This window comes from Astyanax mexicanus, chromosome 1 (genome assembly GCF_023375975.1).
Source record: "Astyanax mexicanus isolate ESR-SI-001 chromosome 1, AstMex3_surface, whole genome shotgun sequence".
Lineage (NCBI taxonomy): Eukaryota > Metazoa > Chordata > Actinopteri > Characiformes > Acestrorhamphidae > Astyanax > Astyanax mexicanus.
In genome coordinates this window covers 55,816,672-55,888,760 of record NC_064408.1, presented here as the reverse complement: position 1 = coordinate 55,888,760, position 72,089 = coordinate 55,816,672, and the positions used below count along the sequence as shown (strand labels likewise).

General features: G+C 40.9%; 1 protein-coding gene, 1 long non-coding RNA gene and 1 pseudogene across 5 annotated transcripts; all 3 read right to left on the bottom strand.

The window, feature by feature from the left end:
- Positions 1-12,101: 12,101 nt before the first annotated feature.
- LOC125782405 (uncharacterized) lies at positions 12,102-17,364 on the bottom strand (annotated as a pseudogene).
- Positions 17,365-25,759: 8,395 nt separating this feature from the next.
- Positions 25,760-34,548, bottom strand: LOC111195022 (uncharacterized). 2 transcript variants are annotated; one of them, XR_007439530.1, is made up of 5 exons: positions 34,320-34,548; positions 33,823-33,850; positions 32,138-32,228; positions 28,535-28,575; positions 25,760-26,415 (listed from the first exon to the last, which is right to left on the bottom strand). It is a non-coding gene; the product is annotated as an uncharacterized LOC111195022 (long non-coding RNA). The 2 variants fall into 2 exon arrangements; XR_007439526.1 differs by having other exon boundaries at positions 32,142-32,228; positions 34,320-34,541.
- Positions 34,549-39,965: 5,417 nt separating this feature from the next.
- tbc1d7 (TBC1 domain family, member 7) lies at positions 39,966-57,398 on the bottom strand. 3 transcript variants are annotated; one of them, XM_049480343.1, is made up of 9 exons: positions 57,124-57,397; positions 56,223-56,349; positions 49,734-49,814; positions 49,425-49,615; positions 49,176-49,313; positions 48,597-48,742; positions 46,069-46,198; positions 45,672-45,789; positions 39,966-40,765 (listed from the first exon to the last, which is right to left on the bottom strand). In XM_049480343.1, the coding sequence occupies exons 2-8, from the start codon at positions 56,332-56,334 to the stop codon at positions 45,703-45,705; spliced, it is 885 nt and encodes a 294-aa protein (XP_049336300.1). In that variant the 5' UTR covers positions 56,335-56,349; positions 57,124-57,397; the 3' UTR covers positions 39,966-40,765; positions 45,672-45,702. The 3 variants fall into 3 exon arrangements, with proteins under 3 accessions (XP_049336300.1, XP_007242436.1, XP_007242435.1); XM_007242374.4 differs by lacking the exon at positions 39,966-40,765 and having other exon boundaries at positions 45,669-45,789; positions 57,204-57,398; XM_007242373.4 differs by lacking the exon at positions 39,966-40,765 and having other exon boundaries at positions 45,669-45,789.
- Positions 57,399-72,089: the final 14,691 nt, after the last annotated feature.

Sequence of the window (72,089 nt, the reverse complement as noted above, 5' to 3'; positions counted from 1 at the left end):
GTCACCTCAACACAGCCACTTCTGCACTATACAGAAACCTCAACACAGCCACTGCTGCAACATACAGCCACCTTAACACAGCCACTTCTGCACTATACAGCTGCCTCAAAACAGCAACTGCTGCACCATGCAGCCTTAACACAGCAACTCCTGCACAATACAGCCACTGCTGCACCATACAGCTACCATAACACAGCTACTTCTGCACTATACAGCCACTTCAATACAGCCATCTCAACACAGCCACTTCTGCACTATACAGCTACCTCAAAACAGCAAATTCCTGCACCGTACAGCACCTCAACATAGCCACTTCTGCACAATACAGCCACTGCTGCAACATACAGCCACCTTAATACAGCCATTTCTGCACTATACAGCCACCTCAACACAGCAACTCCTGCACAATACAGCCACTGCTGCACCATACAGCTATCTCAACACAGCTACTTCTGCACTATACAGCCACCTCAACACAGCAACTGCTGCACCATACAGCCACCTCAACACAGCCACTTCTGCACTATACAGCCACCTCAAAACAGCAACTCCTGCACCATACAGCCACTTCAACACAGCAACTGCTACACCATACAGCCACTTTTGCACTATACAGCCACCTCAACACAGCAACTTCTGCACCATAAAGTCACCTCAACACAGCCACTTCTGCACTATACAGACACCTCAACACAGCCACTGCTGCAACATACAGCCACCTCAACACAGCCACTTCTGCACTATACAGCCGCCTCAACACAGCAACTGCTGCACCATACAGCAACCTTAACACAGCAACTGCTGCATCACACAGCCACCTCAAAACAGCAACTCCTGCACCATACAGCCATCTCAACACAGCCAACTCAACATTGCAACTCCTGCACCATACAGCTCCTGCTGCATCATACTCACCTTAACACAGCCACTTCTGCACTATACAGCCACCTCAACACAGCCCCCATGCAACATACAGCCATTACTGCACCATACAGCCACCTCAACACAGCCACGTCTGCACTATACAGCCACCTCAAAACAGCCACTGCTGCATTTTACAGTCACATCAACACAGCAACTGCTGGACCATACAGCTACCTCAACACAGCCACGTCTGCACTATACAGCCACCTGAAAACAGCCACTGCTGCATTATACAGCCACGTCAACACAGCAACTGCTGCACTATACACCCACCTCAACACAGCCCCCCATGCAACATACAGCCAGCTGAACACAGCAACTCCTGCACCATACAGCCATTACTGCACCATACAGCCACCTCAACACAGCCACTTCAACACAGCAACTGCTGCACCATACAGCTACCTCAACACAGCCACGTCTGCACTATACAGCCACCTCAACACAGCAACTGCTGCACCATACAGCCAACTCAACACCGCAACTGCTACACTATACAGCCATCCAAACACAGCAACTCCTGAACCATACAGCCACTGCTGCACCATACAGTCATCTCAACACAGCCACTTCTGCACTATACTCCCACCTCAACACAGCAACTGCTGCACCATACAGCTACCTCAACACAGCCACGTCTGTACTATACAGCCACCTCAACACAGCAACTCCTGCACTATACAGCCAACTCAACACCGCAACTGCTACACTATACAGCCATCCAAACACAGCAACTCCTGAACCATACAGCCACTGCTGCACCATACAGTCATCTCAACACAGCCACTTCTGCACTATACTCCCACCTCAACACAGCCACTGCTGCTACGTTCAGCCACCTTAACACAGCCACTTCTGCACTATACAGCCACCTCAACACAGCAACTCCTGCACTATACAGCCAACTCAACACCGCAACTGCTACACTATACAGCCATCCAAACACAGCAACTCCTGAACCATACAGCCACTGCTGCACCATACAGTCATCTCAACACAGCCACTTCTGCACTATACTCCCACCTCAACACAGCAACTGGTGCACCATACAGCCACCTCAATAGAGCAACTCCTGCACCATACAGCCAACTCAACACCACAACTGCTGCACCATACAGCCACCTCAACACAGCAACTCCTGCACTATACAGCCAACTCAACACCGCAACTGCTACACTATACAGCCATCCAAACACAGCAACTCCTGAACCATACAACCACTGCTGCACCATACAGTCATCTCAACACAGCCACTTCTGCACTATACTCTCACCTCAACACAGCCACTGCTGCTACGTACAGCCACCTTAACACAGCCACTTCTGCACTATACAGCCACCTCAACACAGCCACTGCTGCAACATACAGCCACCTTAATACAGCCATTTCTGCACTATACAGCCACCTCAACACAGCAACTCCTGCACAATACAGCCACTGCTGCACCATACAGCTATCTCAACACAGCTACTTCTGCACTATACAGCCACCTCAACACAGCAACTGCTGCACCATACAGCCACCTCAACACAGCCACTTCTGCACTATACAGCCACCTCAAAACAGCAACTCCTGCACCATACAGCCACTTCAACACAGCAACTGCTACACCATACAGCCACTTTTGCACTATACAGCCACCTCAACACAGCAACTTCTGCACCATAAAGTCACCTCAACACAGCCACTTCTGCACTATACAGACACCTCAACAAAGCCACTGCTGCAACATACAGCCACCTCAACACAGCAACTGCTGCATCACACAGCCACCTCAAAACAGCAACTCCTGCACCATACAGCTACCTCAACACAGCCACGTCTGCACTATACAGCCACCTCAACACAGCAACTCCTGCACTATACAGCCAACTCAACACCGCAACTGCTACACTATACAGCCATCCAAACACAGCAACTCCTTAACCATACAGCCACTGCTGCACCATACAGTCATCTCAACACAGCCACTTCTGCACTATACAGCCACCTCAACACAGCAACTCCTGCACAATACAGCCACTGCTGCACCATACAGCTCTCAACACAGCTACTTCTGCACTATACAGCCACCTCAACACAGCAACTGCTGCACCATACAGCCACCTCAACACAGCCACTTCTGCACTATACAGCCACCTCAAAACAGCAACTCCTGCACCATACAGCCACTGCTACACTATACAGCCACCTCAACACAGCAACTTCTGCACCATAAAGTCACCTCAACACAGCCACTTCTGCACTATACAGACACCTCAACACAGCCACTGCTGCAACAGACAGCCACCTTAACACAGCCACTTCTGCACTATACAGCCGCCTCAACACAGCAACTGCTGCACCATGCAGCCACCTCAAAACAGCAACTCCTGCACTATAGAACCACCTCAACATAGCCACTGCTGCACTATACAGCCACCTAAACACAGCAACTGCTACACCATACAGCAACCTCAACACAGCAACTCCTGCACCATACAACCACTGCTGCACCCTACAGCAACCTCAACAAAGCCACTTTTGTACTATACAGCCACCTCAAAACAGCAACTCCTGCACCATACAGCCCCTGCTGCATCATACACTCACCTCAACACAACCACTTCTGCACTATACAGCCACCTCAACACAGCCACTTCTGCACTATACAGCCACTTCACCACAACAACTGCTACACGATACAGCCACCTCAACACAGCAACTCCTGCACCATACAGCCCCTGCTGCACCATACAGTCACCTCAACACAGCCACTTCTGCACTATACAGAAACCTCAACACAGCCACTGCTGCAACATACAGCCACCTTAACACAGCCACTTCTGCACTATACAGCTGCCTCAAAACAGCAACTGCTGCACCATGCAGCCTTAACACAGCAACTCCTGCACAATACAGCCACTGCTGCACCATACAGCTACCATAACACAGCTACTTCTGCACTATACAGCCACTTCAATACAGCCATCTCAACACAGCCACTTCTGCACTATACAGCTACCTCAAAACAGCAAATTCCTGCACCGTACAGCACCTCAACATAGCCACTTCTGCACAATACAGCCACTGCTGCAACATACAGCCACCTTAATACAGCCATTTCTGCACTATACAGCCACCTCAACACAGCAACTCCTGCACAATACAGCCACTGCTGCACCATACAGCTATCTCAACACAGCTACTTCTGCACTATACAGCCACCTCAACACAGCAACTGCTGCACCATACAGCCACCTCAACACAGCCACTTCTGCACTATACAGCCACCTCAAAACAGCAACTCCTGCACCATACAGCCACTTCAACACAGCAACTGCTACACCATACAGCCACTTTTGCACTATACAGCCACCTCAACACAGCAACTTCTGCACCATAAAGTCACCTCAACACAGCCACTTCTGCACTATACAGACACCTCAACAAAGCCACTGCTGCAACATACAGCCACCTCAACACAGCAACTGCTGCATCACACAGCCACCTCAAAACAGCAACTCCTGCACCATACAGCTACCTCAACACAGCCACGTCTGCACTATACAGCCACCTCAACACAGCAACTCCTGCACTATACAGCCAACTCAACACCGCAACTGCTACACTATACAGCCATCCAAACACAGCAACTCCTTAACCATACAGCCACTGCTGCACCATACAGTCATCTCAACACAGCAACTTCTGCACTATACTCCCACCTCAACACAGCCACTGCTGCTACGTTCAGCCACCTTAACACAGCCACTTCTGCACTATACAGCCACCTCAACACAGCAACTCCTGCACAATACAGCCACTGCTGCACCATACAGCTCTCAACACAGCTACTTCTGCACTATACAGCCACCTCAACACAGCAACTGCTGCACCATACAGCCACCTCAACACAGCCACTTCTGCACTATACAGCCACCTCAAAACAGCAACTCCTGCACCATACAGCCACTGCTACACTATACAGCCACCTCAACACAGCAACTTCTGCACCATAAAGTCACCTCAACACAGCCACTTCTGCACTATACAGACACCTCAACACAGCCACTGCTGCACCATGCAGCCACCTCAAAACAGCAACTCCTGCACTATAGAACCACCTCAACATAGCCACTGCTGCACTATACAGCCACCTAAACACAGCAACTGCTACACCATACAGCAACCTCAACACAGCAACTCCTGCACCATACAACCACTGCTGCACCCTACAGCAACCTCGACAAAGCCACTTTTGTACTATACAGCCACCTCAAAACAGCAACTCCTGCACCATACAGCCCCTGCTGCATCATACACTCACCTCAACACAACCACTTCTGCACTATACAGCCACCTCAACACAGCCACTTCTGCACTATACAGCCACTTCACCACAACAACTGCTACACGATACAGCCACCTCAACACAGCAACTCCTGCACCATACAGCCCCTGCTGCACCATACAGTCACCTCAACACAGCCACTTCTGCACTATACAGAAACCTCAACACAGCCACTGCTGCAACATACAGCCACCTTAACACAGCCACTTCTGCACTATACAGCTGCCTCAAAACAGCAACTGCTGCACCATGCAGCCTTAACACAGCAACTCCTGCACAATACAGCCACTGCTGCACCATACAGCTACCATAACACAGCTACTTCTGCACTATACAGCCACTTCAATACAGCCATCTCAACACAGCCACTTCTGCACTATACAGCTACCTCAAAACAGCAAATTCCTGCACCGTACAGCACCTCAACATAGCCACTTCTGCACAATACAGCCACTGCTGCAACATACAGCCACCTTAATACAGCCATTTCTGCACTATACAGCCACCTCAACACAGCAACTCCTGCACAATACAGCCACTGCTGCACCATACAGCTATCTCAACACAGCTACTTCTGCACTATACAGCCACCTCAACACAGCAACTGCTGCACCATACAGCCACCTCAACACAGCCACTTCTGCACTATACAGCCACCTCAAAACAGCAACTCCTGCACCATACAGCCACTTCAACACAGCAACTGCTACACCATACAGCCACTTTTGCACTATACAGCCACCTCAACACAGCAACTTCTGCACCATAAAGTCACCTCAACACAGCCACTTCTGCACTATACAGACACCTCAACAAAGCCACTGCTGCAACATACAGCCACCTCAACACAGCAACTGCTGCATCACACAGCCACCTCAAAACAGCAACTCCTGCACCATACAGCTACCTCAACACAGCCACGTCTGCACTATACAGCCACCTCAACACAGCAACTCCTGCACTATACAGCCAACTCAACACCGCAACTGCTACACTATACAGCCATCCAAACACAGCAACTCCTTAACCATACAGCCACTGCTGCACCATACAGTCATCTCAACACAGCAACTTCTGCACTATACTCCCACCTCAACACAGCCACTGCTGCTACGTTCAGCCACCTTAACACAGCCACTTCTGCACTATACAGCCACCTCAACACAGCAACTCCTGCACAATACAGCCACTGCTGCACCATACAGCTCTCAACACAGCTACTTCTGCACTATACAGCCACCTCAACACAGCAACTGCTGCACCATACAGCCACCTCAACACAGCCACTTCTGCACTATACAGCCACCTCAAAACAGCAACTCCTGCACCATACAGCCACTGCTACACTATACAGCCACCTCAACACAGCAACTTCTGCACCATAAAGTCACCTCAACACAGCCACTTCTGCACTATACAGACACCTCAACACAGCCACTGCTGCAACAGACAGCCACCTTAACACAGCCACTTCTGCACTATACAGCCGCCTCAACACAGCAACTGCTGCACCATGCAGCCACCTCAAAACAGCAACTCCTGCACTATAGAACCACCTCAACATAGCCACTGCTGCACTATACAGCCACCTAAACACAGCAACTGCTACACCATACAGCAACCTCAACACAGCAACTCCTGCACCATACAACCACTGCTGCACCCTACAGCAACCTCAACAAAGCCACTTTTGTACTATACAGCCACCTCAAAACAGCAACTCCTGCACCATACAGCCCCTGCTGCATCATACACTCACCTCAACACAACCACTTCTGCACTATACAGCCACCTCAACACAGCCACTTCTGCACTATACAGCCACTTCACCACAACAACTGCTACACGATACAGCCACCTCAACACAGCAACTCCTGCACCATACAGCCCCTGCTGCACCATACAGTCACCTCAACACAGCCACTTCTGCACTATACAGAAACCTCAACACAGCCACTGCTGCAACATACAGCCACCTTAACACAGCCACTTCTGCACTATACAGCTGCCTCAAAACAGCAACTGCTGCACCATGCAGCCTTAACACAGCAACTCCTGCACAATACAGCCACTGCTGCACCATACAGCTACCATAACACAGCTACTTCTGCACTATACAGCCACTTCAATACAGCCATCTCAACACAGCCACTTCTGCACTATACAGCTACCTCAAAACAGCAAATTCCTGCACCGTACAGCACCTCAACATAGCCACTTCTGCACAATACAGCCACTGCTGCAACATACAGCCACCTTAATACAGCCATTTCTGCACTATACAGCCACCTCAACACAGCAACTCCTGCACAATACAGCCACTGCTGCACCATACAGCTATCTCAACACAGCTACTTCTGCACTATACAGCCACCTCAAAACAGCAACTCCTGCACCATACAGCCACTTCAACACAGCAACTGCTACACCATACAGCCACTTTTGCACTATACAGCCACCTCAACACAGCAACTGCTGCACCATACAGCCACCTCAACACAGCCACTTCTGCACTATACAGCCACCTCAAAACAGCAACTCCTGCACCATACAGCCACTTCAACACAGCAACTGCTACACCATACAGCCACTTTTGCACTATACAGCCACCTCAACACAGCAACTTCTGCACCATAAAGTCACCTCAACACAGCCACTTCTGCACTATACAGACACCTCAACAAAGCCACTGCTGCAACATACAGCCACCTCAACACAGCAACTGCTGCATCACACAGCCACCTCAAAACAGCAACTCCTGCACCATACAGCTACCTCAACACAGCCACGTCTGCACTATACAGCCACCTCAACACAGCAACTCCTGCACTATACAGCCAACTCAACACCGCAACTGCTACACTATACAGCCATCCAAACACAGCAACTCCTTAACCATACAGCCACTGCTGCACCATACAGTCATCTCAACACAGCAACTTCTGCACTATACTCCCACCTCAACACAGCCACTGCTGCTACGTTCAGCCACCTTAACACAGCCACTTCTGCACTATACAGCCACCTCAACACAGCAACTCCTGCACAATACAGCCACTGCTGCACCATACAGCTCTCAACACAGCTACTTCTGCACTATACAGCCACCTCAACACAGCAACTGCTGCACCATACAGCCACCTCAACACAGCCACTTCTGCACTATACAGCCACCTCAAAACAGCAACTCCTGCACCATACAGCCACTGCTACACTATACAGCCACCTCAACACAGCAACTTCTGCACCATAAAGTCACCTCAACACAGCCACTTCTGCACTATACAGACACCTCAACACAGCCACTGCTGCAACAGACAGCCACCTTAACACAGCCACTTCTGCACTATACAGCCGCCTCAACACAGCAACTGCTGCACCATGCAGCCACCTCAAAACAGCAACTCCTGCACTATAGAACCACCTCAACATAGCCACTGCTGCACTATACAGCCACCTAAACACAGCAACTGCTACACCATACAGCAACCTCAACACAGCAACTCCTGCACCATACAACCACTGCTGCACCCTACAGCAACCTCGACAAAGCCACTTTTGTACTATACAGCCACCTCAAAACAGCAACTCCTGCACCATACAGCCCCTGCTGCATCATACACTCACCTCAACACAACCACTTCTGCACTATACAGCCACCTCAACACAGCCACTTCTGCACTATACAGCCACTTCACCACAACAACTGCTACACGATACAGCCACCTCAACACAGCAACTCCTGCACCATACAGCCCCTGCTGCACCATACAGTCACCTCAACACAGCCACTTCTGCACTATACAGAAACCTCAACACAGCCACTGCTGCAACATACAGCCACCTTAACACAGCCACTTCTGCACTATACAGCTGCCTCAAAACAGCAACTGCTGCACCATGCAGCCTTAACACAGCAACTCCTGCACAATACAGCCACTGCTGCACCATACAGCTACCATAACACAGCTACTTCTGCACTATACAGCCACTTCAATACAGCCATCTCAACACAGCCACTTCTGCACTATACAGCTACCTCAAAACAGCAAATTCCTGCACCGTACAGCACCTCAACATAGCCACTTCTGCACAATACAGCCACTGCTGCAACATACAGCCACCTTAATACAGCCATTTCTGCACTATACAGCCACCTCAACACAGCAACTCCTGCACAATACAGCCACTGCTGCACCATACAGCTATCTCAACACAGCTACTTCTGCACTATACAGCCACCTCAACACAGCAACTGCTGCACCATACAGCCACCTCAACACAGCCACTTCTGCACTATACAGCCACCTCAAAACAGCAACTCCTGCACCATACAGCCACTTCAACACAGCAACTGCTACACCATACAGCCACTTTTGCACTATACAGCCACCTCAACACAGCAACTTCTGCACCATAAAGTCACCTCAACACAGCCACTTCTGCACTATACAGACACCTCAACAAAGCCACTGCTGCAACATACAGCCACCTCAACACAGCAACTGCTGCATCACACAGCCACCTCAAAACAGCAACTCCTGCACCATACAGCTACCTCAACACAGCCACGTCTGCACTATACAGCCACCTCAACACAGCAACTCCTGCACTATACAGCCAACTCAACACCGCAACTGCTACACTATACAGCCATCCAAACACAGCAACTCCTTAACCATACAGCCACTGCTGCACCATACAGTCATCTCAACACAGCAACTTCTGCACTATACTCCCACCTCAACACAGCCACTGCTGCTACGGTCAGCCACCTTAACACAGCCACTTCTGCACTATACAGCCACCTCAACACAGCAACTCCTGCACAATACAGCCACTGCTGCACCATACAGCTCTCAACACAGCTACTTCTGCACTATACAGCCACCTCAACACAGCAACTGCTGCACCATACAGCCACCTCAACACAGCCACTTCTGCACTATACAGCCACCTCAAAACAGCAACTCCTGCACCATACAGCCACTGCTACACTATACAGCCACCTCAACACAGCAACTTCTGCACCATAAAGTCACCTCAACACAGCCACTTCTGCACTATACAGACACCTCAACACAGCCACTGCTGCAACAGACAGCCACCTTAACACAGCCACTTCTGCACTATACAGCCGCCTCAACACAGCAACTGCTGCACCATGCAGCCACCTCAAAACAGCAACTCCTGCACTATAGAACCACCTCAACATAGCCACTGCTGCACTATACAGCCACCTAAACACAGCAACTGCTACACCATACAGCAACCTCAACACAGCAACTCCTGCACCATACAACCAGTGCTGCACCCTACAGCAATCTCAACAAAGCCACTTTTGTACTATACAGCCACCTCAAAACAGCAACTCCTGCACCATACAGCCCCTGCTGCATCATACACTCACCTCAACACAACCACTTCTGCACTATACAGCCACCTCAACACAGCCACTTCTGCACTATACAGCCACTTCACCACTACAACTGCTACACGATACAGCCACCTCAACACAGCAACTCCTGCACCATACAGCCCCTGCTGCACCATACAGTCACCTCAACACAGCCACTTCTGCACTATACAGAAACCTCAACACAGCCACTGCTGCAACATACAGCCACCTTAACACAGCCACTTCTGCACTATACAGCTGCCTCAAAACAGCAACTGCTGCACCATGCAGCCTTAACACAGCAACTCCTGCACAATACAGCCACTGCTGCACCATACAGCTACCATAACACAGCTACTTCTGCACTATACAGCCACTTCAATACAGCCATCTCAACACAGCCACTTCTGCACTATACAGCTACCTCAAAACAGCAAATTCCTGCACCGTACAGCACCTCAACATAGCCACTTCTGCACAATACAGCAACCTCAACACAGCAAATTCCTGAACCATACAGCACCTCAACACAGCCACTTCTGCACTATACAGCCCCCTCAACACAGCAACTGCTACACTATACAGCCACCTCAACACAGCAACTCCTGTACCATACAGTCACCTCAACACAGCCACTTCTGCACTATATGGCAACTTCAACACAGCTGCTGGGTCAGAGCCCCTGAACTCTTTAGACCTGTCTATATACGTACGTAAAGCCCTAACAGGACACAGACAATGAAGCCGCCGCTCCTCCTCAGATGAGAAGGGCGGAGGATGGAAGGCTTTAAGCTCCAGAGTGGTACATGTATAAGCAGCATCCCATACTTTCGGTACAAAGGCTGGGTTGGGTCGCAACACCACCTTAGAGCCATCCGCGCTGAAATGTATGCAGCCCGGATGGATTGACAGAGCCTGGAGCTCACTTACTCGTTTAGCTGAAACTAAAGCGAGTAATGAAATTGTCTTAAATGAGAGGAGTTTCATATCAATCCTCTCTAGAGGTTCAAAGGGTGAAAGTGACAGAGCCTCTAGAACCAAGGACAGATCCCAAGGTGGAACCAAGGGTTTAGAGGTTGGACACAAGCGACGTGCACCCTTCATAAAATGACTTATTAAAGGGTGACGACCAACAGATAATTTATCAATTCCCATATGTGTGACTGGGAAATAGATTATAAAATTAATAAATTCTGGGAAATAGAGTCCGGTAGTGTGGAAGGAGAACTAGGCTGCGTAACAATATGACAAGCTGAAATAGAGGCCAAATAAACTTTCATAGTAGAAAAGGCCTTGCCCTTATCCAACATGTACTGTAAAAAAACACAGTATATGAGGGACAGAGCACTGAAAGGAAATAACCCCCCTCATTTCGCACCAGCTCTCAAACACACGCCATTTCCTGTCATACAGTGAACGTGTGGATGGGGCTCATAGCGCTCAGATTCATCCTTTCACGGGCCAGACCCAGAGAGCTAGCCGACCTGGGTTGGGGTAAAAAATCTGACCCTGAGCCTGAGACAGCAAATCCCTGCGTGGGGGGAGTGGCCACGGTTCCCCTGACAGGAGCTGAATGAGTTCTGCTACCCACAGCTTCCCTGGCCAGTTTGGTGCTATCATCAGTAAAGATAAGCCTTTTTCTAGTACTCTGGCGAGAGTGGGAAGTATTAGGCTTGGAGGTGGAAACACATACAGAAGCACGTTTGGCCACTCGTGGGCTAGTGCATCCACACCCAGTGGTGCATCTTTGTCCGTTAGGGAGAAGAACAGTGGGCACTGCGCGTTTGAGCGCGAGGCGAAGAGATCTACGATAGCTTTGCCGTGTCTCTTCCAAATTTGATGGACCACCTGGGGGTGGAGCCTTCACTCCCCGTATAGGGGATTCCCCCTGGGGAGGAGATCCGCCCCCACATTCATATAGCCCGGCACGTGTGTCGCGCGCACTGATCCCAGATGCTCTCTGCTTCATAATATTAGCTCGCGAGCTAATTTGAGCAGGCGAAAGGAGCGCGTCCCGCCCTGACGGTTTATATAAGCTACCACAGTGGTATTGTCCGACCTGATCAGGACATGCTGACCGTGTAGCAAAAGGGAGAAAATGTTTCAGAGCAAGAAACACCGGCATGAGCTCCAGAACGTTAATGTGCAAGCCGTGCATGTGCTGTGGCCAGGAGCCGCTGGCTATCCTGCCCTCTTGCACTGCCCCCCATCCTGTGAGGGACGTGTCCGTAGTTACTACTTTTCTGGCCGACACCACCCCCAAAGGGGCTCCTGTTCGAAACACATCTGGATCTCTCCAGCTGTGGAGAGTCTCCATGCATTCTGCTGTTACTCTCACAATACGGTGGAGATGGCGCTGCGCACTCAGGTTTAGATTGGCCACCCAGCACTGAAAATCTCTCATTTTCAGCAGTCCTAGGGGCACGACCATTAAAAGTTGATGCCATTAGTCCCAGCAGACGCAAACAAGTTCTGAATGACACAGTTCTGCCTCTGTGAAACAGCCTCAGGCATTGCCGAAAAGACTGAATTCGGTCTTCTGCGAGAGTGACGCGAAATGAGAGGCAGTCGATTCGCAGTCCCAGATAGTTTATACTTTGACTGGGAATCATACAACTTTTGGACTCGTTGATTTTGAACCCCAACCTTGTGAAAATACGCGTCCTGTAAATCGACTGTGGTGAACCAGTCTCCAGGACGAAGCGATCGGCACAAAGTTTTGGGAGTCAACATTTTTAATGAATACTTTCTCAAGTGTTTGTTGAGTCCCCTTAGGTCCAGAATAGGACGAAGCCCACCCCCTTTTTTGTGTATTACAAAATACCGGGAATAGAACCCCGTTTCTTTCTCTCCCTCCGGAACTTTCTGAATCGCTCTTTTTGTCAGAAGAGCGGAGATTTCCTTCTCCAGGGCGTGAGCCGACTATCTGAACTCTTGGTGACGGTTGTAAACACCCATGGGTGTACTGCGCATGCACGCCAGGCCTCCGAGCAAACAGCGAGAGGTGACTGGCAGCACTTGCTCATTTGTGGGCCTCTGGCACCCCCCTGTGGGTTGCGCGGAGAACGATTTATGATTTTTGTGGAGAAAAGAATCTGCGCCCTTTGCAAACAGCCTGGATGCGACAGATGTGTTTTTATTTCGCTTGCATGAAAAAACGTTTGAACATTTTGGTGTGTCTGGAGAACTGAATGGGCCAAAGCACACTCAGGGTAAACTGGCGCACATAACTTCCTCCTCTTTAAAGGAGGGGGTGCGCTGGACTCGCTGAGAAGCATGCCAGTGAACTCTAAGGGCTGGCTGCTCCTTTTTTCTGGCGGGGGTGTCCCCTAGGAGTTGCGTGATTTCTTGCCACCGTGGGGCTTGGTTGGCCGGTGTTTAGCGTCCGTTGCAGCAAATGACATTTACCACGTGGTCTGCCACCGACCGGCTTGGTCTGAGGGTTGGTCACATGCTCAGGACCGCGGCTCTGTGCCATTCTAAGTCCCTACCGAAAACCTCTCGCAGGCGGCGGTGGGGGGGGTGGGTGGCACATAGCGGGGGTCGGTCGGGGTGCGGGTTTGCGGGGAAGACAGACATCAAATGGTTCTCCTTCTTTCTTGTGGAGATCGCATTTCTGACGCATAGACGCTATGGCTGGACCGAAAAGTTCTTTAGGGTCCACTGGAGCGTCGAGGAGGTCTGCTTTCTCTCTGTCACTGAGGTTGGATAAGTTCAGCCAGAGAGATCTCTCTCACGCTACTGCCAAGCCCATGGTCCGGCCACTGTTCTGGACGGCACCACGTGACATGCGCAGGTTAAGGTCTGTAATGACACAGATCTCTTCCCATAATGCCGGGTTCGGGATGCCTGCATCCAGTTGTTTCCCCATCTCCTCTAATAGTTCCGCCTGATAAGCTGTTAAGAGCCAGGTCGTATTGAGCGCCCTAAATGCCAGTGCGGAGGACTTGTACATTTTCTGGTACATGGAGGCTGTGAAGCGTTCCAATTTCCCAGGCAGAGAGAGGTTAGGGGACAGGGAAGTTTTCCTGCTTGAGTATAGGTGGTGAGCCACTGACTGCTCCACCACAGGAGGATTGGAGAGCCCGAGCTCATCCATATCCTTAATATTCAGCTGAGAATAGCCCTTGACAGGTGCGCGGTGTGAGAAGGGTTTATCCCAAAAGCGTTTCATCTCCGTCACACAAGCTGGTACAGAAGGGAGAAGCTGCTTACTCGGTGGTGAGCGAGGAGGCAGTCTCTTTCCGTCGTAAAGGTCCCACTCAGAGCCCAGGTTGCCCTGGGATGCTGGCCATTCAATATTAAGTTTAGCAGCTGCCCTTTTACAGACTTTCAGCAGGTCCCAGTCGGGAAGGGGGGTTGGCTCGCCGCCCTGAGAGCTAGCTGGTCTGGATGACTTGGCGGAGGGGAGGATGGAGTCCTCCTCCTCATCCTCCGGGTCATCCTGAAGAAGGCGTGTGAGCGTCTCTTCATCCTCCTCTTCCTCCTCCAAGCCCTTTGTGAGGGTAGTATCAAATAGTGGAGGTAGGGGGATTCCTCCTCCATAATTTCAGCCCAGCTGGGAGAGGCTAGCGCTTCTTCGTCAGCAAACTGTTAGTAGAAAACAGCTATCCAGCCGCGCTGAGGGAGGTACGTGGTCTTCACGGGGAAGAAAGTGAGAATGAGGCCGGGGAGCGAGGGGATGGGTATTGTAGGAGGTGGCGCTCCCCTATCACAATTGTGATTGGTCTGTTTGCCAACAGACGTGGTGTCATTGGTTCTTCCGTGGTCCGTCACGCCAGAGGGCGTTTCCCATAGTGAGATACCGAGCGAATGTTGAAAGAGAACACGTTTTAACATTTACCATCTTTATTATGCAGTGAGATAAATAGGTGTTTCTGGTTCGTTGTCACCTCAGTGAGGGCAGGTAGTTAGTTGATTAGTTGATTAGTTAGTTGTTAGTTGATTATTTGGGTCAGGTGTTGTAATTAGTATAAACTAATGACCGTAATTAAATACTAAACCCTTCGGGGGAGCGCTGCTAAACTGAGAGCCACTTTCTCTTATCTGCCTTTTAAAGCTCTAACACACACTGACTATACTGCTCAACATCACACTGCTCAACATTACTGAAAGAGTTTTCACCTGTTTATAAATGCTTTAATGATCCTCTGTGAAGAAGCATAATAATCCAAAACGCTTTCTGATGGGAGTTCACTGGTGTTGTGCAGAATACAGTCCGAGGTCTCTTCCAGCCACGGTGCTGTGACGTCAGTTAAGCATTAGCATAAAGTTAGCATTTTTCTGATTACTTCCCTTAAATGATCTCGAAATTCAGAGGATCCAGTGATATTTAGGAGGTAAATGTACACAGAATAAAACGTACATGGTTCTGAACATATTTATTTACCACAAAATGTGACAGAGGCCAGTTTTTGAAAAGCCCATTCAAATCCCGTATTGACTTGGACGGCTTAGACACGGAACCCCAAAGGAACCCAAATATGGGCATAAACAACATGGTGCCGACTACAAAATGACGACACGACTTCAGTGGTCTATAATACAGCCACCTCAACACAGCAACTCTGGCACCATACAGCCACCTCAACACAGCCACCTCAAAACAGCAACTGCAATACTATACAGCCACCCTAACACAGCAACTCCTGCACCATACAGCCACCTCAACACAGCCACCTCAAAACAGCAACTGCAACACTATACAGCCACCTCAACACAGCAGCTCCTGCACCATACAAACACCTTAACACAGCCACTTCTGCACCATACAGCCCCCTCAACACAGCAACTCCTGCACAATACAGCCACTGCTGCACCATACAGCTACCTCAACACAGCCACTGTTGCACTATACAGCCACCTCAACACGGCAACTGCTGCACCATACAGCCACCTCACCACAGCCACTTTTTCACTATACACCCACTTCAACACAGCTGCTGCTGCACCATACAGCCATCTCAACACAGCCATTTCTGCACTATACAGCCACCTCAAAACAGCAACTGCAACACTATACAGCCACCTCAACACAGCAACTCCTGCACCATACAGCCACCTCAACACAGCCACTTCTTCACTATACAGCCACCTCAACACAGCAACTGCTGCACCATACAACCACCTCAACATAGCCACTGCTGAACTATACAGCCACCTCAACACAGCAACTCCTACACCATACAGCCTCCTCAACATAGCCACGTCTGCACAATACAGCAACCTCAACACAGCAACTCCTGCACCATACAGCCACCTTAACATAGCCACTTCTGCACAATACAGCAACCTCAACACAGCAACTCCTGCACCATACAGCCCCTGCTGCACCATACAGCCACCTCAACATAGCCACTGCTGCACTATACAGCCACCTCAATACAGCAACTCCTACACCATACAGCCACCTCAACACAACCACTTCTGCACTATGCAGCCACCTCAACACAGCAACTGCTATACTATACAGCCACTTCAAAACAGCAACTCCTGCACCATACAGTCACCTCAACACAGCCATTTCTGCACTATACAGCCACCTCAACAGAGCAACTGCTGCACCATACAGCCACCTCAACATAGCAACTACTGCATCATACAGCCACCTTAACATAGCCACTTCTTCACTATACAGCCACCTCAACACAGCAAACTTTGCCGTACCTAGACCATATCTGATGCTTAAAAAACTGGTTCGCACCTTCATCTTCTCCAGACTTGACTATTTAAGTTTTTACCCATATGCATTAATTCATGGGTCTCAAAAATGGGGGGAATCCCATTGAATGATAATGGGAAGCCTATTGATCTGGGTAAAGTGACTTGGAAAGAAATCATAAAGTGCATCCAAAATGACAGTAAAGAGGTGTCTGCTGCTCCTGCAGCTCCAAGCGAACATTCTCAGTCAGACAAAGATAGCAGTGAGCAGTTACAGCTGAGCAGACCCCCAATCTGCGATGGATTGGCGGCCTGTCCAGGGTGTATCCTGCCTTCCGCCCGATGCCGGCTGGGATAGGCTCCAGCACCCCCCCGCGACCCTTAATGGATAAAGCGGCTGATAATGACTTGACTTGACTTGACTTGACAGACCCCCAATTCCAAATCCATATGCCGAGGCAAGGGAGCTAATGGAAGGCCCTCCCCCTTATGCTAGTAAGGGGACAACCCCTGTGGGAGGGACTTATGGGAATTTACAGGCTGCCCCAGTGGTAGAGGTGGAAAGCCCAGACCACAATTTTGAGATGGGAGGGGCGGGTATCATGGGTGAATGGAGATCTCTCACTCCAGGGGAAGCTCATAATGTTCTCAGAAGCATTCCACCTTTTAAACTGTTTGATCCAAATGCTGAGTCATGGGTGCGTGTTGAAACATCAGCAAGACATCACAACCTTAGTATTTGTGATTTGAAACATTTGGTTGAAAACCTAGTTCCAGCATCAAAGGTTGTGGACATCCAGAGGTTGGATGTTACCACCACAGTGCCAGCTAACTGGCCCGAGTTTCAGCGCACACTCCGAGATTTCAAAACACAGGTTCAGGATATTTTGGGTAGGGGTTCCTTTCCTTGGTGTCGAGTGACAGCTAAATGAACAGGAAAGCCCCCTTGAGTATTTGGAGAGGTTTAGGGGAGCATATGAAGCCTATTGTAATGTACATGAAGAGTACCCTGACTTAAATGCATCATATGTTGTTGATTCAGCCACACATGGGTTAACCAAGAGTTATTGTGGGATGTTAGAAACTGGAGCTGCAGACTTGTGCTCATGGGATGATTTGGTATCATGGTGTTCACGTGTTTGGGGGAGAAAGCAAAATTCAAATGACCAACAAACCTCACATGCTGCCGCTGCTGCCGTTCCTGCTTCCCCTGGGGACCCTAAAACTCCCCAGGGGAACTGGGACCGATGCTTCAGGTGTTCTAAAGAGGGACACATGTCCAGAAATTGTCCGAGCAGGCCAAGATGCAGTCACTGCCGGAAAAGGGGGCATGAAAAAGAGGATTGTTGAATTTTGAATGGCAAACCAGGGACCAGGTCCCTGGACCAAATTAAACCAAAACATGTTGCGGATGCAAGTGACAGACTCACTGCAGAGGAGGTGGCTATGTTCCGCAACATGATGTCTAGACCATAGGGGTGTGGGGCCTCTGACTGTGAGGGTCAGACTGACTTAAGACCTTGTGTCCGTGCATGGATTGGAGGCCGTTTGTGCGTAATTCTAGTGGACACAGGGGCGTCGATCTCCATCACAGATCTTCCTCTTCCAATCACATCAAAGGTTAAATTCATTAAAGGGGTAAATGGTAAAGAAGAATTCAATTTGTCTGTTCCTGTACCCTTAGAGATTGAAAACTCAAACCTTGTAAAATGGGTGACATTTTGGGTGGGAAAAAACAATGTGGGTACATTAATTGGGGTTGATGTGTTAAAAGAAATTGAAGCTGATGTTTTGTTTTCTCAGAAAAAAACTTGTCCTTGGTTGTAATGATGTAATCTGTTCATCTTCTCTTTCTGATATCAAAGAAGGTTGTTTGCCAGTTTTGGGTCACCACCACAAGGACAGGAATGTTGCTGCAGCCCAGCCTGTAAAGGAGACACGAGCAGAGTGGAAGTTCATCATCTCCAAGTTTGCAAAGGTTTGGTCAAAGGACAGAAATGACTGTGGTTTAGCCAATGTCGAGCCTCTTAGAGTACAGGGACCTCATGCACAGTGCCCTGTGCACAGTACCCCCTTAAAAAAGAGGCTCAACAAGCAGCAGAGACAATAGTGCAGGAATTATGCCAGAAAGGGATAGTAATTCCATGCCAGTCCCCAACAAATCCACCTATTTGGCCAGCGCGTAAACCTGATGGGTCTTGGCGTTTAACTGTTGATTATACAGCTCTAAATGCAGTAACCCCAAAATTGCACCCCCTAGTCGCCAACCCAGCAACCATTTTTAATGAAATTGGAACAAACCATGCCTATTTCACAACATTGGACCTGACCAGTGGATTCTGGTCATGTCCAATAAATTCTGAAGATCAACTGAAGTTTGCATTCACTTGTGGGGGGGAGCAATACACATGGACACGCCTGCCACAGGGATATTGCAATTCCCCCACACTCTTTCATCAGACACTTGCAAAATTTCTGGATCCTGTTCGAAAGGAGATAGAGGACTCTGGATCTGTCTTGATTCAGTTTGTTGATGATATTGCTGTCTGTTCTCCTAACAAACAGGGACATTTGATTGCTGTGCAGACCGTCCTTCGAGCCCTGCTGAGGGGAGGATTCAAAGCCAGTCTGAAGAAAGCCCAGCTTGCACAGCCTGAGGTGGTATACATGGGGCAACTGATCGGCGCTCATGGGCGGCAGCTGCTGCCAGAGACACTGAAAGCCATCATCGAAATGCCCAAGCCAACCACCGTGAAAGGGCTGAGGCAGGTAATGGGACTTTTAAACTATTGTCGTCAGTATGTTGCAGAGTACAACTAGCTGTCCAAACCCCTGAAAGAGGCTCTATGCGGAGGGAAGCCGGGGAAAGAGCTCATCGACTGGACAGAGGAGATGGAGGAGGCCTTTGTGAGTTTGAAAGAGACCCTGGCCTCTGCACCTGCACTGCGGCATGCTGATCCGAACAAACCCTTTCATCTGTGGATCTGGGTGGGACAGAAGTCCTACTCGGCAGCTCTGGGACAACGAGTACCAGGACATCCAGGTTTTGGTATGGTCTCCTATCATTCTGCAACCATACCAACCTCCATGGCAGGACAGCATCAGTGCTTGCTGATATGTGATTGTGCTGAATGGGCTGTCCGGACCACAGAGAGTGTGGTACTGCACCAGAGACTGATTTTACACACACCACACCACATTTTGAAACTCTTGACTAACTCCCGTTTAAGCTCTATTTCAAATCAGCGTAGAGCTAAATGGGAAACTGCACTTCTGAGCAGAAATGTGGAAATAAAAACAGACATTGGGACTGAGGTCAACCCGGCCTCCCTGATTCCCGAGGAGGGAACCCCACACGATTGTGCACGCATAATGCTAGACTGTCCCTCCAGCCCTCTAGGTGCAGAGCCCATCAAGGACGCTCTGAACCTGTTTGTTGATGGGTCCAGCTTTTATGTGGATGGGAAAAGGCGCACCGGATGGGCAGTTGTCAACGAGATGGAGGAGACAGTGGATTGCGGATCCCTGGAGAATGCAAGTGCACAAGTCGCTGAGCTTGTGGCCTTAACCAAGGCTTTGCAGCTATCAAAGGGAAAAGAGGTAAACCTGTACACGGACAGTAAATACTGCCAGGGCGTGGCCTTGGAGTTCGGACCTGTTTGGAAACGCAGAGGATTTCTCACCTCTGCAGGACTGCCAATTTCCAATCAGAAACAGGTAAAGGAGTTGATGGAGGCCTGTTCTCTCCCAGCCCGTGGAGCTGTCATCAAGGTCACGGGCCACTCCAGAGGGAATTGTTTTGAAGCTCGAGGGAACAGAGCAGCTGATAACGCAGCAAAGGCTGCTGCTTATCTCCCTCCTGCAAAGCTGGACTGTGTTATGGCAGCAGGGGTACAGGAAGAAGAAGCAGAGACTCAGAATGACATGTTGGATTTATATGCTTCAGAAGAGGACAAGGAGAAAGAGTTGTGGGGGAAACTGGGGGCCCAATTGGGTCCTGACAACATTTGTAGATTTAAGGACAGAGTGGTCTGCCCCACGGCAGCAAGAACTGAGTTAATTTCATTGTATCATAGCCTTTCACATGCAGCACCTGAAAAACTTTATGCTTTAATTTCTAAGACATGGTGGTGGCCCAAACTGCGCATTTCATGTATGGACTTTTGTAAACGATGTATTGCATGCTTAAAGGTTAATTCACCAACAAAGCTCAAAATACCTTTAGGACATGCACCAAGGCCCCAGGGGCCATTTACCCATCTTCAGATAGATTTCATTGGTCCACTTCCACCGAGTGGGGGATACTGTTACATTTTAATGGTTTTGGACTTGTATTCTAGGTGGGTGCAGAGCTTTCCATTGAGGTCCTGCTCAGCTGAGGCGACGGCAAAGGTTCTGATCAGCGAGGTGTTCACGAGGTGGGGTCTGCCTTTGCAGATAGACTCTAATCAAGGTACACATTTCACTGGTAAAGTAATGAAAGAGGCTATGAGACTGCTTGGAGTCAAGCAGCGCTTTCACATTGCTTTTAGGCCCCAGTCCAGTGGCTCGGTTGAAAGAGCAAATCGGACAATTAAGGCCGTATTGAGAAAGAGAATGTTGGAATGGGGAAAAGGGTGGCATGCAGCAATACCTGTTGTTTTGTTTGGGATGCGGGCTAGTCCAAATAAAACCACTCAATTGAGCCCATATGAGGTTCTTTTTGGCAGATACATGCGTTTGCCTTGGGACGCTCCCATTCAATTAGAGGGGTCGTCCGGACCTTTAAAAGAGGTCATTCATAACTATCTTAAGGTCTTGGACCAAAAGCTAACCGAAACTTGTGTTAGCATTGAAGCTCGACAGGCTGAAAAAGATTCAAAAGAAGTGAAAAGCCACCTCAACTGCCAGAGACAAGGTGATGCTAAAAAGGGAAATCACCACTCCTCTAGGCCCCAAGTTTGATGGGCCTTTTCAGATACTTCTTACCACTCCAACGTCTGTCCTGCTGGACAGGGGTGAACTAGGAACCGTGTGGAGACACTGGTCACAGGTAAAACCCACTAGTATAGACACTGTAGTAGAGGTAGGAGGTGGGGATGGAGTGTGAATGTGAGTGAGTGTTTCTGGTTTCTCTTCTTTGTTGCAGATGGCTGAAAGTGAAGCAGACTTGCTGCGGCTTTTGCTGTATCGGGAAGAGCTTCTCTACAGCAAAAGGAAGAAAGCCCGAAGAGCCCTAATTCGTTTGGCTTTAGCTCTTCTGGCATCGATCATGGTACTGATCCCATTGGCATTCATTGAATAAAGTTGTTGAGTTTGTTTCTAAGTCATACAGGAATAAACAGGTTTTGGCACGAGACGATCCATCATCTTCAGGGTGGTTCAACCGTTTAAGAACAGGAGTTATGGGGCTGTATGTGATCGGGTTGGACAGATTGATAGAGATAAATTTGATTTAAGAAACAATCAAATGGGCCTACCAGAAATTGATGCTTTATACATTTTGTGGCCAAGAATCCAGGGGGGATATAGTCCTTGGACAGAAACGGTAAGGGTAGAGCAATGCTTTGGGGATAACATTAAGTTATGGTTCAAGTTAAACTTCCCCCCTAATAAGGTGACAGAATGTGTGCAACGACTGAATAAAACTGAACCCTTTAAAAATGTTGCAACTCTTTACCAGCCTATGTGTAAGCAATCATTAATCCATCCTAACTATACCTGGTCTGAGCTGTCTGAGGTATATGCTCAATATAATTTGGCTTCATTCCTGGCAGAAAAAGCTGTGGTCAATTTGACAACCTTGCATGACCTGCTTGAGCAGAAGTGCTGTAGTAAGCGTTCTGTAATATATAATGTGACAGCTTGGATGCACTTACAAATGTTTCAGGTCCTAACTGAAGTAATCACTAGCATTAAAGTTAATAAAGTGGTTCCAAGCACCACTGATAATTTAATGTGGGAACATGTGGATCAGTATTCCACCTTTCTGTGGCCCCCACAGGTAGAAGCACTGTCGAACAATACTTGGTTTGACATTGATGGCCAACTTAATCGCTACGTGTTTGATGATCCAGGGGTTAGATCTCTCCCAGAAACTAGCAGAGCATTTTCTGATGTGCGTTTTAGGTGTCCGGCTAAGCGGTTCGCACACCTGATTGGACCTAACTGGAAGGCAGAGAGCGATACTTGTGTTTTAGGGAAGTGCTCCACAAGGTGTAAGGCTCAATTAGATGATTCACCAGATTACTACCCTAAGTTGAAGGCCAACACGGCCCGGGTCGAATACATTAAGGTATTTTTGGGGAATTTGACATCTGCTAAAATCTATGACCATTATGCATATTTGGGGTCTAAGTGGCTGAGAGAAAGAAACTCCCCACTTTTTTACTGGGCCGAGTAGTTTGGGAATAGCTTGGGTGTTGGTATCAGGAATCGGAGCAACAATTAAACTGTCAACAGAATTAATTAGGGAGACGGCAATAACAGCTTGGCATGACTTCATAGAGTGGGGAGGGAACCTGATTTATACCTTTGGGTACTATATTCTTTATGTAGTATTGGTGGTGATGGGGATAGTGGGAATGATGGTTGTTATGTGGCTAGTGATACGTCTGTGTATCTCACATGTTTTGAGAAATTCTTGCCCTACAGTGAACCCAGCGTATGAAGATGAGAGGCTGAAAGCCTTTGAGAGACAGATGATTGACAGGCGCCATGAAGACTGCCTTCTGTGAGCCATGGTGGGCATGACGGGACCCAGGGAGAGTCTCAGCATGGGGACTGAAGGTAATAGGCCTCAGCATGTCCATCGCTGGGATGAAGAGACACTTTTTCCTCATATATGATATGGGGTCATCTGTTATTACTCCTGTGGTCCATAGATGTCATGTAGACTCCCATGGAATTGGAGATTCCATGTTGTCTAGAAACGGGGGAGTGATGGGTGCGATCTGGGAAGCCCCCGTCCATGGATTCTGGACATGTATATCCTTTAATTTACACTTATATCCTTTTATTTGATAATTATGATCATTCAATAAATATAATCATTTGACTGTAATCATTAGCAATAAATTGTGCAGACACACCAGTTTTTATTTTTAGAATCTGTTGTTCCACTAGGATCTTTGTGTTGTTAGAATATCATGTACATTTAGAAGAGCACTGTAAAAAAAAAAAATGTAAAAAAACGGTAGAATGTCTGGCAGCAAAAGTTGCCAAACAATTACCATAAAATTACAGGAAATTACTGTACCTAATTTAACAACGACTTGTAAAATTACAGCTTTTTCTTGTATATGTTCTCTGTAATTTTACAGTCAAAGAATAGTAAATTACATGTTTTTTTCTGTTGTTAAACATTCCTAAAATGTTAAAATAACCTATAAAATACTGCATTAATACATTAAAAGTCTGTTATCTGAAGGTTGACATCAATTAAATAATGGTATAGTTATGTTACTTGAGAGAATTATTCAAGCAATTTACAGCATAGAAATGTCAAATTACATGGTTTTTAAAGTAAAAAAAAATATTTTTACTTTCATTTAAATCTTGTACTTTGTCAATAGGTGGCTTTATTCTTTACATTTACAGATGATAAAATTCAAATTACAGCTTTTTTGAGTAAAAGAAATCAATTTTACTGTATTTTAAATCTTGTACTTTGTCAATAAGTGGCTTTATTCTTTACATTTACAGATGATAAACGTCAAATTACAGCTTTAAGTAAAATAAATAAATTTTACTGTATTTTAAATCTTGTAACCAGTCAATAAGTGGCTTTATTCTTTACATTTACAGATGATAAACGTCAAATCACAGCTTTAAGTAAAAGAAATAAATTTTACTGTATTTTAAATCTTGTAACCCGTCAATAAGTGGCTTTATTCTTTACATTTACAGATGATAAACATCAAATCACAGCTTTTTTAAGTAAAAGAAATCAATTTTACTGTATTTTAAATCTTGTACTTTGTCAATAAGTGGCTTTATTCTATACATTTACAGATGATAAACGTCAAATTACAGCTTTTTAAGTAAAATAAATAAATTTTACTGTCTTTTAAATCTTGTAACCCATCAATAAGTGGCTTTATTCTATACATTACAGATGATAAACGTCAAATTACAGCTTTAAGTAAAAAAAAAAATATTTCACTGTATTTTAAATCTTGTACTTTGTCAATAAGTGGCTTTATTCTATACATTTACAGATGATAAATGTCAAATTACAGCTTTTTAAGGAAAAAAAATAATTTTACTGTATTTTAAATCTTGTAAATTTGTCAATAAGTGCCTTTATTCTATACAGTTACAGACGGTAACCTTTAAATGACATGTCTACTATTACAATGTACTGTTTTCCACAAGCTTTCACTGTTACAGTACTGTATCCTACTGCTTAAATACATTTAAAAAAAAATAACATAAGTAATTAACCAAATACATGCTCAACAATGTATATTTTCAATCTTTATTTTTCACATATTTTACAGTTGAAACAAATCATGACAACTGACAAAAGAAAAGGGTTACTATGGCGGTGATATGATACAGATTACAATATGGGGGTTGTTTTACAATAGACTCCAAATTAATTATAATAATGCCATCATTGTATAAACATTCGGTCAAATTTTAACAAATCAGAACAGTGGGATCCAAAGACAAATGTACAGCTATCTAGAAACCTGATCACAATGCAATATTATATATATATAAAATAGATAATATAATTTTTAAATTAAATGATACTTTTTTACAAAATTGACACAGTAAAATCACAATTGCAAACCACATTAAAGATCAATATTTATTTACACCCCTACACCCCATTTGTAAACTTTTATAAATGTGCATCCAAAATAACAGGAACAGGACAAACAGGACCAATTTCTACCTCATTCATCTGTAGAATGCATATATGCACTGCACATATTTCAAATCTCAATTCACTCAACCATAGCCATTACTAAATACAGTTCATCATGAATGTCAGCCATCTTCAAAGGTATCATGTGATGGACACAAATTCCAAGAATCCAGTCTTTGAAGACATGATAGTTCCACTCAAGGATCTTGTTAGCAATCATTAAATCAGTGGTCACTGCATCATCTGTAAAAATAGGGGGAAAAATATGTTAATTAACATGTGTACAGAAATTCTAACATCCTTTGCACATTTGTAATCAATTTAGCATGCAAAACATCAATGTTAAATAAAATAAACTCATTATTTAAAAAAATCAAATGCACAGTTTTAGACTGATTATGGCTTGCTTCCAGGCGAGTGCTGGTTGGCAGGTTAGGATGTGGCCAGAACTGCAACCTGTTTTGGTTCTGACTTCCCTGGGGATCTAAGCAAGATTTTGATAAGGGACCCTGCTACTTGAACTCTGAGTGACAAAATATGACAAATAAGAGCTTTATTTCATGTTGCAGAGTCACATTATGCCGTAACGGATTAAAATCCTGCAGTTATCGCAAGCTCCCTCTGCTCAAAAAGCACATGTGCAGGCCCGTCTCAAGTATGCCAATGAACACCTGGATGATTCCGAGAGTGATTGGGAGAAGGTGCTGTGGTCAGAAGAGACAAAAATTGATACTCTTTGGTACTAACTCTACTTGCCATGTTTGGAGGAAGAGAAATGCTGACTAGAACACCATCCCTACTGTCAAGCATGGAGGTGGAAACAACATGTTTTGGGGGGTGTTTCTCTGCTAAGGGCACAGGACTACTTCACCGCATCAATGGGAGAATTGATGGAGCCGTGTACTGTAAAATCCTGAGTGACAACCTCCTTCCCTATGCCAGGACTTTAAAAATGGGTCATTCAGCACGACAATGACCAAAAACATACAGCCAAGGCAACAAAGGAGTGGCTTAAAAAGAAGCACATTAAGTTCATGGAGTGGCCTAGCCAGTCTCCAGACCTTAATCCCATAGAAAACTTATGAGGGAGCTGAAGTTCAGAACTAAGCGACAGCCTCAAAATCTTAATGATTTAGAGATGATCTGCAAAGAGAAGTGGACCAAATTCCTCCTGACATGTGCACAAACCTCATCATCAACTACAAAAAAGGTCTTAACTGCTGTGCTCGCCAACAAGTATTAGGTCTTGTTTGCCAGAGGGATCAAATACTTATTTCCCTCTGCAAAAAGCAAATAAATTTATACAATGTGATTTTCTGGATTTTATTTATGATATGTCTTTGTAAGTGGGCAAACTTACAAAATTAGCAGGGGATCAAATACTTATTTCCTCCACTGTACATTCCTACATACCATTAAATAAAATTAACCAGCTGTACATTATACACCAGTATATACAACCATAAACTATACCTTAAAAACATATAACTTCCTTTACATTATATACCACCCTTAACCCTTACCATTATTAACCAGACATACATAAATACCATTCTTAGCTTTAGATACAGCTATACATTTACATAAGCAAACATGCATCACGTTTTCCCAGTTAGACATTACTATACACAGTGTGTATCAGAGACTCAATGACCACATTAGAATTGCCTGAATCAAATTACACTGGTTTGTAAGGTTTACAAACCTTACAATCAGTGATTCTTCTTTTTCTCAGAGAGGGTCTCTTGCACTTAGCACACAGAGCTAGACATGATTAGCCATGTATTGGCGCTGATTTATACAAAACCACGCTTTTGCATGGTGAGCTGTAGCAGGCATGTGTAAAATGGGACGAGCAGACAGCAAGTGGTTAACACCATATGGTTAATATTGGGCTAGCATCTTAATTCTAACTTATCTGTGTTGCAGGATTTAAACACTTTTTTTTTCACGATTTTACATAACTTTTCCATGCCTTCAAGGCAAATTTTCATGGCCATACGATTTTTAAAACATCAGTGTAGACAGACAATAAAACCAAAAATCAACTAAAACTAATCAAAATTGATTACAGTAGGCCTAAAATTAATCTGGAAAATTGACCATTTTTAATAATAAAATGTGAAAGATCCTGAGAGCTCCATTGTAGAGGGATATAGAACTGAATTAACTGAGCTGGTGCATTTGTTAGCTTAATATTTAGGAGTCATTTTCAATTAAATTCTGAATTTTGCACAACACTTGTACTTAATTAACATTGGCTTCCAGAGCACTTTCCATTATCCCCAGATACATATGTAAACACAATAACGTGAAGTCAACTGAACAGTGAATTTAATTGTAATTGTATAGTGTAATTAACCTTTAAGAGGTGTCTGTCCTTCCAGTAAGGTTCCAGCATGTCTAAAAATAAATCACAGATGTGAAACAAGTCAAAGTATGTTAAATTTAAAAGTTTCAGAACTGTTTTAATACAGTATATTCTGCATCAATCTCATCAGAAAGCCTTTTTTGGCTGCACCCATTTGATAAATAGCTTTATATTGAAGCTCATCTGTTGATGTGCGAGTCTGTCAGTCATGTAGAATCAATTTCTGACCTCAGAACACCAATACCACCCATGCCCATCAACGAGGCCTTAAACAGCACCATCAACATTATCATACAGGTATCATTGCTGTGCTGAATGGAGAGCCCATGGCTGTTTAATTCCTATTATATTACCTCATGCACAGCAGCGACCGACCACCTGTAGGCCATACAGACTATGAAATATCTATGGGAAAAGTAGTTCCTTTCAATTTTACCTCTAAAGAGAGAGGGACATTAGTGCTCACACCTTACATTTTTCAATTAATTTTGTACTAAATACTAAGGGTGAAACGATTTCTCGAGTAATTTGGAGTTACTCAATATTTAAAAAAAAAAAAAAAGAAAAGAAAAGAAAATTAATTTTCTGTACCTTGATGAATTGTTTAATTTTAAAACTCGAAGACCAGTATTTTGCGGTGACTATTTTTAATGTGAAACAACGCGTTTAGTACATCCCCCACTCACAGGAAGAAGGCGGAGGAGGCAAAGGTTTTAGTTGAGGAGCAGGAATATGGAAGCGGCAAGGAAAAAGTGTGACAACTTACAAGAAAAAAAGGACGGTGACACCTGGAATGGAGCGGCGGAGCAAAGACCAGGTAAATTTAACTTATGATAAATCAATGAGATTAACATTAATGTACCTTGATAACATAACGGCAGCACTGTGGAAGGCTGATTATTAGGAATACTGTCTAGTGTGTGGTTATTTTATTACAACGGAGACAAGTTCTAGATTTAAAGGTCTCATTCTGACATTTTTTCATTGATTTTAAAATGTCTAGTTGTGGTCTCTACTATGAATAAACACTATGTGAGCCATGTTAAGTGAAAAAAGTGCACTGGTGTTTCTGTATAACCCTGCTTTAGAGCTCTCTGAAGAAGGACAGGATTTCAGCTCTAGCTCATATTTATATATGCAAACATGTCGCCTCTGATTGGCTAACAACACTGCAGCAGAGAACTTCTCCAGTCAAATTTGCAGCTCTAAAGCTCAAAGGACCAAATGTTTTTAGAGATACCGCCTTAGTTGTAGAAAATATGAACTTTAACTGAGTTCTAAGTAAAATCAGACTCGTTAGCCGATCGTTTTTCTAAGGGTTTTCTTTTCTTAGCTATTGCAGACAATGGGGCTGCACAATAGTTTAATGTGCAGCATACATATACAACTCGGAAAAACCTATTGTATTCTGTCCGAGTACAAATTGAATGTAGTAGTGTTAGAATTAATTTTAGTTTAGTTTTGGTGTTGTGCTGTAGTTGTAAAAGGGGATTTATGTCGAGGTAAGGGGATGCTAGTCAATTAGCTAGTGTCAGCTAGCTAGCTAATGTGCTGTTTACATGGTCTAGCTACTGAAAGATATGTTTTTATTAGTATTATATTGTATATTATCTTAGGGGTTTCTACGCTGTGCCCTCTCACTGACATGAATCATTGTTCTCTTTCGCAATGGTATGTTATATTCTGTGTATTATACGTTTTGGCCAGTAGGGGGTAGTGTTTCACTTAAAATCTCTGTGTAACCGCATGGTCAGTTGTATTAAATATGGTATGGTACACTTTAAGCTATTACGTACTTTTGGTTGTGATATACAGTGCCCTCCATAATTATTGGCACCCCTGGTTAAGATGTGTTCTTTAGCTTCTCATAAATTGGGTTTTGTTCAAAATAATATAGGACCACGATGGAAAAAAAGAGTAAAATACAACCTTTAACTCAAGTGAATTTATTCAGTAGGAAAAAAATCCCACATTAAGAAATAAATATTTAACATCAAATCATGTGTGCCACAATTATTAGCACCCCTGATGTTAATACTTTGTACAACCCCCTTTTGCCAACAAAACAGCACCTAATCTTCTCCTGTAATGTTTCACAAGATGGGAGAATACAGAAAGAGGGATCTTTGACCATTCCTCTTTGCACATTCTCTCTAAATCATCCAACGACCTGGGTCCTCTCCTCTGCACTCTCCTCTTCAGCTCACCCCACAGGTTTTCAATGGGGTTGAGGTCTGGGGACTGAGATGGCCATGGGAGGAGCTTGATTCTGTGTGCGGTGAACCATTTCTGTGTAGATTTGGCCACATGTTTAGGGTCATTATCTTGCTGAAAGACCCAGTGACGACCCATCTTCAGCTTTCGGGCAGAAGCCACCAGATTTTGTTTTAAAATGTCCTGGTATTTTAGAGCATTCATGATGCCATGCACCCTAACAAGGTTCCCAGGGCCTTTGGAAGAGAAACAGGCCCACAGCATCACTGATCCCCCCCCCGTATTTCACAGTGGGCATGAGGTGCTTTTCTGCATACTCAGCTCTTGTGTTACGCCAGACCCACTTATAGCATTTGTTGCCAAAAAGCTCTATCTTTGTTTCATCTGACCAAAGCACACGGCCCCAGTTGAAGTCCCAGTACCGCTTAGCAAACTCCAAACGTTTGCGTTTATGATTGTGAGTGAGAAATGGTTTCTTCCGTGCATGCCTCCCAAACAGCTTGTTGGCATGTAGATAGCGCCTGATGGTTGTTTTGGAGACTTTGTGACCCCAAGAAGCTACCATTTGTTGCAATTCTGTAACAGTGAGCTTTGGAGAACTTTTTATTTCTCTTATCATCCTCCTCACTGTGCGTGGTGGCAAAATAAACTTGCGTCCTCGTCCAGGCTTGTTTACCACTGTTCCAGTTGTTTTAAACTTCTTAATAATTCCTCTGACAGTAGATATGGACAGGTGTAGGCGAGTAGCGATTTTCTTGTAGCCATTGCCTGACTTGTGAAGGTCAACACACATCTGCCTCACTTGAATGGTATGTTCCTTTGTCTTTCCCATGTTGAAGATAAATGGCCTCTGTGTCACGTCATATTTATACCCCAGGGAAACAGGAAGTTGTGAATTACTAATTAAATGTTCCTACATACTCTGATCAACTTCGTAAACTACTGTAGAAGTGACAGAAATACTTTTATTAAATTTATTTCCTAAGAATTGTTAGGGGTGCCAATAATTGTGGAACAGGTGATTTTATGAAGAATAATTATTTCTTAGTCAGGGATTTTATTTCCCCCTTAAAATTTACTTGAGTTAAAGGTTGGACTTTACTTTTTTTTCCCATCGTGGTCCTATATTATTTTGAACAAAACAATTTATGAGAAGCTAAAGAACACATCTTAACCAGGGGTGCCAATAATTATGGAGGGCACTGTAGCTACTGGGGAGTTTGTTTATATAATATGAATATTGGGAAATAATACAATGTGAAATACTCTTGATTTATGCACATGCCTAAATAGGAAACATTTTGCCCATCTCATGGTGCTTATTAGATATTTGTATGTACAATTTCCTCTTAATAAATTGACAACTTAAAACAGACATACTCACTCATCTTCTGACCCATCAAAAATCATTCTGGGTTGCAGGGGGTGCTTTAGCCCATCCCAGCATTCAGAGTGGAAGGCAAGAAACATCCTGAACAGGGTGACAGACAGACAGACAGTGTAACATATTCTTTGCATAACCAACCAATATGTTTGTTCTAGAGCTGTGCGATTAATTGATTTTATCGATTAATTTGAATTTACAGTTAAGGACGATGTGTTTTTATGAAAATCGTTTTTCTCTGAGTTTTAATTTTCACCACCGACGCTCCCCTGTGGGCTCCCGTACTTCAGAGTGAGCTTAGCCCATCCCCTCTCTCCCGTGCGCACCCCCACACCTCCCTCCCTCCCGCGTTGACCAAAATAAACCCTTTTCATGAGAGATAATGTTATAAGTTATAAAAAATAAATATAAATATTTATTAGAAACAAGAATTTGTATATTTATGTCAATACCACAGGAATGTGTAACATTAGCTGCCTTTTCTGAGACAGCTTACTGCTTAAAATATCTCACTTACTGTTAATATATAGATAATACACTATTTTAACAAAATAAAATAGTTAATCTAACGCTCCAGCTAGAGCTTATTTTTTGCAAAAAAATCCAGCCTGACTCTCTCCGCCCTCATAAACTGTAATTAAGAGCGTGAATCTGATTTAAACTCCATATTTTTAGTAAGTAACGTTACAGCAATAAAACAGAGCTTTTAACGTTAACTAAATTCTTAAGTAGTTGGAAAGAACGGAATCTGTTTTAATGATGTTAATCAACAGTACAGCACGGAAAAAGCCAGGTCACAGTTTCACCGCAGCGAGGGACGAGGACGTGAATCACTTATCAGTAAAGGCTGTTTATATTTCTGCCCCCAATAACCCTTTCAATAACCTCCAATAGCCTTTAATAGTCTTCAGTATCCCTTTAACAGTTTAACCACTAAACCTAGTAGATATAATTCTGAGGTTAGCAGCGCTAACTGACCTGTTTATAATGTAATCCGAGCAGTGACTCCGTGACGGCTGCTTTAAACTGCTGCTGTTAGCTGGTTGGGCTGAAAGATGAACTTTAGTGAACTGTATTATCCGGTTAGTAGGGTTAAATCCTTTATTTCCTACATATGAACTGCAGAAACAGTAAAAACGCTGCAGACTACAGACGCTCTTTGCCTGTAGCTGGGCTGCAACTCTGTGACCGGTGTGAAGACAGCGGGGCTTGTGCTGCTGCTGCTGCAGCTCTGGCTAGTGGTTGGATGAGGAACTGCAGCTTAAAAGCATATTAAATTGTACTTGTTTTCTATTTTGTACGTTTTTTAAAAAAAGGGCACCATTTTATTTCTTTCTATTTGTTTTTTGAGGGTGGGTTTATTTATTTATTTTTTAAGTTTGAGGGTGCATAGTGTCAGTACCTAAATTATGTTGAAGAAAGCTTTCGAAAAGTTACTAGATGTTCTCACAGCTTACAATTGATCGAAGATTTATTTTTTGGGCCATATCACCCAGCTCTAGTTTGTTCCTATACATGAAAATACATTGTTAGAAAAGGACAGCTTATGGACTGTACTGTTACGGGCTATTGCTGCAACACAACCTTTTTATCCTTTCCACTATAAACAAGACGTACATATTACTGATAAAACAAATAATAATCTGGACACAATTTTCCATTACATTCAGTAACATCTTACCTTATTTAGAATGCAGCTGAGATGGTGTCTACAAGGAAACCATGACACAAAACATGTTAATAACATGGCAGTATTATAAAACGACAAAATTAGATTTTGTTCTTTTGTAAATAAATTGGTAAAGTCTTCAGTCTTAATCTACATTGACCTATCAGATGTCTTTAATATACTGGAGATCAAGTTGATTTGGTCTCGAATTACATATATATATATATATATGTATATATATGTGTGTGTGTGTGTGTGTCCTGCTTCTGCTTTAAATTCCCAAATGGAAAGGGCCTCTATAAATATTTACGTTAATGTTTTACTTATTCATCATGGTTATTTTAAAAGTAACTTCATTATAGGAGATATAGCTGCTAACGCTGCAGCCAGTTAATATTTAACTACTAATAGTTAAACTAATAGTTAGCTGTCTCGCTAACTTAAGTTTTTCCTAGCCATATTTTGTTATCAATTGCTCATAAAAAATAAAAGTACAAATTGTTACTCACCAGAAATGACTAAATACGTCCAGAGTGACGACGGTAGAACCCAAACACTTCAGATACAACCAGAACGTCTCCCTCTGCACAACCTGCAGTTGTCTCTTCTAGTATGGAGTGAATTTTGTGCCAAAAGTTTTACACAAAAAAAATAAATCCGCAATCAAAATGTTAGGAATCAAAAGCAAAAATTGTATGTTACAAATTCAAAAGAGAAAAAATATATAGCAAATATATATTTTTAAATATACTTGGTTATTTTATTATCCTTTGCAGTTATTTGAAAATTATTTCAGTTTGGTCTTTGCTTTTATTTTTGTGTTTTTGTGAATTTTCTGTGGATTTTTTTTTATTTTTCTGTTAAAGACTTTTGCTTCTGGAATCCCTCTTTTGCTTCTGCTTCAGTTTTTTGCTTCTGAGTTTTGGCACAGTTTTCACGGGTGGGCGGGGCTTAGAAGAAGGGGTTCCCCTTGAATCTCCATTGGTCAGCTGGTTCTGGACTGGCGGGTTCCCTGAACCCTCGTCTGAGACTGACCACGCCCCCAAACACCCGCCAGCTTCAAGCGTCCTTCCAAACACGGAGTGAACCGCAGCTTCCAGCAAACAGCAACAGCAGCAGATACTTTTACAATTAAATATTATACAAACGTTATGTTTAATGTTATATTATGTTATATTATTCTCTGTTTCACTCCATTTAAAAGCTCACATTAGCAAGATGTGCTAAATATTCACGCGCAAATTATGATAGTTACCTAGTCAATGAGCTAGTGAGTTAGCTAATTACCTAATCAGTGAACTAGTCAGTTATCTTAGTCAATGAGCTAGTGAGTTAGCTAGTTACCTAATCAGTGAACTAGTCAGTTATCTTAGTCAATGAGCTAGTGAGTTAGCTAGTTACCTACTCAGTGAGCTAGTGAGCAACCTAGCCAGCAAACTAGTGAGTTAGTTACCTACTCAGTGAGCTAGTGAATTACTTAGTCAGTGAACTAGTGAGTTACCTACTCAGTGAGCTAATGAGTTAGCAGGTTACTTACTCAGTGAGCAAGTGAGTTACCTAGTCAGTGAACCAGTGAGTTACATAGTAAGTGTGCTACTGAGTTAGCTACTTACCTACTCAATGAGCTAATGAATTAGAATGCTACCTAGTCAGTGAACTAGTGAGTTACATAGTCAGAGAACTAGTGAGTTAGCTAGTCAGTGAACTAGTGGGTTAGCTATTCAGTGAACTAGTGAGTTACCTAGTCAGTGAACTAGTGAGTTAGCTAGTCAGTGAACTAGTGAGTTACCTAGTCAGTGAACTAGTGAGTTACCTACTCAGTGAGCTAGTGAGTTACCTAGTCATTGAGCTAGTGAGTTAGGTAGTTACCTACTTTCAGCATGAATATTTAGCACTCTCGCTAATGTGACTTGTGAACATAACGTTTGTATAATATTTAATTGTAAAAGTATCTGCTGCTGTTGCTGTTTGCTGGAAGCTGCGGTTCACTCCGTGTTTGGAAGGACGCTTGAAGCTGGCGGGTGTTTGGGGGCGTGGTCAGTCTCAGACGAGGGTTCAGGGAACCCGCCAGTCCAGAACCAGCTGACCAATGGAGATTCAAGGGGAACCCCTTCTTCTAAGCCCCGCCCACCCGTGAAAACTGTGCCAAAACTCAGAAGCAAAAAACTGAAGCAGAAGCAAAAGAGGGATTCCAGAAGTCTTTAACAGAAAAATCCAAAAAATCCACAGAAAATTCACAAAAACACAAAAATAAAAGCAAAGACCACACTGAAATAATTTTCAAATAACTGCAAAGGATAATAAAATAACCAAGTATATTTAAAAATATATATTTGCTATATATTTTTTCTCTTTTGAATTTGTAACATATAATTTTTGCTTTTGATTCCTAACATTTTGATTGCGGATTTTATTTTTTTGTGTAAAACTTTTGGCACAAAATTCACTCCATATTCTAGTGGATTGAAGCCAATCTCCTAAATGGGCGTGTCAGCGGCGGACTGAACGTGACGTCTATAGGCGAAGTTGGCGCTCAAATTCAAACGAGAGATTCTCAGGATTTCATTGGCTCAACCGTTTTGACAATCACGACTTTGCCCAATCATAGAACTATTTACTGTTTCGTGAAAACTAATTTAATTCTGATTAATAATTAAAATAAGATAAGAATGCTGACCCATTTGACATGATAATTATATGTTGTGTTTAGACCTAAATATTATAATTAAAATGTTATTTATTTTTGCATTCCAAGTTTGTTGTTAGATTAACATGAAGACCATTCTTTCTCTAGAGTGACAAAAATCATGCAGCTTTCGAAAAACAAGTTTGATTTTCATGATACTCAAACAATAGTCCATATGTAAGCAAAAAAGGAGAGCAACTCTTCAGGTGACGTCATGCACCAATGGTAACATTTAGAACAGGACATTGAGTGAATTTGCTAGATTAGCTATAATTATTGTTATTTTAATATATTATTAATATTATAATACTATTATAGATATTTTATTATTGTAATATATTATTGTAGTATTTTGTATTATATATATATATATATATATATATATATATATATATATATATATATATATATATCATTGTAAGTATGCTATAATTGTAATTATTTATGATGTATTCCCTCATAACAATAAAACAATAGTAAACTACTGGTAAAAATTATGGTAAAATAAGGGTAACATTTATATTAAACAGCTATGAGAATGAATTTTCTCCAACTGCTTGCCTGAGCAATGAAAAGTATGATTTTCTTTTATTATTATTTTTAAAATTATGTATATATGCTAATTTCCTATCTAAGTTCTGCACATCTCCACAATGGGAAAGGCTGGATGTTTTGTTATTACTTAGTATAGTTTTAATTATTTAGTCAGATAGCCAAGAAGGGTTTTATAGAGAATTCATGTCACATTTTTTTAATGGTCATTCCATGAAATAAATAAATTAATTAAATTCAAATATATAGGCTAAAATAGCCAAGTAATATACAAGGAAGTTTATTGGAGTGAAACTTCCTTGTACTGGAGTGAATTGTGTCATCAGCCTATTTTTGTGGTGCTATAATAACAGTAATAATAATAATAATATTAATAATAATAAAAACAATAGGGAATGAAATTGTAGAGAGCAAAGGTAGTGCACAAAACAACCTCTATTGACTCCCCTAAACTTTAAAATGTATGTCTAGTTGTATAAGCCTGTGTGAGTGTATGTATGCGCACATGCTTCAATGCAAGCATGTTCAGTTCTGTTGCACTGTTATCCAATGCATGAGTTTAACAAGCTATTTCTGCACTTATGTTTTAAAAACAGTGCAGACAGGAGAGGAGACAGTTCTTTTACTAATGTTTCTAAATGTCTGAATTCGTAGATGCTTGTTTTTATACACCTGACCATGGAAATTACTGGAACAGGCATTCAATAATTTGTATAAGTTAACAAATACTTTTAAACATAGTGCATATAAATCATTAACATTTCACTATAATTCCACATTTAATAAGGTTAATTGCTGTTAAAATAAGATTTGCAGTTATTTTTGTATTACAATATATTGAAAGTAATTTTATGGGACAGTTCTGTTAAATTAATATTCATATGGCTTTGTAATGTTACTTCTTATTTACAGCAAAATGTAAGAAATGTAGAAATACTGGTGTGTATCTTCACACCAAAGACTGTGTTTATACGTCAGCAAGTGTATTTTTACACCAAAGACTGTGTTTATACGTCAGTGACTGTATTTTTACACCAAATACTGTGTTTATACGTCAGTGAGTGTATTTTAACACCAAATACTGTGTTTATACGTCAGTGACTGTATTTTTACACCAAATACTGTGTTTATACGTCAATGAGTGTATTTTTACACCAAATACTGTGTTTATACATCAGTGAGTGTATTTTTACACCTAAGACTGTGTTTATACGTCAATGAGTGTATTTTTACACCGAGACCCCCATAAATTAACATTCAAACCCTTAAAAAAATTGTACAGTTGAGTTAAAAAATGGAGGATTCTGGTCATTTAAATTTACAGACTTTGACTGTGCTTTCACAGCTGATTTATTAAAATATATGTTTTTACTATTATTTTCAGGTATATTCTCTTTTTACATAAAATACAAAAAAAAACTGTTTTTTTCAACGGTTATTTTCTGTAAAAAAAAAAAAAAATTACAGTGAGATAAGGTTGTTTCATGTTGCGACAGGATGCAAGGACAAGATGTTGACAACTGCAGAGGGAGATATCCACTATCTGAGTGATTGTGCTAGTAACCTCTACTTAGATAGCCTACGCATGCCTGTTCTACGTGGCGCAAAGTCGCAGACAGGCCAGAAGACACCGAAGGCCACGGGAATGGAAAACAACATGATGTTCGGACTTTGTGACGTACACCTTTTTGATGCAACATATGTAATGCATTGTCATGCTTAATCAGTAGTGTAATGTTGATACATTTGAAGAACCAATCATAGAGACAATTATGTCATTATTGATTTTTATAGAACCAATAAGAACATGTATCCTGGTAAAGTAGATTTACATGTAATTATTATTCAAGTATAACTGTTAATGCATAGACAGAAAAGTCAGACTTTTCCTGTAGCTCTTGAGATTGGAATACTTTACTTTTGACCATCTACAACATTTTTCCTGTAATACTTTTGTCTATTTTCCTACTTTTTGTCTGATTCATCTACTGGCGTGTCTGTAATACTTCAATGATTTTCTTCAGTAAATTTTATTCTAAATTGGATATCCTGACTTTTGGTTTTTCTTGTCCGTCTGGCTCACATACATTTTTGCTGTGGTAAATTACCCTACACCACTCTTTCATGAAGACCAGATTCTGATCCTGAAAAGAGTGGAAAAAAGCCATACAGTTCTGATGTGGACAACTGCAGCTCCTCCAAAGTGACCCTGGGCCTCTTGACTGCTTCGCTGACCAGTGCTCTCCTTGCTTGATCTGTCAGTTTGGGTGGACAACCATGTCTTGGTAGGTTTGCAGATGTAGAATCCTTTTTCCATTTTTGGATGATGGATTGGGATGCTCAAAACTTGGGGTATATAAAGCTAATTTGAACAAGCCAGCTTCATTTTGGAATAAGGTGCTGAGGACTGATAAAACTAAAATTGAGTTATTTGAAGGGCAGTATTTACGGTGGAAAAATAACACATTATTCCAAGACAAACACTTGCTTCCCACAGTTAAATTTGGTGGTGGTTCATTATGCTGTGGGGCTGTGTGATCAGTGCAGGTACTGGAAAGCTTGTTAAATTTGAGGGTTGCATGGATTCCAGTCAATGTCAGCAGATTCTTGAGAACAATGTTCAAGAATCAGTGAAAAAGTTGGAGTTGCACCAGGGCTGGATACTTCAACAAGACAATGACTCTAAACTAGTACAACATTCTGGAATTATCATCTCAGTCCCCAGACCTGAATATTATTAAAATCTGTGGTGTGATTTAAAGCGGACTGTTTTTGCTCAGAAACCATCAAACCTGACTGAACTGGAGATGTTTTGTAAAGGAGAATAATCCAAAATACCTTAAACCAAAAGCCAGACTCTCATTGGAAGTTATAGGAAGCTTTCAGAAGCTGTTATTTCTATTAAATATTGATGTAATGTTTTAAATCAAATCAAATCAAATTTATTTGTATAGCGCTTTTTACAACAGGTGTTGGCACAAAGCAGCTTTACAGAAACATGATTACAGGACAAAGAATCAGGCAAAACATTAAACATAGAAAATACAGAATACAGAACCCCCAGTGAGCGCGGAGGCAAGGAAAAACTCCCTCAGAGCTGCAGGAGGAGGAAGAAACCTTGGGAGGACCAAGACTCACATTTGAGGGGGGACCATCCTACCACTGGTCAAACAGCTTTTAAATTAAAATTTAAAAAGTATTTTATACATCCATATAGGTTTTATGTATTCAGGAGTGTAATAGCGCCACTAATGGCTTGGATGTAATCAGTAGTGGAGAATAAGATGGACGATGAGCAGCTGATCTGTGGTGGTGGTGGAGAAGAGCTGACTTCAGAAACTTCCATCAGTCTGGCCGGACAGGAGACGCGAGAGCCTGAGGGTCCAACATCGGTATCGGGTCAGACAGGTGGGCAGTCAGTAACTCGGAGGAAAGCAGAGAGATGGAATTAGTTTTGACTGGATTTATGCAAAACTGAGAATATTAAAACATTATCAGAGTGTGGCAAATGACTCCGGCAGAACTGAATAAAACAGCCTAACTAAAGGCAGAGAGCCAGAAAGTAACATAGACATGGAGGCTCCCTGAAACACTGGCATCCACCCACTCCACCGTCCACAAACCTGAGTGACCGTGTGCAGTGGGAGAACAACAGCACCAGCATCTCAGTTTACCACAATTCCCTCTGTCCATGAACCCCTGAATCTGCAGCCTTATCTAAAGGAAAAAACATTAATTACCAAAAGCTAAACTAAACAAGTAAGTTTTCAGTCTAGACTTAAAGATTGAGACTGTGTCTGAGTCCCGAACATATTCGGGGAGATTATTCCAGAGTTGAGGCGCTTTATAAGAGAAAGCTCTTCCTCCTGCAGAGCTCCTCTGAATTTTAGGCACTACTAATAAACCAGCACCCTGAGATCTAAGTAATCGTGGTGGTTCATAATAGGAGATGAGGTCTTGTAAATACTCAGGAGCGAGCCCGTGTAGGGCTTTATACGTTAACAGGAGAATTTTATAGTCTATGCGGAATTTGACTGGAAGCCAGTGCAGTGCTGATAGTACTGGACTAATATGGTCAAATTTTCTAGTTTTAGTAAGGACCCTGGCTGCAGCATTTTGAACTAGCTGAAGTTTATTTAAGTGACTGCAGTAACATCCAGACAGTAGCACATTACAATAATCTAGCCTTGAGGTAATGAAGGCATGGACTAATTTTTCTGCGTCATGCAGTGATAGGGCATTTCTTAGCTTGGCAATGTTACGTAGGTGTGAAAAGCTGTTCTAGTAACATTAGATATGTGTTTATCGAATGCTAGATCTGAATCTATAATAACTCCAAGGTTTTTAGCTGCTGAACCAGGTGTGACTGAGAAGTCGGCCAGATTTAGCATCAAGTCTGATAATTTATTTCTAGCAGCTTTGGGGCCTAATAGGAGAACTTCTGTTTTTTCACTATTTAATAGGAGGAAGTTGTGCGACATCCATGATTTTACATCTTCTACACAATCCTCAGTTTTCTTTAATCTCACTCTGTCATCAGGTTTGGCTGATATGAAGAGCTGCGTGTCATCCGCATAACAATGAAAATCTACATCATGTTTTCTAATAACTTTGCCCAGTGGGAGCATATATAATGTAAATAATAATGGTCCTTTTACTGCTGGGGTACACAAATTTATGCACCTGCCTAAATTTGTTTAAATAATTATTGCACACTTTCATTTCACTTCTCCAATATCAATGTGTTTGTCTGCTATATGATATGTTTAACTGAAATTGCTGATCCCAACAATCAATGATTTATAAAGGAAAATCATGAAAATGATCAGGGGTGCAAACAATCAATAATAAACTGACCTCCCAAATATTTCCCATGCGCTGAGGAGGGCCTGAGGGCCGAAACGTCATGTTTTATCCGTGACTCAAATAAATACACTGGACATTATACAAGTGCTCTCCAATTCCTCTTTTTTATTTTTTAATTACTAGGGGTGCCCAAACGTTTTCACACCACTGTAAGTTTCTCAGCTGCGTTATTCATTTTCTTGTTAATGTCCTCCTCGAAGGCACCTTAATTAATACCTTTGTCAGTTCAGTAAGTTCTTGTCGCAGTTCTACTCGTAGAGATTCAATTTCGGTGCAGATGGTGGTTATACTCGGTGGAAAGTACTTTGGAGTTAGCATCCAGGCTAGACAATTGCACTTTAATATCACACAATCCCCTGTCCTGTCTTCTTTTACTCTTTGTGGTATTGATTTCCCTTTGACCCTTCTTTGCCCCCCTCCTTAATTTAGTTAAAAATCTAATAAATCCGTAGAATTATTTCCAATTTTTACAGGAATACACTTTTTAATGCATATTAATTAAGCATAGTAATTAATTACGCATATTAAATACACCACCCCAAGTTTGACACCAACTTCCACCGTAATCTGCCCCACCTCTGCGCAGCTGCTCACATAACTGGGATCAGCCTCAAGCACCACCAAGCCGTCACAAAACTCTTTGAATGAAATTAATTGCAGTTATTCACAGTGCTCATCACAAAAGTGAGTACACCCCTCACACTTCTGCAGATATTTATGTATATCTTTTCATGGGACAACACTGACAAAATGACACTTCGACACAATGAAAAGGAGTCTGTGTGCAGCTTATATAACAGTGTAAATTTATCCTTCCCTCTAAATTATTTATTAAACTACCGGCAACAAAAGGGTACACCCCTTGAAAGTTCCTGAAGTGTCAATATTTGGTGTGGTCACCATTATTTTCCAGAACTGCATTAACTCTCCAGGGCATTGAGTTTACCAGACCTTTTTTCACTCCTCAGTGATGACATCACAGAGCTGACAGATAGTCAAGACATTGCGCTTCTCCACCTTCCGCTTGAAGATGACCTAAAGATGTTATACTGGGTTTAGATCTGGAGACATGCTTGGTCAGTCCATCATCTTTACCCTCAGCCTCTTCAATAAAGCACTGGTCGTCTTTAGAGGTGTTTTTGGGGTCATTATCTGCTTCAGTATTTCACAGGATATATTGGATAGTTCATGACTCCCCAAAACCTGCTGCACTCATGCAGCCCCAGACCATGGCACTCCCACCACCATGGTTCCAGTAATCCATGTCCTTTGTTGACGTGTGTAGCAAACTGTTTGTGGGCTTTCTTGTGTACAGAATTCAGAAGAGGCTCCTTCTGGGGTGACAGCCATGCAGACCAATTTGATTTGTGTGCGGTGTATGGTCTAAGCACTGACAGGCTGTCCCCAAACCTCTTAAATCTCTGCGGCAATGCTAACAGCACTCACCTATCTTTCAAAGACAGCATTCGGACGTTACCCTGCTCTTTTAAAATGCTGGATGATCTTGGCCACTGTGCAGCAGCTCAGTTTCAGGGTGTTGTGTCTTCTTGTCTCTTGTGGACTCCTCTTTGGGTGTTCTTGGAAGGCTGTTTTTCTTGAAATAAAACTCAGTGCACACTGCCTTCTTTACTGGAATAAAAATATTTATTTCAATCAGAAGCAAAGTGTGGGAGAGAGCTTGTCAATTCTCGGTGTCCCAGGTTTCTCTCTCTCAGTCTTGTGGTCTAAACAGTTTAAATAGTCTCTCACAGTCACTCCTATAGCTCTCATACCTAATAAATTCCAACCACCCTATTTACAGCTTTACCATATATGTAAATATGACCTTTTGAGAAGCGGCATGTTGTTTACCTGAAACCACATGTGACATTCCAATCATGTATAGAAATGGACTTCTCAGAAATAGTTCAGCTGGACACATGAATCTATCTGGGCTAAAGGCCTCACAAACATAAGGGACACACATCCATAGTATAGAATACACCTCAAGGGTGTTGGCAATCTTCTTGTAGCCTTGCCATCGTCATGTAGCGAAACAATTTGTCTTTTAAGAGAGTTCTTTGCCATGATTAGTATGAGATTGTGAAAGCTGCACAACAAAATTGAGCACACCTGCTCCCTGTGCACACCTGAAACCTAGTAACACTAACAAATCACATGACAGTGTACTTACTTTTGTTGCCAGTGGTTTAAACATTAATAGCTGTATATTGAGTTATTTTGTGGGAAAAATAAATGTACACTCATAAACTGCACACAGACCATCTTTCATTGTGTCAAAGTGTCATTTTGTCAGTGTTATACACTATATATAGTGTGATATACTTTTCTGCAGAAAGGTAAGGGATGTACTCACTTTTGTGATACACTATATTTGGGCTGCAAACCTTATTTTAAAAAGTAATAAGTAAAAAATATAGGAAAACCTGCAAAGAAACATAGACAGTATTCTGTGATCAGCTGAAAGAGAAGTTCTACAGTTGTTCTAAACGAAGAGACTAAGCTGCCAATCTGATTTTAGATCAGGGAGTAGTACAGATGTTACTGAAAGCCCAAAAACCCTGACATGCCTCCCTGCCTTTACTGACTAGTTCAGACTTCAATTAAATGCATATGTGTATGTTTGTGAGCTTGTGTGACAGCTGAACTGCGGTATTATTTTGTGCTGTTGAAGTACACATAATACAAATAAGTTTATTCTGTCATGCGACACAGTAGAGAGAATAATCCCATTTATACAAGCAGAAACACAAAACAGAGAGGAGAAATTTTGAGTAAAATTGTTGAACACTAGTATCATGCAGTAACGTACATCTAAATGTAATATCTGCCTTTTATTTACATTTAAGTCTGGTGACTGGTGAGAATGAGTCCATACAGATTAAACTAGAGAGGGGTAAGTCTTTTTGAGAATGGTGTGTAATGTTTTTGTAGTCTTACTCTGGTGCTCCTCTTACGTGCTGTTGCTCTTATATTAACCGGTTGTTAATCCAACCATGTACGCAGTTTCTGATGTAAAACAAAAACACTTATAAAAAAAAGAAAGAAAGAAAAAAAGACATATAAAGCAAGTTTTTTTTTTTACTGTGATTTCAATATGTAGCAGAAACTGAAGAATCACCTACAATCAAAACAAAAATTATTCTACAGTCCATATACATTAAAATGTGCTATAGATTATGTTGAATCAGCGTTTCAAATTGTCTAAATAAAAGTAAATGATATTGGTTGGCCTAAATAACCCCCTAGATGCCATCTAACCCATCTGGAGTGTTATATGTTTTGTAATACCTAGAGAAGTGTAGAGTAATGTGCTGCTCTCCAGTGTTACTGACCTTGACAATGATTTTCTCACAAAACTGACAAATATCAACACCAGCTTTTGTCTTTGTAGTGTATCTGCTGTAGCCAGGAGTACTGATTAAGTGTTTGTAGTATAAAGATGTATTTCTGGAAGCTGCAAACACTTCAGATACATTCACTGCACTCTGCATTTCACCAGCTGTGAGAATACCAGAATACCACAAACTCCCTGGACCTGAGTAATCACTTAAATATGAATATTTAATAACATTTCACATTACATAACGGTATTTTTTTTTGGAAACCCTTGTCAAAAAAAAGAACATTCAACTGACAAAAAAACTAAACAAAAACAAAAAAGCGCATATTCAAGGGCTGGATACTTGTAGGCATTGTATGTAATAGTTCATAATATTTATATTAAAATAAGAGTAATTTAACTATACTTAAGTACATTTTTTTAAGTATTTTATTGTATGGCTCCTTTAAACAGAGTGCATAGGAGTTCCACAGTATTTGTGCCACAGATCAATGGCTTTGGTTACAATAGCGTCTGTATTCTCCTGCGGCAGCTGTAAGAGAAAAAGAGAGGTACATTAAATACAGGCAGTGGGATATTGCTATTGACACAGATGTATGCCATCCTTAGGATATGAACTGTTGCTGGTTTTATCTCAAATGTTACAATACTGACTAATCATATCAATAAATGAAGCATGCATAAAAAAAAAGTATTTGATAATAAAATATTGATAGAGTGATACAAATTTACTAATGATTTTTTTAGGTAGGAGTAATTGTGAGTAAAAATGTCTATTCAGATAAAAGACAAATCAATGTGGTGCCCTTACATTGCTTAAGAACTTCGCAACTGCTTCTGGTCGACTTGTTCCCATGAGCATGATCTTGTAGCTCAGCAAAATCTCCAAAGCTATGAAGACTAGTATTTTACAGGAACCACTAATTACCTTGTCCCACACTCTTTTGAACGATCACAATCAGAGCAAGACAAAAAAAAAATGGGGAGCCAGTCAGCATACAGTCATTCAATTTTATTTAGGGCGCTTTCACACCAGCACTATTTGGTACAGTTAAAACAAACTCTGGTCCGTTTGTAACTTTAGTGTGGTTCGATTGCGAATAAAAAAAACGGGACCAAGACCACCTAGAGAAGTCCGGTCCCAATCGAACTCTGGAGCGGATCGCTTTGGTGAAAATGTGATCCGGTCTCAATCAGACACAGCTATTTAATTTACTCCTTTTATTTGAGCTAAATTGCTGATAAGGTGCAGTTTAAACTGATTTATTAGACAGATAACGCTGATTATGACAGCTACAAACAAACACTGTGTCCATGCACGCTGTGCTGCGCTCACTACTCACTCAGTTTACTATGTTTAGAAACACTGTGTTTAAAAGCGCAACGTTCAGCATTAAAGCACATATATTCGCGCTGGAACGCAGAATCTTCTTGCTATATTTACTTTTTTTGTAAATGTATATTTACTCCCACGCCAGACAGCTCTGTCCAATCAGAGGACAGACACAGTCTGCTTGCGTGACACTCATCAACTGATTCGGACCAGAGAAATGAACTACAGGTGTGAAAATGCCCTCAGGGGAGAAACAGCACATTTTCTTGAATATAAATAAAAGACTGAGATCAAATACAATATGAAGAAAAGTTTGTATTAGTGGTGCATAATGGTTTTCATAGGTGAGTTCACCCATCTTCAGTTTTCTCTGCTTCAGCACACACACTTAACTAAGAAAGGACTTAGTTGGATCTGGTTTGTTACATTAAAATTCAAGGGACAATGTTACCCCAGGACCAAAGCTATTTATATTAGGTTATGGCTAATGGCAGCAGTGAAAACTAAAGTGTAAGTGCAAGTAAAAGGTTATATTCAAAAGCTAAATTCCTAGTCAAAAAATATAAATATAACAAAACTTAAGAAAAGTGAAAAACAAAAACAGAATGCACTTCATAATTTCTAAAATATTAAAGTAATTAAAGCAACATTTCAAACCTGTAATCAGTATGGCTTACAATTAATGAAAATCTGACATCACAATGAGTATCTCAAATAATTCACAAGATCATATAGAAAAGAAAGGCAGCTGTAAGTGGTGAACTACAAAAAAATACAACAAATTCATATCAACACCACATTCTTTACAGCTGCTGTGCCTTACCGAGTATGAATGCTTGTGATGTGCATTGTGCATTTCTGGAGTATATGAAGAACCCCCTGGGCAGGTTAAATTGCTATATTCCTTCCATTGCTTAACAATGGATTTAACTGAACTCAGGATAGATTTTTTTTCAATACTCATCCACTGATTCAAGTACTATTTAGTAATATTTCCTCACAGCTGTGAGACTTATTTTATCGTTTTTTTTTTGTCTTTGTGGTGTATCTGTTGTACTCAGTAGTACTCATTAATAGGGGTGAGTTTAAAAAAAAAGATTCTTCGATTTAAATCGATCTTCATTTGAATGATCCAATATTGATTCTTACAAACCCGAATCAATCTAGCCAATTTTCCCCCATATATGAGTACAGTTTTAATGTCTTGCGTTTTATCTCATGAGCACTGCCCTCTGGCTGGGGTGACCTGGAGCAGGAAGGATGGGAACGTCTCCAGGGAACGTGATTACCGGGCAGGGTTTTATATCGGGAGAGATTAACTGTGCTCAGAGCGGCTTTTTTTTTTATTTAATAAAGATTTCTCTAATAATATTACTCATTTTGCTTGTTGTGTTTTTATTGTCACTATGCTAATTATAGTGTCACATCTGAACTAAAGAATATGGGTAAATTTCCCACATTTATTTGCAGATAAATAAATGTATGAAGCATGTTATGTTTTTTGTTTTATGTAACTAAAATGTCAGTATATATGTTTATTTACGTAAACAGTAAAGTGGCCATTTCAAACCTGTATAGAGAAGTGAAGCTTGGTGTTGCAATTAACTAAGCTAAATTAAAAGAAAATAATAAAATATTGTAACTGGTGTGTAAAGTCAAACACGAATCTTTTAATAATGGAAATGTGAGTGTTCCTTGTATAGTTACATATATTTCATATTCAAACTACAATTTGTATTGTAACTGAAATTTCCCTAAATGAATCGAACTGGGAAATCAGTGACTATGCCCACCCCTACTCATAAACTAGTTTGAACTGAACGTTTTAACAATAATCAGTAAAGTCAAACAACAAAACTATATTCTAATAATTTTTAATGCTTCTGCATTTTAAATACATATATGCCATACTATAGAAAAATACTTTTTTTTTCACCTTGTCATCCTCTGTAAAGCAAACAATGCTAACAAAGATTCAGTTATTTGGGAAATTTCTCTGTACTGACCTCTGTAGACTGGACTCTGGCAGGCTGCCTGCAAAACAGCGTCTGAACCAAAGAGAGTAGGGTAACAACACCAGACTTCCTGATGTTTTAAGGTGGGCCAGCAGACGACTGTCCTCCTGCGAGAGGAAATGTTCCAGGCTTTTGGGCTGAAAGAGACAGACAGACATAAATAGAACAGAACTGTGTGTGTTATAAACCACAATGCAAAGTTAATATTGTCATTACACTCACAACAAGCATCTCACAAGCATCTTTATTGTAGAGAGAGTGCTCTGTATGACAACTGTGCAAAAAATCCTTTAAGAATCTTAATTGCATTAAGATGGTTTTGGGAAACCCAGCACTTACCTGTGACAAATCATGCCTTTTACTCTAAAATAACTAACAATAAACTGTACATGAGTAAATATGCATTAAGAAAACTCTATGGGTACCAATCATACCTACCATGGGTACCTATTGTGCTTAACCTCATGATGCAGAGAGGAAAAATAAAAATAAGCATGGACATGCAAACTGTCAATCATTGCAAATACATGACAAATACTAACATAGTTCTTAAAGACTATACATACGAACCAAGTGAGGTATAGAGTCACCAAACTTGTGGTTGAACTGGTTGACAAAGCACCTAATCAGCCAGTAACAGTCCACTGGGTCATCTACTATCTCCTCCATTGCCCTGGCAATAGCCAAAAAATCTTCATCCTCTTCTCCCTCAGAAAACAGACATGCATGTAAGTATCCAGAAAGACAGTAACTTGAAGCTAGACAGACATAAACAGAGAAAGAGGAACAGCAAATGGAAATATATGACTAGATCCTCACAGGCTGAGTGAGCTCTGATCGGCGCATCAGCTTTTGGTTCTCAAGCTGGTGCATGCGAAGATAGAGCTCAGTGTATGGTGTTGCTGCATGCACAAAGCGCATGGCCTTTAGAGCTTCCCTCACATCCTCATACTGTTCTTGTCTGTAACGTGCAACCAAGGGGTGAGAATCAGTATGTGGAGGCAGTATTCCTGTGGAGTGTCAACACATTAAGATAACCAAGATGTAAAAAACAGGCTTAGGGACACATAACAGACAAAACAAATAAAGACAACAAAAAAAAACAGTCAGTTGTGTAAGAGTTCTCACCAAGTAAAACTTTCCATACATGCATTCTGTACATGGAGGGTAGTGGAAAACGTTGACTGAAAGTACTTAACTTCTCCACATCTGAAAGACAATTAAGCATTATAAGTATATACAGATACAGTGGTGTAAAAAAAAAGTGTTTGCCTCCTTTCTGATTTCCTGATTTTTTGCATGTTTGTCACACTTAAATGTTTCGGAACATCAAACCAATTTAAATATTAATCAAAGACAACACAGGTAAACACAAATGTTATCTTGAAATTAAGGTGTTTATTATTAAGGGAGAAAAATCCAAACCTACATGGTCCTGTGTGAAAAAGTAATTACTGCAAGAACGCAGCGACGACTCATCCAAGAGGTCACAAAAGATCCCACAACAACATCCAAAGAACTGCAGGCCTCACTTGCCTCAGTTAAAGTCAGTGTTCATGCCTGTACCACCAGAAAGAGACTGGGCAAAAATGGCCTACATGGCAGAGTGCCAAGATGAAAACTACTGCGGAGCAAAAAGAACATTAAAGCTCATCTCAATTTTTTACAGAACACATCTTGATGATCCCCAAGACTTTTGGGAAAACATTCTGTGGAACGATGAGACTCTTGAACTCTTTGGAAGGTGGGTGTCCCAGTACATCTGGCGTAAAAGAAACACTGCATTCCAAAAAAAGAACATTATACCAAGGGTAAAATATGGTGGCGGTAGTGTGATGGTCTGGGCCTGGAAGTCTTGCTGTGATAAATGGAACTATGAATTCTGCTGTCTACTAAAAGAAGAATGTCCGACCATCTGTTTGTGACCTCAAGCTGAAACAAACTTTGTTTCTGCAGCAGAACAATGATCCAAAACACACCAGCAAGTGCAACCTCTGAATGGCTGAAGAAAAACAAAATGAAGACTTTGGAGTGGCCTAGTCAAAGTCCTGACCTGAATCCAATTAAGATGCAGAGGCATGACCTTAAAAAGGCCGGTTATGCTTGAATTACAACAATTTCTCAAAGATGACTGGAGCCAAAATTCCTCCACAACGCTGTAGAAGACTCATTGCAAGTTATCACAAACGTTTAGGTTGCAGTTGTTGCTGCTAAGGGTGGCCCGACCAGCTATTAGGTTTTAGAGGGCAATCATTTTGTTCACACAGGGTCATGTAGGTTTGGATTTTTTTTCTCCCTTAATAATAAACACCTTCATTTAAAAATAGCATTTTGTGTTTATCTGTGTTGTCTTTGACTAATATTTAAATTGGTTTGATGTTCCGAAACATTTAAGTGTGATAAATCAGGAATTCAGGAAGGGGGCAAACACTTTTACACACCCCTGTATATTTCCTGCTAAAGCAAATTAGAAACATTTCTTAGACTGAGAAATTCTTTGAGAAACTGTCTAAAATGACCAGTGCCGCTGCAACAGCATATATACATAATGTTAACACTAAAGCAAAAAAAAAAAAAAAAACGCTTTGGTTAATAAGTACATGTATTCATACCAATAGTAACAGTGTGTGAGTAACAGTTTGGTACACAAGGAATCAGTGGTCACACAAACAGTAATTGACACAACTTTTGAGTTCTGCAAGGTACTATAGCAGGGGTATTTAATTAGAATTCAGTTTGGTCCAGTTAGAGAAAATGTCATCAGGCTAAGGTCCGGACCGTCGCCAATGTTAATTTCAGTGTTTTAATTCAGTGTTTTATTCTGTTTACTGAATAAGCCTATAGTAGTTCTGTAAGTGTTTATCAACAACTGAAAGACAAAACAAATTACACATACTAGTATATTTCAACAATATTGTTTTAAATAGGCCTGTCACAATAATTACATTATCAACCTATTATAAAATAAATGGAAACACCCTCAATAATTTAACATATTGAGTCTAATAATGTAAATCTCTATGTTCAATTTGTTTCAAAATGCGATATTTATTCTATTTGATTCTATTTTTATTAGATTTAGGCCTGTCTGTCATGATGATAATTACATGAATGATAAATTGTACAATATATAGAGAAATGTTTGCTGAACTTGGCCAAAAGATCTGCTTTTTTTTTAAAAACAGTAGTTTTATTTTATTTAATGTTATTACTGTAGCATACTTTATTATGTTGTGGGTAAAACTGATGGGGGGGATTTGCCAATGCTTTTTGTCCCCTGGGGTTTGCCTTAATGTTGAAGTAGGGTTGTTTTGGCAGCAAAGAGAGCGCAACTGCGAGCGAGGGAGTGTTTTTTCTTGCTGAGGAGTTCTGATCAGGGGGGTATTCCAGAAAGCGGGTTCAACAAACTCCAAACCCTAACCCTGAACTCCGAGTTGACTTACCTCACCGCGTCATACTCAGAGTTTTCAGTTCCACAGCAGCTGATCAGAGTTAGGTTACTCAACTCTGATTAGGTTAAACCCAGCTGAAGCGCGTTCACGGCTACCTACAAACGGGCATTCTCAATGGAGCGCTGAAACAGGGATTGACCATGAAAATGAATGAGTTAAAGTACAAGGCATCATATTTCACTCCTATTGAGCAGGAAATATTAATGTCTGCGTATGCAGAGTATAAAATAATATTCAGGCATAAAAGCAATTCAGCAGTAGCAGTAAAGCAAAGGAGTCAGTTTGGGCAAAAATAGCTGACAGAGTCAATGCGTGAGTTAAAATAAAAATGAAAAACTCACAACAATACACTTAGTGAAAAGACATGGGAAAATATTTTGTTGTTGTTATTATTATTTAAACATTTTTATTTGTCTTGATTTGTACCCTTTTCTTTTTTTTAATTAACCTAGGTGTAATCCAAGTGGGATTAAACGCACATGGCAGCAAGTGAAGATGAAATATAAAAACATAGTCCAAAGTGGTATGACTTGTACACAACTACCTAATGTTTTTACTTTTATCAAGCTTAGTCTGCCCTACAGTTGATTATGGTTTTGTAGCTAATAGGAAAAAGGCTAAGGTAAGAGGCTCATCACTCATGGAATCACTGGAGGGAGCTCATCTTAATGTTCCCAAATCTTACTTGATGTGAATAAATATCAGTGTTTAACAAAAAATCTAAATTCCTGTTGCAGGATAATGATGAAACAATCTCTTCTGCCTCAGAATGGGAGGATCCTGGGAGGCCTATGGAGGAACCGTATGTTAAATATGTTGATCAGAATATTTCATTTGATTAAACATAGTAATGTGCGTGACTGTCCTATAACGGAATGTGTCTGATGATCAGGAATCTTATGAGGAACCATCCACCTTCAAAGCTTAGCTTGGAACAGTGAGAATGCTTATGTCTCAACAAATATCAAAACTATTCTGAACACAAAGCTATTTATTTAAGCATAGCATGGTATTGTTGTCTTTCTATCAAGATGGCTGTTAAGCTGTTAAAGATTTATACTAGGGTCACCTAAAAAACAAATTGAAAACTGTGATCTACAAAAGGAACACATAAAACTGCAAATAAAACTGGCATCATGCATCATGTACAGAGCTTGGCCATTTGGCTTTAACATTAGTAATGTTGGTAGCATCACATATAATCTTAATAGGGGAGAAAATAAGTGTTTGTAATGTGTTAAATGTTAGTCCTTTTTTGTTTTTTAAAAAGGAGTAAATTTATGATCACTGCTTGTATATTAATGCTGTGGAAGGATTTTCTGTTTACATAATCCCCTTCATTTTTGGCAGGTGCTTATTGGAATGTGGGTTCCAATCATGCATCCAATGACTCTTGAAAATCCTAAAATATAAAATTTTGCAGAGCTATTTATCTTTCACTTCCCATTCGTCTGATAATTTTGTAATTTTTGTTATAAAGACAAACCTGCAATTCTGTGGAATTCCTCTTTAAATGTTCATTAAAGGCTTATGCCCAGGGAACACCACAAAACTGGACAATAACTGTTTTAAATCTAGGCATACTTTGAGGACTGACCAACATACAGCCTTGCCTATATATTCAGCGTCTCCTACATTGGCAAAGAAATGGAGAGCAATGCCTAAAGTCTGCAAAGATATGAGGGCTGATCCACGATGCGTGATAGTTTAAATGTGTGGCTTTAAAATATTGTTTAGGTATAAAATTGACAGCGAGGAAAAACGGTAACGTTTCAATATCAACTGGATCCGCTTGCATGAAAAAAGTGCCCGTAACCCTGAATTCGGAGTAAGTTAACCTGCCAGTGAGCAGGTTAGCTTCAGAGCGTAACTTATAGTAACTGACTCAGGTTCTCTCTAAGCTCGTTTTCTGGAACGGGAAACCCTGAGTTTCCGTTAACTCAGAGTTTACTTACCCGGTTTTGTCACTTAACCCGCATTCTGGAATACCCCCCAGGTGGAGAAAAGTTGAATATTTTGGACTCTTGTCTCGGTTGTTTCTCTTTAATTCCTCCAAGTAACACCGCTCGATTACATTACTGTTAATATGTTTTATAAATGTAGTATTTAAATTTTTTTCTGGTGCGCACCATCTGTATTACATTTTCTCGCTTTATTCTCCCACTTCTCATCGCCTGCTTCGTCTGTGTGGCTATGCGCGCTCGCATCTGCACAGATCTTACAACACACGTGATTGGTCTGTAAGTTTACTGCGCTGAAATAAAGCACGTAAACCATAAAGACAATAAACGTTCCGCTGCTTTAAATTAACACGGTCAGAAATAAATCCTTCTCAGTAGTTTATTGGTTTGGGTCCAGCAAACCGCGGTCCGCATATTAGTGACCCCTGTATTGGAGGGACTGTTTTGCTATGGTGGTACTCTCTCTCTCTCACACACAAACACAAACAGTGATATTTGAGAACTGAAATAAAGTTTATAGGATTTACAGAAAGTGTAAATTTCTATTTTTTTTAACAAAATTAGTCTGGTGCATAAATTTGGGCACCCTTGTCATTTTATTGATTTAAATACCTTTACCTCCAATTATTGGAACGCTTAAAAATTTGTTTGTTAATCTCATTGACCCTTGACCTACATACACAGGTGAATTCAAAGTCTCTTTTTTAGTTTCATCAGTTTATTTAGTTTCAATTTTAGTTTTAAACATCGAGCTTAGCCTTACTTTAGACAGCATTTTAGGAGTTGGTCAGACTTGGCTTGCTGACAGATGTCAAATAAACGTCCAGTTTAGCCTTTGTTTAGACCAGCATTTTGGAGTTTTTTAGAAAGTGTGTAATATAAGTTATGGAAAATACGTTTTGAATGTTAATGATTTGTACATTTGAGGCTAAAGGATGGAGCGTAATATTTTTATGACCCATAAATCCAGATATAAACATTTGAAAATAAAAACTGACTTAAAATTTTGTTTGTATTTTACCGCACTTGTGTATAAAATTGTATAAAACTACCAAGATGTACAGAGCATCTAATACCACGCTATTTGAAAATAAAATATTCCTAGCTGACAAGGAAAAAACGATATTGGGCGATATTTTCTTTTGTATTCCTACATATTTATTTGGGAGACCGCTTACCACAAGTTTTAGATTTCTATTGGGTAATTTGAAGTGTTAATCATAGAGTTTGCCAGTGAGTGTGGGGGTGTATATTAGGATGGGTGTGTGTGGTCGGAGGGGCAGCATGGAAGTTCTTTTAACATAAAAAAAATGGTTTAAAGCTATTAAAGTTAAAGTCCTAGTTAACAAATTGAAATGTTCATGTGTTAAGAGGTTGTGGGGCAGACAGCATGGATGTCTTAAAAACTGTAACTTTTTATAAAATGTTTTTATACAGAAGTTGCATTCAAATATTTTTTAAGATCATTAAATGTAAAAATAAAACTTTTGACTTTTCTACCTGGAATAGTTTTTTTTTATGTTAATTTACCCAAAACAAAAAGTTTGTCTATCTTTTTAAACTAAATTAGACGTTGTAAAGAACTAATGTCTTTTCAACCACTGGAAAAAGGCGTATTTTCACCCTTTACTCGGAAACCATCAAACCTGACTAAACTGTTTCTGTTTTGTAAAGAAAAATGGTCCACAATACCTTCAACCAGAAGCCAGACTCTCATTAGAAGCTATAGGAAGCATTTAGAGTTTTTTTCTGCAAAAGAAGAAACTAAATATTGATGCATTTTTTGTTGGGGTGCCCAAATTTATGCACCTGCCTAATTTTGTTTAAAAAATTATTGCACACTTTCTGTAAATCCTATAAACTTTATTTCACGTCTCAAATATCACTGTGCTCTCCTGCTATATGATATATTTAACTGAACTGAGCTTTAAATTGCTGATCCGAACAACCAATGATTTATAAAAAAAATTAAAAAAATCATGAAAATGATCAGGGGTACCAAAACTTTTTCATTTGACTGTATAATGCACTAGCTGAAATACACTGTAACTTGACCAACTGACAGTTCATTTAAAAAAAATATACCTGGATCAGTCGTATGTACCCATAACAATCGATGAGGTCCAAACTACAAGATAAATCAGACTGTGGTCTCTGGGTATCCCCTTCTGAACAAGCATACACATAAAAAAAGCTCATTTTACCTAGTGGATTATCCTTCAGAAGAATCTCAAGTGATTTCTTCTCTTCCACACCTCTGAAGCCCACCTTTTCATAATATGCAGATCTAAAGTTTCTCTGGAGATCCTCTGCCATGTTTAGATTTCTTTTCTAAACAAAAGAAAAGCAAAAAATAAACTGTCATACTTTATTTAAATAGGCATACGTTTTCCTTTCCATCCATGCAAATCCTGTTCATGAAGCAGCATTAACAAAATGCAAGTAAAGCACAGCATGTTCCTGGGACACTTCCTCAATGTACTACGTAGAATATTTAGTGGAACCACAAATGTGATTAAATAAGGTCTTAGTGTAAATAGTTCGATTTTCTATGATCTGCGAACTAATAATGAGTAAGAGCCTTGACAAGAAAGAGTTACAATAATATCAGAAAGTAGTTGTAGTTGTAGTGCTGAAGCTATATTGCTTCCATTAGAGCTCTTCAGCTACGCTATGGTTTCGACTCAACAACAACAACAACATTAATAATAATTTGTTATTTATTTACTTCTCCATAACAAAACCGTGCAGAATAACCTCGGTATGAAAACAACAGGTGTTCTGTTCCTTATACCATCTAGGTAAATGCTCCTAACTGTTTATTAAAATAAGTTAAGTTGCTGTGTGTCTGTAGCTTTCTTAACTTAACCTCTAACTTACGTCTACACGTTCAGAATGCCGGCGCATGCGCAGTGCCGCTAACGCGCAAGAAGAAAGAGCTCCCGGTCAGGGAGATGGTAGAAGCTAAGCTAGTGTATAAGCTGTGGAGACATACGCGATTTTTAGAGACTTTTGTTCAAAAGGTAATGTTTTTCGCAGATCTGGCCCTCTCGTTGTCATTGGCAACCAGCAGAACATACGATTATGAACTATCAGTGAACCCACCTTGTGCAGTTGTGCTACAGGCCGCAGTTACATCCGCGGATTTTCCCGAGCATTCCCCACAACCAGCCGCTTATTCTTACCAGGCTACGGTGAAAACATGGTCCAAACGAAAATGTTTCAGATCGCAGAGACTGTCCCTCCCAACGTAAAACACGTCTGTGCACAGCTTTAAACAGTCTGGCGCATTTCAGGGGGCATACTGTGTCTCCGGAGCTCCGAGGACCACAATATCATCCACTTGCAGCGCCGCACCACCATACGTCACCGCAGTGTGAGACCAGCATAGACGTTATATACATAGACGCCGCATGGTCTCCTGGCGTTTATGCGTGGTCGCCATATTGGAGGAGGCAACCCTGCGCCCCCAATGCATAAATTTACACAAAGGAAGGTGTTCAATACACCTATAATAATCACAACTCTACTAGTTTTTACACGATTTTCACAAGGTTTAGTTTATATAGTTATATAGTTATATATATATATATATATATATATATATATATATATATATATATATATATATACATATATATATAATTATATATATATATGTATATATATATATATATATATATATATATATATATATATACATATATATATATATATGTATATATATATATATATATATATATATATATATATATACATATATATATATATATATATATATATATATATATATATACATATATACATATATATACATATATATACATATATATATATATATATATATATATATATATATATACATATATATATATATGTATATATATATATATATATATATATATATATATATATATATATATATATATGTGTATATATATATATATATATGTGTGTGTGCATTGTGCATGTATGTACATATAAATATTAAATTAAATTTATTCATTTTTACACTTATAAATATATATTTGTAATGTGTGACAGCGTCCTCTATCATTACTGCAGCTCTACAGTTTGTAACAAACCAAACTGTGTAAAAACTGGTAGACTTGTGATTATTAAACGTTGAAATGTGTTGTAATCATCAACATTATACATATTCTGAAATTTAAATTACAAAAGGATGTACTTTGGCATTAATAAAATACTACTTAAGATATATATGACTAAATAAATCTAATCTATTTTAAAGCATTAAAGGGTTTTTTTTATAGATTGTTTAATGTTATAAAATAGATTGTAGGATTAATATTAATTTTAATTAATATTAATTCAATCTTACAAATATTAATTCTGTTTATAAATTTAGTCATATGTGTTATTACGTTCCTTGTTCCTTTATGTCTAGAATATGTTTTATACTTGTTATAACTTGGTATTTTAATCTCAGTTTCTTCATTAAGGGGAGTCATCTGGAATAGTTTTCTCAGCGTCTTAAAGGAGTTCCTAGAGGTGCTAAACAATAGCTGCTTTGCACTGTGAAGCTCCAGCTCATCCCAAATCACCTCAAATCACCCTTTCAGTTGGGTTTAGGTCAGGGGATTGTGAAGGCTATGCCAATTAATAGTTTTCACAGGTTTAATATTAATCTACCATGTAGAAAATGAATTAAATAAAAGAATAAAGAAAACCATTAAATAAGACGTGTCCAAACTTTTGACTGCTACTATTTGCGAGCTGACACACCCCAGAGTTTGCCCAGATGAACGGCTGCAATGTTGGTTAGAAGCACCTGATTATCAAATATTATTAAATATTACCTTCATATTAACCTCAGAGTCCCCTTTACAATACGTGTAGGTGTGATTAAAGACACTACAAGCATCCCGCGTGCACTGAACCTACAGTACCAGGGATTTTCCAAAAGCATGGAAATATATTGTGTTGTGCTGTAATTCCCGGTCTGGTGGAAATTTTGTACAGGTTCGTGCATTGCACAGTAACAGCCTGGTTACAAAATGCAGAGACTTTAAGACTTTGCTTTGCTTAGACCGTGAGCATCATCTGCAAGAATTCCCTAATTGCATTCATTGCAGCATTAGCGTCAAGAGCTCTACCATCGCTAATCTGGATTTTAATTATTTATTCGTGGGTTTGATTGGTCAATTCCAATATGCCCAGCTAGACTACAAACTACAGACAAAGTTGGCATTATAATATAATGAAATATAATATAATACAGTCATATGAAAAAGTTTGGGCAAACCTATTAATCTTAATCATTTTTAGTTCTAAACATTTGGGTGTTTGCAACAGCCATTTCAGTTTGATATATCTAATAACTGATGGACACAGTAATATTTCAGGATTGAAATGAGGTTTATTGTACTAACAGAAAATGTGCAATATGCATTAAACCAAAATTTGACCGGTGCAAAAGTATGGGCACCCTTATCATTTTATTGATTTGACTTTTTACTCCTAACTACTTTTTACTGACTTACTGAAGCACAAAATTGGTTTGGTAACCTCATTGAGCTTTGAACTTCATAGTTTCCAATCAAGAGAAGGTATTTAAGGTGGCCAATTGCAAGTTGTTCTCCTATTTCAATCTCCTCTGAAGAGTGGCATCATGGGCTCATCAAAACAACTCTTAAAAGATCTAAAAAGCCTGAGGTGTGCTTTTGCATACCTCAGGCGAGTTTGTGGCATGCTTGCAGAAATGGCTTCTTTTGCATCACTCTCCCATTGTTGACCGATGCACAGTGACACTATCTGCAGCAAGATGATGCTGCAGCTCTTTGGATGTGGTCTGTGGATTGTCCTTGACTGTTCTCACCATTCTTCTTCTCTGCCTTTCTGATATTTTTCTTGGCCTGCCACTTCTGGGCTTAACAACAACTGTCCCTGTGGTCTTCCATTTCCTTACTATGTTCCTCACAGTGGAAACTGACAGGTTAAATCTCTGAGACAACCTTTTGTATCCTTCCCCTGAACAACTATGTTGAACAATCTTTGTTTTTAGATCCTTTGAGAGTTGTTTTGATGAGCCCATGATGCCACTCTTCAGAGGAGATTCAAATAGGAGAACAACTTGCAATTGGCCAACTTAAATACCTTTTCTCATGATTGGATACACCTGGCTATGAAGTTCAAAGCTCAATGAGGTTGCCAAACCAATGCCAATGCCAAGCAGACCCCACACAGAACTAGGGTTGCAGCGGTAACCGGTTTCACGGTATACCATGGTATTAAAATCCACGGTTATCATACCGTGTGTGTTTGCTTATTACCGGTAAAACGCAAGCAAGCGGAGAAACTCACCCACGCATGCGCAACTCTGCTCCGCTTCAGCTACTCAGCACTGGGACTATTTCAGAGACCCGCCGAACGCACCCGAGGATGGTTATCCGATTTATAATCAATGTGGCCGTAAAGTCACAGCTAAAGGTGGACATACGTCAAACCTGTTCTCCCATCTCCAAGAACACCACCCCGCCGTGCAGCGCGAAGTATGTGTTTAGTTTATAATTTTAATCTGAACCTAAATAAAACCTCTTTGTAGTCGTGCACAACCCATGCGTGAGTTATCCGAAATTTGGGAAATCTTATGAAGAAAAAAATAATAGTAGTAAAAGTAAAGTACAATGATAAGAATTATAAGAAATGATAAAATTAATATATCTATAAAATAAGAACATAGGAATCATGGAAATATAAATATACATACAGGGGTTGGACATTGAAACTGAAACACCTGGTTTTAGATCCCAATAATGTATTGTCCTGACGGACAGTTCTGGTGGAGGTGCACAATGAATTCTGCTTTGATTTGGGCAGCCGTGGTTTTATGTTTTTTTTTTTAATCTGGGTTAGCACCTGAACATCACTTTCAGACAGCTTCCTCTTGCATAAACAGTTAATGGGATTGTAACACCCAGACCTTTTAACAAATCTGAATTCTGGAATAGTCCAGTGACTGCTGTAAAAGGACAGCTGACAATCTTAGAAAAAACAGATGACGGCCTGGAGAGACTGCTGACAGGAGGGAATAGACCCTATCGGGCTGGTCTGGGTTAGCAACTCACACTGGCAGGACACAGCGCTTGTTAGTGTTTCTGGATCCACCCATCATGGCTACAATCACTGTAAGGAGAATACCCCCAGGGTCAGCGAGAGCGGGGGAGCAAGATGACCCATCATGGACGAAATACCTGGTAACAGATCATGGAACGGAACTGACAACGGATAGAACAACAAGCACCATAATTGATGGAAGGTCAACACTGACAGGACAGAAGTTGCAAATATGCACATGTGGCTGGTCAAAGGTAACAACAGAGAGGGGCCTAAAAATCCACCAAGGAAGGAAGAAATGCCTGAGTGAGCATAGTATGGGGCATCACATTGACCAATAATTCTTCAATAGGGCAAATCAGTCGAAGCCCAGAGGCAGGAGAACCCCCACAGCCCTCAGGGTATCAGCACCTCAGACAAGGCTCAGCTTCGCATTCGTCCTCCTACAGGCTCCAGCTCAAAGCCTAACCAGCTACGGTTAACAACAAGGTCCAGTCCAGAATCAAGCCAACCACAAGCATATATGGGAGCATTAATTTACAGCTATGGTGCTGAGAGGTTTGGAGTAAAAGGCAAGACACAGAGGAAGCAGACAGCCCCTCGATTAAACCAAATGAAGTCCAGAAGACTTTGACATGCTGGTAAAAGAAAGAAGGCAGTTGAGAAAATGTTGGAGGAAAGCTTCAGAGGCAGAAAGAATGTGCATTGATGAATTGCAAAACGGAATAAAGCAGCGACTAGTAAAACTGCGGAGAGCAGAACACCTCCGACAACAAAGTAAGAGGAAAGAACGGATCTTCTACAACAATCCGTATACCTTTGTGAAAAATATCTTTGTCCCAGAGAAATGTGGAAGCCTTAAAATGTCCATAAGAGAACTAGAAGGGTACCTGAGGAAGACCTACACTGATGAGGAAAGGCATAATCCAGTTACTATCCCAGACGACATGCCACCATGTCATGCACCTGAACACCTAATGGACACAAGACCCCCCACATAGAAGGAGGTGGAAAAGGCTGTGAAGCAGGCAAGATCTGCATCAGCCTCTGGTCCTAATGGGATCTCGTATAGGCTCTATAAGAATACTCCCAGAGCACTTAAGGACCTATGGAAGCTTATAAAGATTGCATGGGTGAAGGGAGTGGTACCGAAGGCATGGAGAAGAGCAGGAGGCATCCTAATCCCCAAAGAAAAGGATGCCTCATCTACAAGCCAGTTTCGACAGATTAACCTGCTGAACATAGAAGGAAAAATATTCTTTCGTGTCTTGGCTCAAAGGCTCTCAACATTCCTGAAAAAAAACAACTTTGTGGACACATCAGTCAATAAAGCTGGAGTTCAAGGATTTTCAGGATGTCTGGAGCACGCACATATCATCTGACACCAGATTCAAACTGCCAAGAAGGAACGGAGAAACCTGCATGTGTTTTTTTTTTAGATCTTGCCAACGCTTTTGGATCCGTCCCACACAAGACCTTGTGGATAGCCTTTAATTACTTTGGGGTACCAGTCTTATAGACAGGCAAGTAAAGAGCTGGTCGACACAGCAGAGAGGACCAGTCATTGGCTATGGATAAGGCAGAAAGACACCAACTGTGCTGCTAAGGCGAACAGATAAACCTCGAGACACACACCCAGGATTGATCAACCTGTGGTGGGCCTGCTTGGTCACAGATGCGCCAGCAAGACGTGCACCAACAATTTGTCCTCTTTTGAACTCTGGTATGTCACCCATAATGTTGTGTGCATTGCAATATTTTGAGCAAAACCACAGTCTGTGCTCTTACCCTGCTAATTAAACCTTCACACTCTGCTCTTACTGGTGCAATGTGCAATTAATGAAGATTGGCCAACAGGCTGGTCCAATTTAGCCATTAAACCTCCCACACTAAAATGACAGGTGTTTCAGTTTCATTGTCCACCCCTGTATATATACAATTATATAAGTTTTATCAAATTGACAGGTATCACCAGGCCAACGAGCTTTATTTTTCAGATATAAGTGAATTTCAGTTATTTAATAGCGAAGTAAAATAAATAAATACATTTATGTTCAGTCAGTGTGAACATAAAGTGCTTTTCTTTTTTAATTTTTAATTTCTAAAACTCCAGCATTTCCAGTCCTTCTTGCTGATGAGGCCAACTACAGTTGTGTCATCAGTGAACTTGATGATGTTGTTGAGCTGTACTTTGAGATAGAATTGTCTGTTGATCAGTTTGGACGATACTTGAGACGATACAGGGACGATGGTGATTGTCTTGAATCACATTGGCACAACCGCAGTGTTTAGAGAAATGTTAAAAATGAGAACATCTGTGAGTTGGTCTGCACATCCTCTGAGCACTCTGCCAGGTATGCTGTCTGGTCCTGGGGCTTTCCGTGGATTGGCTCTCAGTAGAGTTATCCACATATCAGCTGAGGACAGGCACAATATCTGGTCGTTTGTAAGAGGTGTGGTCTTCCTTGCCGTCGTGTAGTTCTGTGCTTCGAACATTGCATAGGAGGTGTTCAGTGCATCTGGAAGGGAGGCATCACTGTTACAAGCAGGTGGAGGTGACTTGTAGCTGGTGATGGTCTGGATGCCCTGCCACATGCATCGAGTGTCAGCAGTGTCCTGGAAGTGGGCGTGTTTTTTCTTTGCGTAGGTGCGCTTTGCCTCTCTGATCCCCCGGGAGAGCTTGGCTCTAGCTGATCTGAGGCCAGCCTTGTCCCCTGGCTTAAAGGCCTTGTCACAGGTTCTCAGCACACCTCTGCAGTCATCCACGGCTTCTGGTTGGGGCGGGTTGTGATGGTTTTGGAGACAGTAACTTGCTAGAGTGACAGCCGTGGCAGGCAATGACACGTTAGCAAGAATTGGCAGAGCCAGTCGATGGGCTTGTGGGTGGTCTAAAGGGAAACTGGCTTTTGCTTGAACGGTTGTTTTCTGCTTGGTCCTAGCGCTTGGATCTGTCTCTATTTAATATAGCGTGACATTGGTTTTTAACTGTAAAAACTGCAGGGGACCAAAACTGTTTTTTGAAAAGTGCAGGGGGCATGTCCCCCTGTCCCCCAACCCCAAATTATGTCTGTGATTGAGACTAAATTACATTTTGTGACTTCTGAAAGCAGTTAACTGCACTGGATTTTATTTAGGGGATATAAAAAAATTAATACTTTTGCAAATCTTTTCTGATTTTTATTTTATAAAAACTTTGAAAAAATGTATCATTTTATTTTACTTCACAATTAAGGGCTACTTTGTGTTGGTTTATCACTTAAAATCTCTAGAAAATACATTTAGGTTTGTGGTTGTAAAGTGACAAAATGTGAAGTTCAGGGGGTATGAATACTTTTGCAAGCCACTGTATGTATGTGTGTATGTATGTATTTGGCAGTATACCAATAGTCAGGTTAACCCCACAGAAAGCTACTGTAGCACAAATTCCTGCAAAAGAAAAGTTCCTGCTGTCTATGATGGAAAGGTGTTTTGATGATTCTAACCAATTTTGTCAGCACAGACAGCATTAAGCAAGTGGTCTTTATTTTTTAACAGGTGTATCTACATTTATTGCTCATTTTATTTTTTTTAATTACAGACTGCGGTACATATGTTTCTTTGTATAGTTGAGAACCGTTTTTGATGTTAACTGGTCAGGAACCTCCAAAGATGTTATTACTTTTCAAATAGTCAGACCTGACATTTCAACAGAACATTTACTGAACAGAAGTTTACTGATTCATGTGCTCTACCATCCATCCTCTGTCTAACTTTCTTTATTTATACTGCCATTTAGGGGAAGTTAAAATCCACATGGCTGCATGTGCTTTTAGAAGTGCCCGACAGCTGTCACAAGCCCAGCTGGTAAACTTCATTGTGAGAGACTCTGAGGCAGATGAGAATTTGCTGGTAAGTTGTTTTATTTTTTTTTTGTTATTTTTGTTAAATGCTATTAGGCAAAGCTCCTGTGCAGTAAAACAGAATTTGGCTTGGGTCAGTGGTGCAAAGACAATGGAGACACAACAAGAAAGGGCACATAGAATAAAAGAAAAATAAACAGTAAAAACATATACAATACAAAAATATTTGCATGATGGCAGAGTTGTTATTTTAGGTGCAAACGTTCCTATATTAATAAACCGTAATGAATCCAGTGTTTACAATAAGATGTTTGTGCATATTAATGGAAGAGTGTGGTAAGTTAAGTTTTGAGTAGTTCTGGTGTTTGTAAACAGCATCACATATCACAAAGGCACATATGTTAAAGTGTGCAATGTAGATAAGGACTATAACAGCTTAGTGTTCAATCAATCAACCTTTATTTTAATTCAGCAGTGCATTGAGGATGACCCTCATTTACAATACAGCTGAGCATTTACAGTATAAAAGGGATTGGAAACATTAAATAAGAAATTAAAAATAGGGGGAAAATAATTAATAAAAGAAATACACACTTTTATATAGATAAATAAAATATATATTTAAAATAGGAAAATCTGAAGAAAATGACCAAAACACAAATAATAAAGAATTTCTAAAATTAAAAATAATAAAAAAAATAATATTAAAAGTAAATGTTAAAATAAAACAATAAGAGTGATAAGAAATGGTAAAATGAATACTAATGAACTAAGATCATAAAAATAATAAAAAAGAAAAAATTAATTAATTAAATAAATAAAATCTAAGAACAATAAAATGTTAAAATAAATTTAGTTAAAACAGTCACAGGCTTCCTGATGGTGATTAAAAACTAAAAGTTTTAAATGGTTCAGTAATCCCAGCAATCTTCCTGTTGCTAAAATCAGTTTTTCCAAGTTCGCTAAAAACTCTCAGTACAAGTTTGTTATGTATTGTTATTTATTGAGAATAGAGAAGGGATATAAGCTGGCAAAAGGCCAAAAAGTGATTTATAAAAGAATATTATCCAGTGTGATTCCTTTCATGCAGCTAGTGAGGACCAACCAACTCTGTCATATAGTGTGCAGTGGTAAGTAGTGGAAGGGTTGCCAGTAATAAATCTTAAAGCAGAATGGTAGAATGAATCTAATCTATTCTTTTTCTAGCGTGCACAGGTAAACAAGATTTATTCCAATAAAGGAATCTGAGCTTTTATCTGCACTTACTGGCGAGTTTGTTAATATGGGATTTAAAAGAAAGTTTTTCATCGAGCCAGATGCCGAGATATTTAGAGTGTATCACAAAAGTGAGTAATCGAAATCTAAAGAACAGATGAGAAACGACATTGTTTAAAGAAAGGAGAAAACAGGTCTTTATTCAGCATTCAAAGGTTTTATACAGTTAAAAATGGGTTGAACATTCTTGGTGGGCTGGAACACAGGTGGGGCTTCAGGCTCCACCTTTTTCGTCATTACGTAACCCCCTTCAGTTTGGTTTAATTGTATCCAAATTAAGTCAGGATCTGTTTATTAAAAAGAATCTTGAACATCCTCAAGAGACCGGGGCAAGTTGACCCCACACCTGCTGTATCAGCTCTTATCTATAACTCCCTCTCAGAAGACAAGCGAAACTCTAATGATCTTGCTAATGAGCTGTTGGCTAGCAAACATGGTGAAATTGTCAACTTCTAAGGCTAGACCTTGGGAGGCTGGGTGCCTCCCTTACCGTTACTGTATATTGACCTGCTGCCAATGACCAAACTGTCCGCTTGTTGTTAATAAGTCTGCACCTGCACTTTGGCTCACTCCCCATCCAGGTCCAAAACCCTTACACACACATGCTTGAGAGGCCCGTTTGAGGAGTTTGCACAGAGGACAATGCAGATCAACTCCTCTGCTGTTTACAGTTACATTGTATTAACATTCAGTGTAAATATCTATAAGGTAACTTATTTTGATTACCACACCAGATGCCGAGATATTTACAGTGTATCAAAAAAGTGAGTACACCCCTCACATTTCTGCAGATATTTATGTATATATTTTCATTGGACAACACTGACAAAATGACACTTTGACACAAAGATAAGTAGTCTGTGTGCAGCTTATATAACAGTGTAAATTTATTCTTACCTCAAAAGAAGTCAGTATACAGACATTAATGGCTAAACCACCAGCAACAATAGTAAGTACACCGCTTGAAAGTTCAATATTTTGTGTGGCCACCATTTTATTCCAGAATTGCCTTAACTCTCCTGGGCATGGAGTTTACCAGAGCTTTTCCACTCCATGACGACATCACAGAGCTGGCAGATAATCAAGACTTTTTTTGCTTGAAGATGCCCAAAGATGGGTTTAGGTCTTATTATCTTTACCCTCAGCCTCTTCAACAAAGCAGTGCTCGTCTTAAAGGTGTGTTTGGGGTCATTATCATGCTGAAACACTGCCCTGCGGGAGGGGATCATGCTCTGCTTCAGTATTTCATTGAACATATTCAGTGTTGGGAAGGTTACTTTTAAAATGTAATCCCTTACAGATTACTGATTACATCACTCAAAATGTAATTTGTAACGTAATCAGTTACATTACTTCAAGTGAGTAACGTAATCTGATTACTTTGGATTACTTACAATATTGTCGTTTTTTAAGCCTGAATGAATGTAGCAACCACATATTGCATATTATTCTTTTATTTTTCTTTCCAGTTAACAAATAGATAAACAAATAAAAAAGCCTTTTCAATCACTCTATAAAAATACTTATGAAACCATTTCATCAAACAATTTTATGAAACACTTCTATAAATTGATAATAAAACAATTTAAAACCAAACAATGTAACAACAACTGTAAGCTATCTACTTGCAGGTTTGCCACCAGTGTTAATTTTGAAAACAAATTTTGATTTAGTCTTAGTCATAGTCTTGTGACGAAAATAGCATTTAGTTTTAGTCGCAATTTAGTAATTTAGTCAACTTAGTTTTAGTCGACTTAATGTCATAAGAATATAGTCTACTAAAATTACAGTAAATTTAGTCGACTAAAATGTAAAGGGTGTAAATGTAAATGCTTTTTCATCAGTTCCCTTGAATTATTAACTATATACTTATATGAAATGAAACGTTTAATAACCACTTGAGTAATATTGTTAATGTTTGAATGTGAAATATATTTATATATGATTTAATGTATATTATTATTACTATAGGTGTGTGACTATATATATTTTACATTTAAAATTTTGCTCTAGAAATGAATAGTTAAATTATAGTTTAAACAGAGCTGTAGATGCAAAAACAGCTTTTAAATGATCTAGTTTTATCTCCAGCAGTAACCCAGCATACCTACTGTAGCTACATTCTATAAATGAGATCAAAAACACACCTTCACACACTGTCCTGTAGAGATGCTCTCAGGATGTACTGAGAGACTTCATGAGTTAAAGTGAGAAACTTATGAGAAAGTGCTGTAAGGAACTTTACACAGACTTTTGGGTTCATAGATTGACTTATTTTATTGTTTTATTTTGGATATATTATTGAGTTCCTTTCTGACCTGTTCCTGCTTTAACACTAGCTATATCTTTCCCAGTGACTAAGCAGAAGATCTGATCTTAATGAGTTAGGGTTCTGTATCAGTTCTGTGTTTTAGTGCACTGCCGAGTTAAACACCCCATCAGCTCATGAAATAACATCAGCATTAAAACGCGGATCTCTGCATGGAGATCTGTGTGACTCTGGTCTGCAGAAGCTGAAAGATTAGTGGTGTTTTTACCGGAGATGGAGTCGCTCCACACGGTTTACACGTTATCTTGTTTTTCGCGACGTCAAAGGATAAATATATCGCCTCTCCTCTCTCTCTCTCCCTGCTGAACACTGTCGAGTTAACTTCCAGTCGAGCTCCGTAACGACAGTTTAATTCTCGGGTTTGTAACTGAGCGCGCGGCGCTACTGCAGGAGAGGCGGGTACTGATTGGATGAGTACCCCGCTTATCCCGCCTCTCCGCCTTCGCTAAAGTAGCAGTGATTGGATCTCTTCCTAACTGGTCCCTACCTTTCACAGAACTAAATCAGTTCTGATTGGATTTCGTCCCTGCCAAACATTTTCGTCTTGTTTTTATTCGTTGACCAAAATGTCAGTTAATTTCGTCTCGTTGTGTGTGCGGAGCCGCTGTCTGCCCCTCCTCCCTGTGTGTGTGTGTGCAGCGAGATGGGACGAGGGGCAGACAGTTCCCTTTCATATCAGAGCGATTTCACCGCAAAATGTTATTTGCGTTTTGTCAGTGTTGGAAGAGCAAAAATAGGAAAGTACCGCAATGTAATCCTTTAATTTTAGCAGAGTAACTGTAATCTGATTACCATTTATTGAAGCAGTAACTGTAACGGATTACAGTTACTTATAATTTGTAATCTGATTACGTAACGCCGTTACATGTAATCCGTTACTTCCCAACACTGAACATATTGGAGTTCATGACTCCCCAACACGTGCTGCAATCATGCAGACCCAGACCATGGCACTCCCACCACCATGCTTGACTGTAGGCATGACACCTATCTTTGTACTCCTCACCTGATGGTACACATGCTTGAGACCATCTGAACCAAACAAATGAATTTTGGTCTCATCAGACCATAGGACATGGTTCAAAATTGTTTGTGGGCTTTCTTGTGTACAGATTTCAGATAAGGCTGACAGTCATGCAGACCAATTTGATGTAGAGTGCGGCGTAGGGTCTGAGCACTGACAGGCTGACCCCCCCACCTCTTTAATCTCTGCAGCAATGCTGACAGTACTCCTGCGCCTATCTTTCAAAAACAGCATTTGGACGTGACACTGAGCACTTGCACTCAGCTTCTTTGGACAAGTGGACCCTGCTCTTTTACAATGCTGGATGATCTTGGCCACTATGCTGCAGCTCAGTTTCAGGGTGTTGGCAATCTTCTTGTAGCCTTGGCCATCTTTTGGTGTAGTCTCTTAGGGATGTACTCACTTTTGTTGTCAGTGGTTTAAACATTAATGTATATTTAGTTATTTTGAGTAAAGAATAAATTTACACTTTATATAAGCTGCACACAGACTACTTTTCATTGTGTCAAAGTGTCATTTTGTCAGTGTCCCATAAAAAGATATACATAAATATCTGCAGAAGTGTGAGGAGTGTACTCAGATACAATGTATATTCACTGACTTGTTCGATGCTGGATCCTCTCAGGGTAGTAATAGTTATGGAATTTAAAACACTCTATAGAAATCTGGAAAACATATATATATATATATATATATGTGTATGTGTATATATTACATATATATATATATATATGTAAAGTGTAAAAAAAAAACATTGGAGTTTTTCTAATGCAGCATGTGCAGTATATCAAATCAAATCAAATCAAATTTATTTGTATAGCGCTTTTTACAACAGGTGTTGGCACAAAGCAGCTTTACAGAAACATGATTACAGGACAAAGAATCAGGCAAAACATTAAACATAGAAAATACAGAATACAGAACCCCCAGTGAGCGCGGAGGCAAGGAAAAACTCCCTCAGAGCTGCAGGAGGAGGAAGAAACCTTGGGAGGACCAAGACTCACATTAAAGGGGGGACCATCCTACCACTGGTCAAATGGCTTTTAAATTAATTTTAAAAAGTCTTTTATACATCCATATAGGTTTTATGTACTCAGGAGTGTAATAGCGCCACTAATGGCTTGGATGTAATCTGTAGTGGAGAGTAAGATGGTCGATGAGCAGCTGATCTGTGGTGGTGGTGGAGAAGAGCTGACTTCAGAAACTTCCATCAGTCTGGCCGGACAGGAGACGCGAGAGCCTGAGGGTCCAACATCGGTATCGGGGGTCAGACAGGTGGGCAGTCAGTAACTCGGAGGAAAGCAGAGAGATGGAATTAGTTTTGACTGGATTTATTCCCGGGGAGATTATTCCAGAGTTGAGGCGCTTTATAAGAGAAAGCTCTTCCTCCTGCAGAGCTCCTCTGAATTTTAGGCACTACTAATAAACCAGCACCCTGAGATCTAAGTAATCGCGGTGGTTCATAACAGGAGATGAGGTCTTGTAAATACTCAGGAGCGAGTCCGTGTAGGGCTTTATACGTTAACAGGAGAATTTTATAGTCTATGCAGAATTTGACTGGAAGCCAGTGCAGTGCTGATAGTACTGGACTAATATGGTCAAATTTTCTAGTTTTAGTAAGGACCCTGGCTGCAGCATTTTGAACTAGCTGAAGTTTATTTAAGTTACTGCCGGAACATCCAGACAGTAGCGCATTACAATAATCTAGCCTTGAGGTAATAAAGGCATGTACTAATTTTTCTGCGTCATGCAGTGATAGGGCATTTCTTAGCTTGGCAATATTACGGAGGTGTAGAAAAGCTGTTCTAGTAACATTAGATATGTGTTTATCGAATGCTAGATCTGAATCTATGATAACTCCAAGGTTTTTAGCTGCTGAACCAGGGGTGGCTGAGAAGTCGGCCAGATTTAGCATTAAGTCTGATAATTTATTTCTAGCAGCTTTGGGGCCTAATAGGAGAACTTCTGTTTTATCACTATTTAATAGGAGGAAGTTGTGCGACATCCATGATTTTACATCTTCTACACAATCCTCGATTTTCTTTAATCTCACTCTGTCATCAGGTTTGGCTGATATGAAGAGCTGCGTGTCATCCGCATAACAATGAAAATTCACATTGTGTTTTCTAATAACTTTGCCCAGTGGGAGCATATATAATGTAAATAATAACGGTCCTAATATAGAGCCTTGTGGAATTCCATATCTTACCTTGGTATAACTGGAAGACATATCATTTATCCTCACAAACTGATAGCGATCGGTTAAGTACGATTTAAACCATGCTAAGGCAGTTCCGGTTACACCGACCATGTTCTCTAGTCTTTCTAAAAGGATAGTATGATCTATTGTATCAAAGGCTGCGCTCAGATCGAGAAGTACGAGTAAGGAAACACAGCCTTGGTCGGCGGCTATAAGTAGATCGTTTGTTATTCTAACTAAAGCTGTCTCAGTGCTATGATAAGGCCTAAATCCAGATTGAAATTTCTCATAGATTTGGTTTCTTTGCAGGTAAGAGCAAAGTTGTTG

Bases quoted from the DNA above. Each gene is read 5' to 3' on its own strand.
- tbc1d7 (XM_007242374.4), bottom strand. From the start codon at position 56,334: ATGGCAGAGGATCTCCAGAGAAACTTTAGATCTGCATATTATGAAAAG. The intron at 49,616-49,733 runs GTGAGAACTCTT...GACACTCCACAG, and splicing joins TGTATGGAAAGTTTTACTTG to GAATACTGCCTCCACATACT. The intron at 45,790-46,068 runs GTAAGGGCACCA...TTTCTCTTACAG, and splicing joins TTGCGAAGTTCTTAAGCAAT to CTGCCGCAGGAGAATACAGA.